General features: G+C 37.3%; 3 protein-coding genes across 4 annotated transcripts; all 3 read left to right on the plus strand.

Moving 5' to 3' along the window:
• Nucleotides 1-5245: 5245 nt before the first annotated feature.
• Nucleotides 5246-55805, plus strand: LOC142607389 (sterol 3-beta-glucosyltransferase UGT80A2-like). Of its 2 annotated transcripts, XM_075778850.1 has the most exons (15): nt 5288-5531; nt 7372-7547; nt 8966-9208; nt 12791-12877; nt 14176-14287; nt 16963-17133; nt 17406-17469; nt 17785-17842; nt 17952-18129; nt 20072-20202; nt 35090-35192; nt 35318-35394; nt 44165-44212; nt 44293-44442; nt 55378-55805. In XM_075778850.1, the coding sequence occupies exons 1-15, from the start codon at nt 5402-5404 to the stop codon at nt 55558-55560; spliced, it is 1911 nt and encodes a 636-aa protein (XP_075634965.1). In that variant the 5' UTR covers nt 5288-5401; the 3' UTR covers nt 55561-55805. The 2 variants fall into 2 exon arrangements, with proteins under 2 accessions (XP_075634966.1, XP_075634965.1); XM_075778851.1 differs by lacking the exon at nt 12791-12877 and having other exon boundaries at nt 5246-5531.
• Nucleotides 55806-57413: 1608 nt separating this feature from the next.
• On the plus strand, nt 57414-58886 carry LOC142605751 (uncharacterized). Its single transcript, XM_075777194.1, has one exon. The coding sequence runs from the start codon at nt 57414-57416 to the stop codon at nt 58884-58886; it is 1473 nt and encodes a 490-aa protein (XP_075633309.1).
• A 1114-nt stretch (nt 58887-60000) lies between these two features.
• LOC142605752 (uncharacterized) lies at nt 60001-62535 on the plus strand. Its single transcript, XM_075777195.1, has 3 exons — nt 60001-60217; nt 61067-61636; nt 62186-62535. The coding sequence occupies exons 1-3, from the start codon at nt 60001-60003 to the stop codon at nt 62533-62535; spliced, it is 1137 nt and encodes a 378-aa protein (XP_075633310.1).
• Nucleotides 62536-72089: the final 9554 nt, after the last annotated feature.

Consider the following 72089-nt stretch of genomic DNA (forward strand, 5'->3'; position numbering starts at 1 on the left):
AATGGTCACGTAGGGTTTTACAGTCCTTTGTTGTATGTCCCGGGTCTTAATGATACTAGCAGTACAAGCTCTGGTTACACTTGGTGGGGTCACCTCCCATCTTGTTGGGCCACTAGAATATGGTTCATTTTTTATCTTTTCAAGGATCTTATATATGAGTTCCTTGAACACCGAACCGACCACCGAGGCATTGGCCTTTAGGGGTTGGCTAACAAAATCTCTCCTTGACTGGCTAAGGCTATACTTGTCAGGCAGAGAATTACTCCTTTCTGACATGTTGTTTTTCCTAATCTGACATGTACAATGCAAGCACATAAAGTAGGAAAATAAACCAGACATTGTCAACGTTCCAAGGGTATGGCCTAGCAAGGTACAAGAAATGTAAATAAGACATTGTCATACCCAATGAACGTGGCCCAAGTAAGGTACAAGAAAGGTAAAGGAACACGCCTACATCTAAAGGGTATGGCCTAACAATGTACGGGAAATGTAAAACAGACATTGCCATGCACCATGAATGCGACCTAAAGCTAGATACAAGGAGAGGAGAGCCTAGCCTAGATACAAGGAGGAAGGGGAGCTAAGCCCCCCTTAATCTACAGAACATTGCCTTTTTTGGGCTCACGTTTTCTTGTTTGCATTCTTTGCCCATTCTAGCTTGCATCTTGGAAGTTGTGCCCTTGCTCCAAGTGTGTACACGCATTGCAAGTGTGTACATGCAACAACAAAAGAAAACACAAGGCCAGTAAACAAGCAACGAAAAAGACAAATAAGCAAATAAAGCACACAAAGGGGCAAACGGGCATGCTATCAAACAAACATGTTATTAAGCAAAAGAAGGTGTCCTAGAAGGACAAATGTAGGTTTGGTTTTGGTGTCTGTAGTTCCATTATATTGGAGTATAGACGACTCACATGCCATCAAGCAAAGTTCCTAAAAGGGACTTGGGATCTTGTGTACAAAAGACGGGTGCGAACCCGAATGAGATTATAAGTAGGAACTAAGCTTGATGACATAAACAAGCACGCAAGGACACATGTATTAACATATAAACGAAGGTGCGAAGATGCAAACAAACAAAGAACGATCCAAACGGGATGGCATAAAGCAAGCATAAAGGAGGCAAAGCACATTATCACATGAAGGGGAAGGATAGGCACGATATAAGACACATAGAGAGGCTACATAAGAAACTCTAACATGCAAAGCTAAACAAAGGAGGGAAAAGGCAAGCGGCAAGCAAGCCAAACATCATGAATATGTATCCTCACACATGGTTGCATCCAAACAAGTCACCAAAGGGGACAAAAACAACCAAACAAACAAGTAGGCCCTAAAGACCAACAAGCATAAACCCATAAAGGGAAAACAAACAAGAACATGGCAAAGAGCCTAGATCTAAGCAAACAAGCACGAATCTAAAGCAAGAAGCATGGAAAAGGGCAAGCAAAGCACAAACATGCATAGAGGAACTAATCCTTTATTGAAAAATGGGTGTGTGGATGTAGGCCTAGACCACAAAATCTAGATCTACCCCCTACCCAAAAGCCAAACATAAGAAAATGGCAAAAGCAAGATACATAGAGCTATAAAGCACTAGGCATAGCATACAAACAAAGCTTTAAGCATATGAACATGTAGATCCAAACACATAAAGATGGCAGGAAGCAAGTAAGCATGTAGATCTAAGCAAAAACATGGCAAAAAACACTTAAGTATGTAGATCTAAGCACCAACAAGGTATAAAACACTTAGACATGTAAATCTAAGTATAAACTTGGGAAAAAACACATATACATGTAAATCTAAGCACAAGCAAGGTATTTAGACATATCCTAACCCAAGAAGGTTAGGCCGACAACATCAAAGTAATAAAAATGCTAAAAAATAAGTAGATGTGCTAGAAAAACTATAAAAAGCAAGAGATAGCAAGATATAGCAAAATAAAGCAATAAACATGCTAAGAAATAAAATGGGTGTAGATAGTAGCAAAAAGTTACATTTACACCCCTAGACCTCAAATCGAAGGTTCCAAGACCAAGGAGAGGGAGACGAGATCAAGAACACTACCTCTTGATTGTCGGTGAAAAGCAAGAAATCAAAGATTTTTGTAGAGAGAGAGAGAGAGAGAGAGAGAGAGAATCTACCTAGAAAATCTAAAAAAATGGCCAAAATTTGGTTTTTTTTTTTTTAAATAGTTTTGGGGGGCCAAGGGGTATTTATGGTAAAAATTTGACTATTCGGCTTCTAGTGGCCCTTTAAAGGCTGCTAGTTCAACTTTGATCACATATTTGAATGCCTTCACGGACTTCAGTTGGGCTGATCTTGGTATTCCTGGATATGTATGGATATCTAGTTTCTAGAACACTAAAGAAAATGAAATTCTAACAGTCGGGCAAAAGTTATGGCCTCAGGAAGCGAGTTGACGCGCCTGATACGGTTTTCAAGATATCTCAACCGTTTTAACTTTGATTTCAACCCATAAATAATTGTTGGAAATAAAATTTTCAATAATATTCACAATGACACTAGTTTTAACCCGTTCTAACAATCAGATCAAAATTAGGGCTTCTGGGCCTAATAATTGTGGTCAATAATCAATCACAGAAACATTATGACAAACATATAGAGAGCAACTCCAACAATCATCAATAATATGAACCGTGCAACAATCTAATTCAATTCCAAAAAAAGCAAAATATGTATGAGTAGATCTAAAATGATAAAATCTTGAATTTATCCATGCCATAATTAAATTATATTAACTAATGTCTAATATGTTTAATAACCCATAGTACCACTACAATTGACAATTCACATGCACAAGCACATGTTACATACTAGTAATAATTAAATTCAATAATTTTATGACATAATTAAATTAAAATAAAACACACTACCCATGTTGGGCTAAGAGTGTTACGCATTAGATTCAACTTTTAGTTTTTATCTTTTATGTATAGCTTTTTAAAATAACAACTTTTCATACTTTTTCTCACTTTTTCCCACTTTTTTTAAGGTATAAGTATATTTTAACATACTTTTAGCAAAATATTTTCAGCAAAAGTTAAATAAATTGTTCCCAAATGAACCCTAAGTGTTACCCTTTGTCATGAGAACTTGGGGGTATCCGTACCCATAGGCTGGCCTAGAGTGGTAAGTTGGGGGTGAGATTTAAGTAAATTTTCTAAACTAAAAATCTTTATAAAAAAAATCAACAAATAATACAAAAATATAATTGAAATTTAGAGTAGGGCAAGTAGCTTTACAGTTGGATAAGCAAAGAAATAGAGGTAAACGCCAAAGATGGGAACTCCAATTCCAATACAAACACAATTGTCCGCGTATTGTTGCATTTTATATTTGGTGCTCCAACAAGAGAGTCCATCTATGACCGTGTGTTTTCTTTGTCTCAAAATCACATCATCATCATCATCATGTAATAAAAGTTAAAAGCCATACGGTTTCTTTCCACGTATTCAATACACTTACACCACCACCTAATATCTCTTAATTCTGATTTTTTTTTAAAGAATATTAATTATTTTTAACACGCGGGAAGAGGAGAAAGTGTCTTAAAGAAACTGACAGTATTGTATATCCAAAAAGACATTCCTAATTATGACTTGAGTGAGAGTGACCTGAATGTCTGCCAGCCGTTGCTTCTTTATTAATATATTAATTAATAATGCTCTTTTTACTTTCTTTGTAAATAAATAAATGTGTAAATTACAACTTATTCAATGATGGCTTTAGGAATATTTTTTAGGGTGGTTGTTAAGAAATTTAAATTATACAAAATTTAATTAAAAGAGAACTTCATATATTGATCTTAAAAAACAAAAAAAACGCACTCACACAAATACATAAAGTCTTACCATTTATTTCTATAATTTTTTTTTTTTTGAAATTTTGAAATTTTTGCATGATAGTCTCATTACCAATGTTGCAAGTTATATCCCTATCAAAATTTTAGTTAGATAAAAATTTTATTAGGATTTCTCTTTTTATTTGTTAGAACCTAATATATTGTTAAGGGGACTAAAGTTTAATGACAAAGTTTAGCTACAAACTTAAAAGTGCCCTAAGGTTACAAATCTCATTAAACAAATTAACATGACCACATATTTTGAAAATCTAATTATTGAATTGCATATTCTTAAAACGCATGTCAAATTTCATGTCAATAGTATGTTATTTACTTTTGATCCAAAAATTTATTTTTTTATGTATAATTTTAGACTACAAAAACTCAAAATTTAAAGAATTGATTGATGACATAACTATTAATTTTTTTATTTTCTTGAAATCTTGCAAGTATGAAGAATATAAAAAGAAAATGTAATTTATTTGTGAATCTGTCAAAATTAACGTATAAAAAAAATATTGAGTAGAATTATAGTATTAGTTTACAACCAAAATTTGTCAAATTTAATTATGTTGGGCCTCAAAAAGTTTAGGGTGGTCACAAATATTTTTTAAGGATTAAAAAAATCATAAAATTTTAAACTTTATATATAATAATTTTTTTTCCAGGTCAGGTTGGTCTTGTGACTATCCTGAATTGAACGTAGAGTTGCCTATGAACTTATCATTTGGTTTGAAATTTAAGTTATCTACTTATAATTTGAAATTTGACACTTTACCCTTTAAGGTATGACAGAAATTTAAGTTGGTTTGAAATCTCATGATACACATGTTTCGTTAGATTCTTTTTAACCTTGTATTTTGATGTATTTTGTGTTTTTGGAGATATAAAAGATTAGCAAAATTATATATTTAGTTCTATTTTTATTAAAAGTGGGTTACCAAACTCTGAATGCGTTTAGATAGCACAGCACGTCCACGTCCAGCCCGTTTTTTTTTTTTTTTTTTTCCACGCGCATATGTCACTGTTCATTGGCCATGAACAGTGATTTTAGGCCAATGAACAGTACTTTTTGGGATGAACAGTAATTTTTACACATTAAAAAATTATTTTTGTACAGTATTTTCAGTTTTCAATTTTCAATTTTTAACAATAAGTTCTATCCAAACGGACTCTCTAACTAAACTATTATAAGAAGAGTAAGATGTCAAATTTCAAGCCAAGTTAAATATCTTAAATTTTGACCAAACAAAATGCGGCGGGGAAGTTGTAATTTCTGCTCAATAAAAACACCTATAAAAAAGAAAGAAAAGAAAAGCAATATTCCCCAAATCCGTTTCCTTCATCCTTACACAATATCACAAATATTCCAAAAATTGCTTGCATTCACACGCCTTTTTTGAGTGGAGAGATAATCTTCTAATAAATAAATAAATAAATAAATAAATAAATAAATAAATACATCAATCAGGTGTGTTTCATTCTTGAATCATTGTGTTGTGTTAGACTTTAAAAAAAAGAAAAAAAAGAAAAATGGAGGATTGCCATCATCGCCACAGCTCCGCCTCCGCCTCCGCCTCCTCGTCCTCGGCCTCCTCATCTGCATCCCTCGATCTTCGACCTCAACCTTCGGCCAATGTTGCTGTTTCTTCTACGTCCCACGGTATTTTTTACATCATCATCATCATCATCAAATTTCTACTTTATTACCTTCCTGTTTCTAGTTTCAAATCAATTACATTTTTTTAAATGCCTCCCTTAACCCGTTTCCATTTTTTTTTCTCTTTTATTTATCAAATTCTTAACTGTCTAAATTTGTTTACATTCCTGATCACTTACATATAGAATGTGACAATGGTATAATTGCCATAATCTTGGTTTATTTATTTAAATTTTCACGATCAAATTTTTTTTTTTTTACACTTCTCCTTATTAATTCTCTAAAATTTAGCATTTCTGAGTTAATCCCGTTATTAATATATACACACACACACACCCACACGGTTAATTCTCTAAAATTTAGTATTTCTAGATAGAGTATAATTGAAATAACTGTGATAATGGTGGTTACTTGTCCTTTGTTTGCAAAATTTGTAGCATGACTTTAAGTATGTCTAAATGGTTGCAAGGGTATAATTGAAATAATTGCCATGATCGAAGCTATTTTTTATTTATTTATTTACATGATCAAATATGTAGTTACTCTGTTTCTAGTAAAAATATATGTGATGATTGTTTTTTATTTGTTTGCAAAATTTTGAAGCATGACTTTAAGTTTCGGGTTGTTTTTATTTTCAAAATTTTGCTTAATTAGTCAGCACGGTCAATATGAAAACAGAATCAAATATGGAAAGGTCAAAATGAAAATTTTAAAATGTAAAAGGCCAAAATGAAAAACAACCCCAAATTTTAAGGCCAAAAGAGTACTTTAGTCTTTTATTTATTATTTTATAAGTATATATTTCCATTGTCTCTTACTAGTTAGATAATATATATTATGCACACATTCCATGTGATTTAATGTAATTCTATTGACAACCCCAAATTTCAATTAATTTTTTTTTCTTCTAATCACATCTCTTGTGGCATCAGTTTGTTTTAATCAATTTTTAACATCTATCTCCAATAAAAATCATTAATGAAAATTATTCACATGAGAATTATTGAATAACAAAGGTGTGTTAGAGAGAGAGAGAGAGAGAGAGAGAGAGAGTATGCATGGTTGTGTGGATCTCATATGGTTAATTTTCATGGTTTTACAAGTAAGTTGATGGAACTGGAAGTAGTTGATTAAAATAACTGGATTTCACAGGAGGTGTGAATGAAAAAGTTCTGAAAGCACAAGAGGTATCATTAGAACTACATTGACAAGAGTTTTGTAGCTTAGTGGCATTGCCCGGTGTCTTTTAAAAGGATAACCAAGGTTCAAATGCCCCTTTTTCACTTGTTTTTTTTTGATAAGTAACTTAAGAATTTTTATTAGGAAAAAATCAATCAAGTACGCTGGAAGTGTACTATAGTCCCCCCTATTTCACTTGTTGTCACAATTGAATTTTCCAAAAAAAGAAAAGAAAATTATTAGAACTACATTGAACCATAAACTATAAGCTAATTAGGTATTCTATTCTTTCCCATGAGTTGTCTAAAATTAAAATTTTTTCGAATTCTGAGTTACTCAGTTTTCAATTAGAATTTATAGATATAAGGCTAGGGTCAAATGGGATGATTTAGCTGTGTTTTTATTTATGGATAAATATTTATAGAATTTAAATTATTTATATGATTACATACAAGAAGTAATAATTTTCTGTTTTTGAGGTCACTGTGCCTTGTGGTCTTCTGTTGTTGTGTGTTATTCCCCTTCCATTCATTAGATATAAATGTGGGAAGCCTATGGTTTTAATCAATGGGATGGTTGCGGTTATATGTTTGAATAATAATTAGAAGCATTTTAGGCATTAGGATGTATTAGAATTTCAATTTATGAATGTGCTTTTGCTTAGGGATTACTGAGAGTAATTCGTCAGCACAAAGTGTGCCTGGGGAAGTGTTGGCTGTTGGAAGATCAGATGTGAGTTCAAGTTCAAGTTCGAGTGAGCTTAGTAAGTCCAAACAAAATAGCAGGCTTGGAGTGCTGGCAATGAAGTTTTTTGATGAGAAAATTCCACTCAAGAAGAAGGTTTGATACATAAATAAATTTTAACTCATGCTTTTGCAATTTGGCATCATGCTCATTTTAGCTTATTTTTTCTTTGAATTTAGTGCTTAGGTAGGTGACATATAATATATGTTTTCTACTTGATTGACACTAATAGTTATTGATTGATATGGGTTTAAGACTATATACATGTGTTACCCTTAGCTGGAGTACCTATGAAATAGAAAAGCGCTTATAATAAAACCAAACCAATAGATATGCAATTGAGTGGTGTGTATATTCACGTTATCCTTGTTATAGCATTTATGTGTTTTATGTTAATAGGAGGTGAAAATTTTCCTAAAGTATAACTGACTACAAAACCACTTAATGGCATATTGTTCCAATGGACAGATATAGTCCACATTTGGTGTAGTTAAACTAATTTTTTTTGAACTGTAAATAATTGTTATTGAACTTATTGTTGCTGCCATGTTTTGTTTTCCTTATGTTTTAGAGTCCGTTTGGATAGAACTTATTTTGCTGAAACTGAAAACTGAAAACACTGTAGCAAAATAATTTTTAAATGTGTGAATAGTACTGTGGGACCCATTTTCAATGAAAAAGTGGCTGAAAATTGAAATTTGTGGGACCCATGAACAGTGCATTTGTGCACTGTTCATAGCTGAATAGTTAAACCTTGTGGCTGGGTTTGAAAAAAAAGAAAAAAGAAAAAAAAAAAGGAAGCAAAACGCGGACTGAAGACGCAGACGTGGGATCCAAACGCCCTCTTAGTCCATCGTATGTTCATGATTATATTTTGTTACCTATTATTATTATTCTTTCTCCCACTTATCATCTCTATGTGAGCATTATTTCCTCTTTAACTCGGTACTTTATAGATAGACATTTTTATTAGAATGTTTTAAGGTCCTACCATACCTTTCCCAAAAAATAAAATAAAATAACATTAGCCAAACCAAAAAAACTCGCACAAATAGTATTTGAGTACCATCGAGAAAAGCTAACTGGATAAATTAGGCAGGGATCACCCGCTCAAGTCTGGGGTCTTACAAATTGTAATATGTTAAGTGATTATACTGATTCACTTCTTTTTTGTGTGTAATTATTATTATTATTTTTGGTAATTCTTTTAGGTTATGGAATGCTCACCATCATGAGTAATTTTTATTTTTTACTTATTAAAAAAAACCACTCATATTCACAATCTTTTTTGATATTTGAACAAGATTAATATAGGAGAGTTGGTGAACATTGGACATGTATATACACACACGTGTCCATAATATGTATGTATGTATGCTTGTTTGTGCACATGTATTGTGTATGTCTGTTTTTATGTATGTGTATGCATGTATTGAAGTTCTACTTATTGTTTATAAGTTCATGGTTTTGTAATGTAGTGTCTGGATATTGACAATCCTTGAAAAACTCTGCAGCTTAAATGGTTAAAACGAACTGCTATGGTTAAAGATGATGGGACCATACAATTTGAAGTTCCAGGAGATGTTGAACCCCAAGCTCTTGATTTTGGTACTGGAGTTGTTTATAATGAAGCGGCTGATGCAGAACCTGTAGACACAACTGAGGTTCAAGATATACCTCCGCTGCAAATTGTGATGCTTATTGTTGGAACACGAGGAGATGTACAGCCCTTTGTTGCCATTGGAAAATGTTTGCAGGTTATTATTATTTTCAGTTTTTCATGAGCCCATTAAAAGGTCTGATAGGAGAAACAATAAAAACAAGTGAAGTTTGGAGATATAGCCACTCTTCTACTGGTTGCAACTGCACTTCATGTCATGCATCATCTTGTAGTGCATGATGCAACTGCATGTGAACTTAAATAAGTTTGTTTCCATGTGTGTTGCTGATTGGTGGGGTCTTAGCATGAATATGCACCCCACAAATGAAGGGCATGTTCATTAGAAATGGATGTTCCCCCTTTTCTTTTTGGCCTAGGGAGGATTGGAGATTTGAAATGTTGCTGTCACTTTACTATAATTGTGACTCCTTTCAGTATTGCTGAAGAGCTGGTAAGGCTTTTCTAATGATGCTGTTGAGATTTTAATTATCCAACTTAATACTTGTTTGAATTGTTTTAGCATGTTAGTTCTTTATCAATAAGTCTAATGCTCATGCTGGCTATTTGCTATTCTCATTATTTTTTGTTATTTTTTCTTTTATGATTGATAACTTACACCATGCATGTGACGGGTTGTGATAGTACCATTTGACTTAAAGGTTATTATTATTATTATTTTTTCACTTATGGAAAACCACAATAATAAGCTATCTACTTTTTTTTTTTGAGAGAGTTACAACTCATGTCGTCTGCTGCTGATAATAACTTTTTATCATAAGACCAAGACACCAATTAGTTTTTGGTGTAGGCGGGGATTAAATCCCAGATCTCTTATTCAACCATTAGAGATTTTACCAGTTGAGCAAACTGGAACTCACAATAAGCTATCTACTTGGTATTTGTTTTTGTTTTGATCATAACTTGTAAAATAAAAAATCTAACTCTAATAAAAAACTGTTTCAAACCTAGAACACATATAACTAGACTTTTTAGACTACATGAATTTTACTTTAATTAGGCTTCACATGTGGGCCCATAAAATAAATATTGAATGGATGAATTTGTGAATTAGTAACAAATTAATCTTCCATGGTTGCATAAACTTTTAATGGTTGAAAAATGAGGCAAAAAAGGCTGCAGTGGTATATGTTCCATGTGGTGAGTGATTAGAGACTGAAGCAATTCCTTAAGGCTTTCTAACGTGTGCTATGAGAAAACTAGGCCAGAAGTTGTGGGAAGAGGAGACAATCCAGAATCAGGGTTAGAGTTTTCGGGCTTTGGTTTAAGAAGAATAAGGGCTAGGCCTAATATGTTATGAAGTGGGTGGGAACTTTAAAACTACTCATGAGCCCATGTAGCAGGCTGGACCTTTACCTGGATCTGACCCAAAAAAAAAAAAAAAAATTGAAGCTTTTGAAAGCTACCCTAGGGAGAAAAATTTATTACATCACTCCCAAAGATGGAGCTCATTTTCTATGAAGGCTCATGATAACCAATTGATGTGCAAAGGGATGAGGATCAGGGGAAGAGCACGCTAGAAAAGTTTAGAGGAGTCTTGGCTGAGGTGAAAGGTATGATTGACAGGATTAGCAAAACCCTGGGAATTTTTTTAAAGGATTGGTAGAGTCTACGGTTATTTTGTCTGTTGAAGATTCCATAATAACTCCACAAAGCAGTGAAGGGCTGAGAAAGCAGCTTGAAGCAAAGGAAAGCAGGTCAAAGGGATTTGAAAAAATTATCTTGATCTTTGAATTAAGATAATGGTGCAACAAGTAGGAAAGAAAGGAGGATGATAACAAAGTTAATATGAAACTGAAAATAGTGTTGGTGGAATAGAGATGGGGATAATAGGATATGGATCAGAAATCTGTTGAGAGAATTGAAGGCAGATAGAATTTGTCTCCAAGGAACAAAATTGGAGAACATGACAAGATGGCAGTATATTTCTGCTGTAGGCTAGATGGGATGTGGATAAATTAAGGAGGTGGCAGGCAGCTATTTTATGTTGTGCGATTTTAAATGTGTTGAGGATGGTTTCATTTTGGCGTTCTATGGGGTATATGGTTTGAATGCTAATTTGGATGGATGGTTGATGTGGTGGGGTTTGTGGGATGTTCCGCGGTGTATTGGAGGTGACTTCAATGTGGTTAGATTCCCCAGTGAAAGATTAGGAAGTGGAAGGTTGACACTGGCAATGTGGGATTTTTCATATTTCATCATGAAGCAAGGCTTGGTGTATTTCTTTTGAAGGAGAAATGTTCACTTGGTAATAGACAAGAGTCTCCAACGATGTCGGGAATTAACTGTTTTTTGGCCTTTACTGTGTGGCAAGAACATTTCAATGACGCAAGCCAAAAGATAACTTTGACAATTCTATTGGACCACTCTTATATTGATGCAGGAGAATTTAAGCCTAATGGCAAGAAGACCCCATTATTTCCAATTTGCTGGCCCATTTACCACAAGAGCAGCCTTTTATTTCTTTAAGTTATGTTTTGTTATTATCATATCTTTAGTATTTTAAAAGTTTATGTGACATGAAGTTGGATGATTACGACTTAATTGCAATGTGTAAGATGAAGGGTTAGGATTCTATGGTTAGTAAAAGCTATTATAAATAGCCTCTTTTCAGTCATTTTAGGTGCTTTATGAAATTGTAGATTTGAAAATTTCTTGATCTCTTTGAGACTAGAAACTGATGTTTGATTTTTCCAACTTGAATCTTATAATCTTTTTCTTTGCTTTAATCTTGTTGTTGCTGTGATTTCTTCTTAAACCCTTCTTGTACACTAGATCTAATTTCTCGCCTCATCAATTATTATTAGAGCAAAAGAGATATGAGTCAAAGGTTGCAATTTTAAGTTATGATTGGTTATGGTAGGGGTTGTGGGCATAGAGGAAATCAATGGGCAACAAATAGAGATGGTAGAGATGAGGCATGCGATTGAAGATTTATCACGAGTTGTACAATCTCTTTAGTGACGGGAAGCAGTGGGAACTCATATGGAGATTTGGAAGGTGACTGTGAACACCTGGACATACTAGAAGATGATTTTGAGCATGAGAATGATGATATAAAAGATGAGAACGCCTTTCAAGATGCTGGATTCGTAGAACATGCGACACAAGGTAGATTGGAAGATTGGTTGGTGTTTGTAGTTGTGTTACAACAAAGACAACCAAAGCCTTAGTCCTAAAATTCTTTCTTGGCTATGGATCCTTAACAGATTAATTAGGTTTAGTCACATGTATTATTTTCCATCATCCTATTCTATCTAAACTCATATGCTTTGTTAGTTCCTTAATTGACATATCCTTTTTTAATACTTCTACGATTGTGATTTCTGGTCTTCCTCTACCATTTTTTGTTCCCTTAACTTGAACTTGGATTAACTCACTCTTTTTTATTAGTGCATTAGTTTCTCTCTTCTGAGTATGGGGAAATCATCTCAAGAGACTCTACCTCATCTTTTCATCAATAGAGCTACCCCAATCTTTAAGAGTATATCCTTATTTTGAATCCTATCTTTCCATGTATTTTCACTTATCCATCTTAACATTCTCATATCAGCTACACTCATTTTATGAATATTTTGCTTCTTAATGGCCCAACATTTGGCACCATAGAGCATGGTTGGTTGTATAGCAGTCTTATGAAAATTTCTATTTAACTTGATAGGTATTCTATGATCATCACACATTACTCATGTATGGGATTCTCTACCAAACTATGTATGATGTCTACTTTGATGATAATGATTTAAAGGTGAGTACTTCAATACATATTAAAGAAACTATTCATGAGAGTGATGCACACCAAGTGTTCAATGCAAGTCTTAGAGTGATCTTTTGGATGTGGAAGGTTTGCATACTGCATGCACATATTGATATGAATAACCCAACGATGCTCAATGAAGTTCTCAAGAGAAGAATTTTAGTGGAGATTGATACTTTCACATGGTAAAATGTGATTTTTAATCAATCTTCTATTGGTATAATCAATAATGGTGTAATGTTGTCACATAAGAGTCTTTCCTTTTAATGAAAATAAAGATACTAGATTCGATAATGTTTGGAAAGAATTCAAGGAGCAAGACTTAATTCACCAATATTCAAGAGATGTAACGGTGAGGTTTAATTGTTGAAAGAAACTTGTATGGTGTCAGATGATAGTAATTTATTATAGTAGATGAGAAATTACCATTGGTGTTGTATGTGTAAGTTGGAAGGGGAATTAGTGGATCATTTACTTCTCTGTTGTAACTTTGTTCATGAACCATGGACCTTGGTGTCAGTTTTTTTGTAGTTTAATTGGGTAATGCCATAAATGGTCCTTGTTCTCTTGCAGTGCTGCAAAAGAAGATTTGGACAACAAGATGCAATAGATATTTGGAAGGCCATTCCCTTTTTTTTAAGTGGTGTTTATGGAGAGAAGAACAAAATGAGCAAATGTTTTGAAGGAAGGAAGGGAGATTTAAATTATGAGATTGAAGAATGTATTTTAAGGAGTCTACACAAATGGACAAAGGCCATGAGTCCTTCTCCCTCTAGTTTTCTTGTTTTTCTAGTTATTTTAAGTTTTAGGCCATAATTTCTTTGTACTTTAGGGTTATCTCTTGTGCACACTGGAGCACTACCCATGTCTCTTCACTTTTATTAATGAAAATGATTATTATTTGTCAAAATATTTTACTAGCCTTGCATCTGCTATAATGGACTCTTGGTCATCATATAGATTCCTATGTATTTGTTGTATATTTTGAGTGACATAAGGAACTTATGATGCTTAATTTGGCTGTAAAGCGGAAGGTTGGGTATTTAGAGTAAAGTATATAGTTTGCTGATCTGTTTGTCAATGTTGCATTATATCGAAATTGAAATACTCTTATGAATTCCTTAAAAAATAGCTCAATAAGGTGTCTTATTTTTAATTATTCCTAGTGCCATATTTGACTTGCCAAAAAAAGAAAAATATCATGCAGATGATGAAAACTTTTCATCATACTGTAAATTAGAACCACATACCCTACAGGCAATATGAGTTGACGGAAACTTTGCATGCAGGAGCACGGCCACAGGGTTAGACTAGCAACTCATGCTAATTTCAAAGATTTTGTCTTGACTGCTGGGTTGGAGTTCTTTCCTTTAGGTGGAGATCCAAAAGTTCTTGCTGGTTGTAAGTGTTCAAATCCTACTTTCTTGTAAGTCCTACTTGTTTTGACAAAGAAGTCCTACTGTGTGATGCTTAATACACAATGATTAGGAGCACAGCATCATAAATATCTTTTGTGTGAAACAATTCTACAAAATGCATTGTGGACGAGATTATCTTTGAAGGATGTGTTTCAAGTAATGTTTTGACTACTGCCTTTATGCAGTAGATATCAATAAGAATATGGCTACTTTTATACCTGGACCTTCATTTCATCTTGTTGTACTAACAACATGGAATAATGTAAGGGTATGGCTACCGGACACTTAACGGTAGAAATTTATTGAGAAGTTAAAAAATGCAGCAGTTGTCCATGTAACTGCACTTGGGACTTCTACCATAATCTATGCAACATAGACCATAACTAAGAATTATTACTGTTTCAATAATATTGAGAATAATGCAGGATAAAATACTAGATAAAGGATTTATACATTACTGAATCAATCAAGATTGCTGGCACATTGATTGTGCTGTGGCAATTGGCAGGTTCTCTAAATCATGGCTTCTATCTGGAATCCTTGTTTTTCTGTCTCTGGTCAAGAAGGAAAAATGAGTCATAGGATATAGATCAAAGATTTCCTTTAAAGAAAACCTAGAGCGGGAGTAGCAAGGAATGCTGTTTTTGTTGCAAACATTGGCAAATCTTTAGATAATTCAAAAACGTAGTAAGAAATACTGTTAGAAGCTATACAGGGTCTAGATGAACCCTGCAATGCTATGGAATGAAGGTGCTCTTTGGACTTGAGCAGTTACTGATTTCGTGTTCGGTAACTTGATTCTTGGAGCTATACATCTGTTGTTGGCTTTTCTTGTGAATTGTTATATCTAGATTGTGTCACTTTAGAAATCAATTTCATGATGTACTAAATATTGTAGTCAAAGGTGAGCTAGGCGCTTGCCTAGTCTCCTGCATGAGGCGGGGTGCCTTTAGTAAGGTGACGCCTTAAGCCATGAAAAAGGCGCTAAGGTGAGAGCCTGTGTTTTATTTATTTTTTATTTTTGAAATTTATCATTTATTATTTTTTATTAATAATTTTAAATTTTTTATAGAAGGTTATTGTAATTGTAAAACCTATTATTAGATTAATTAATTTAAAAAGGCGTGCTATAAAACCTATTGTTAGTTAAACTAATTTACAAAAGTTTGTTGTCAAACTTGTTGGATTAATTAATTTATATAGAAGATTGTTGTAGAACCTATTGTTAGAATAAGTGATAGAGCCTAAACCATGTTATTTCTACTTTGAAATAATTTGATAGACCTAGTTTCTTCATGCAACACATTGATAAACAGTTCACTATAATATTTCAATACACTAGGTACATATGATTTTAGTTCTATTTGTATAATTAATATATTAAGAATTTGGAGCCTTGCATTACTTGAGCTAGCACCTTTTGTCGTCTCACGCCTCAGGTGATACAAGGCCTTGGTGCCTTAAGGTTGACTTTTGCCTTTGAGTAAATTTAAATTTAGCTAATTATATACTTTTTTTCCCCTGTATTTTCTCTTTCCATGTCTTTGTTGGGATACTTAGTTCAATGACTTTAGTTTAAGGGTCTGTTTGGGATCCACTTATTTTGCTGAAATTGAAATTTTTTTGTTAAAAGTACTGTAGATAAAAGTAGAAGTTAGTTAAAATAATATAGTGAGACCCATGAATAGTACCAAAAAGTGCAGTGGGCTCATGAATAGTAGCAAAAATAAACTGAATAGTAAAATAAGCTGACTTTTTAATTTGGAGCTAAAACACACTAAATGTATAATTTTTTCATTAGCCACTTATAAGGGTATATTTATAATTTACATGTTAATGACTATTCAAGAGTATTAAAATAAATGTGAGGGTAATTAGAAACCTTAACACAGTGCATGAAATTTATGAATCTACTTCAATTTCATAAAATTTATTCTGGTACTTTAAACTTCCCAAACTTGATGCTTGTGGTTATGTTAATAACGGATAGATTCATGGTTGGGCTCTTTAAGCATTAGTATACATTCATACTTACATACATATATGTGATTGCACAGGCCACCGGTTCAAATTGGATTGGTGTAGAACTTGCCTAGTGAAAAAGGGGGGCATCGGTTCTGAGCTTGAATGAATGAAATGAATTTCACCAATGAGCTTTCACTTAAATGGAACCTCCTCTCCTTTTTCAAATGAGGTGGAGGGTGAAGTTATCAGTTTAAGACCCATTGGGTGTATGCTTAAGTTACCAATAGAAAGAATATCTGAATTTTATAATGTCTATTCCCCCCCCCCCTCTCCCATGCAGGAAAATATCAAAATGGATACAAAATTGAAGAACAAAAAAAATAAAAATATTGTTAACCTAGAGAAATGGCTTGCTTGGAGTCAGCACCTAGCAAGGGAGAACAACCTAGGAGTTAGCACCAAAACATAACAAAAATTTCAAGAGAATTTTTTTTTAATCAATCAAACTTGTCTCCATAAGAGTACAATCACACACGTATGTAGACTACTAAAACTAAATTCTAATTCTAGTTGATGGAGGAAAGTCAATTGTTAAATTCCAAAAATAACCTTGACTCTTAAAAGTACAGTTGACTCTTTCTTTTCAACCTTGTAGTTTAGTTCACATCAAGTTTTGTTTTGTTTTTTATGCAGATATGGTCAAGAATAAAGGTTTCTTACCATCTGGGCCTTCAGAAATATCAATCCAGAGAAATCAAATCAAGGACATTATATACTCTTTACTTCCTGCATGCCAGGATCCTGACCCCGCTACCAATATTCCATTTAAAGCAGATGCAATAATTGCCAATCCCCCAGCATATGGTTAGCTTTCATCACTTCTTTTAATTCTCCATGTGTTATGAAATCAAGATTTAAAAAAGTGGTAATTTGTCATTTAAAAAAGATGAAGAAAAAGTGGTTGTTTATTAATCTAGTTTCTTGATCAGTAAGTTATACGGACATTCAGTGGGTTTATAACCCACGATCCTAACAGTAAATTTTTTCCCACAGTTTCAGTTCATCAGCTGTCTTCATTTTTGCAAATGACTTGAAGTGATTCAATTGACTGTTAATTTGTACAAATACTTGTTCAGGGCACACTCATGTTGCTGAGGCTCTAAAAGTACCACTTCATATATTTTTCACAATGCCATGGACGTAAGTCTTGTTTTTTTTGGAACTTTGGATAAGCTTAATGCTAAAAATATCTTTTAAATAACTAGTTTATCCCTGGTACAGTGTTTTTTCTTATGCTTTTTTTTTTCTTTTTCTTTCTATATTCCTTTGAGAAACATGATTAAAAAATTGTTATTCTCTTGCATTGTTTATTTGTTTATGTGAACTTATCCCCCCCCCCCCCCCACACACACACACACACGCGCGCACGCGTGCGCACCAACTTAAATTGGAAATATTCCTATGAATTGCACGATGATATTTGATTGCTCTTTTTCTTTAATTATTTTTTTTCAGGCCTACTAGTGAATTCCCCCACCCTCTATCTCGTGTTAGGCAACAAATTGGATATAGAGTGAGTATCTTTTAGTACTTTTCTTAATCCTCATTGCTTTTGATTTATCTTTAACCAATGCTTCACTGGTTTTTTATATTTTATAAATCAAGTTACACTTCTTTTGCAGCTTTCTTATCAAATTGTTGATGCATTAATTTGGCTCGGAATACGAGACATGATTAATGAGTTTAGGAAGAAAAAGCTAAAGTTAAGACCAGTTACATATCTCAGCGGATCCTATAGCTCTCCTCCCAATATACCCTATGGATACATATGGAGTCCTCATCTAGTTGCCAAACCGAAAGGTGATATGTTCAACATTTCCATTACACTTCTAGTCTCTAGTTGACTGTTATATTGTGTTGCAATTGTTGCGATTATATGTTGGATTAATTGTTTAGGATGCAATAGATCAAGTTTACAAGATATTTGTCTTTTTTAATTTACTATTTATATATAACCATCTTATGCTATTTTTATTGTTCCAAATACCTAATTGCGTGTATTAAAATTGTTGATGCGTCATTTTGTTTGAGTTTTGTGAGATTTGTTTTTGATAAGTAAGAAAGATGTATATTAAAAAAACTACTTTATGCAAAAAGAAAATATCTGAAACCGTATGTCATAAGACCCACAAAACCCCAAATGATCTAAAAACAAAGCACCATAATCAAAAAGCCTTCTCACAATGAAGCAACAAATGATCTACGGTCTCCCCACAACAACGACACATAACACACTAGTCAACAAAGTCAAGACCCCTACGCCTCAAGTTATCACCTCTAAGAATCTTATCCCAAGCTATGGTCCAAACAAAAAATGAAACACGTTGAGGGTCCTTAACTTTCAAACACTTTTCCTTGACACCTTTCCAAGGAGAGACTAAGGAGAAAGAACCTCGCAACTTGTTATAAAATGAACAAATATCAAAATCCCCATTCATCTTCAGTTACCCTCTCATACAATCCCCACTTTCCAAAAAAAGTATATTGGTGATGCAGGAGGCAGTGAGAATGATTTATTATATTTTATTTGATTTTATGTATTAAGGGAAATTATGTAATTTCTTAATATTCTGGAATGGGCTGTGCTAATGGTCCATTGAGTCTTATTTTATTTTTATTTAAGCTTAGTTATTTAGTTTGGGTTTAGTAATAAAGCCCAAGGAGTCCAAGTCCAAGTTTATTAGGGTTGTATGAAATTCTAGTTCTACTAGGATTAGTATTAGTCTTCTATTTAAAGAGTTGTATTACTTTCTATTGAGGTGGTTAATGATTAATATTTTTAGAATTTAAGAGTTATGAAACTTTCTTTTATGGTTTGTGTGATGCAACCTTCTCTGAGGTGTGATGCTAAGGACCCCTAGGTGTGATGCTTAGGTTGTACTACGTTGTCAGTAAAATCACTTCGAGTACAAATATCATAGTTATACTATTAACCACTATTCAATTGGCAAAACTGATCCACATATCTTAAGAAACAGGATTGGATGATTTGCAAGTTTTGGCAAGTAACAAAAAGTTGTTTTGGTCCTCTTGAAATTTTAATCGAACAGTCTGGACTCAAAGAGTCTACCAATTGGGAACAGCTACCATGTCAAGTTCAGATCCAAATTCCATTGACTAAATGTTACCCATTTACTGACACACACATACACGCGCTCGCGCACACACACACATATATTTTTTTTATCAAGCTAATTTCTTTTTTATCAACTGCTTTTGTTATATATTTTTTGTAACATAGACTTTTATCTATAATGAAAACATACAAACTTTTAAAATACCAAGACAAAGGAAAAGGTACAATGGATTTAAAAAGTGAAGTTACAGACTTTAAAAATAATAAGACAGATTTTACTTTTACAGGTCAATTTAATGCAGAAAAAAAATTTAATTGAAACCAAATACTTATAAAACAATTTTGACTAAATTATGCAGGGAAAAAACTAATTCAAACCTTTTACTCCATTGTACTGTGGCAAGAGATATTTGGTCACTTTTGTTAACACTATTTTGGAGTATCACTGGTAAAGCTGAATATGATCGTTCAGTTGTTGGCAAGGGAGATATGCATAAGTTTTCATTTCTGATGTGAAATATGCCATAAAACTTCTGTGTTAAAAGTTATTGTGTTCAATGCTAAATTGTTTTTGGTGTACTACCTCTATCTTGGTTCTTTTATCTTGAGTAGCAAATGTTTTTCTGCTGTGTTATATACTGATAAAATATCTGTGTTCTTTGGCAGATTGGGGACCTAACATTGATGTTGTTGGATTTTGTTTTCTTGACCTTGCATCAAATTATCAACCCCCAGATTCACTAGTGGAATGGCTTGCAGCTGGTAAAAAGCCAATCTATATTGGGTTTGGTAGTCTTGTGAGTTTCTTTTCACTATTTTTTCTTTTTCTTTTCTTTCTTTTTTCTTTTTTATTTATTTTTGATTGGGGGGGGGGGGGTTGGGGTGTGATTTTGTAGTTTGGTAGACATGTAGCTAACCTTGATCAGTCTGTCAATGATCCATAGCTGACCCTAAAGTTTTGGGGGGGGGGGTTGTTGTTATTGTATAGTTTGATGAAACATAAAATCCAACACTAGATATGGCCAACTTGAGGATATTTAATTATTCTTATTTTATTGAGATTTATTGTATTGAAGATTTTTTTTTATTATATACAATAGTTTGAACGAGATTATTAGTTCATTTCATATTGTAGTTTAGATTTATACTGGAGGGTTCAAAAAATTTGCCAAAGATTTGTGGCTTGTAGTTACAAGGAGGCCTGACTATGTCTAATTAGCCAGAATTTTTTTTTAAAAATTATCTTCAACGTCAGAATGGGTGGGATTTGCAGTTTCTTTATTGAATCGAAACCTTTTCAATTGGTGGTAGAGGAAGGGGCAAGTTTTTTTGCTTTACGGATTTTTGAACAGGGTAAGTACTTCATAAAATCAGTATTTATGGGTAAGAAGGAAACACGGTGGTTAATGAATAATATTAAGTATAGCGTTTGTGGGATCAATCCAAAGCAATTCTTTACGTTTAGATATGGTGATACTGACTACACTTTGCAAAGGTGTTCCAATTCGTTTGGTCAATACTTATTACTGACTGAACTGAAAGTTGGTGGGCTAAGGAGGTCTATCATCATTCCTGAAGGCAAGGCAAAGTGCAGTTGGAAGGTTTTTGGGCTTGAGTTGAGAAGAATGTTGGAACCTAATCAATATGCGTTGGGGGCTTCAGGCCTTGCAAAACCTACTGCACAACAACATAATACAAAATCAACGCTTCAAGGGGGCTTCAGGCCTTGCAAGACCTACTGCACAACAACATAATACAAAATCAACTCTTCAACGTTCACGATCTTTTGCAGAGATGGTCAAAGGGCGTGAGAAATCAAGTAGTATGGTTAAAAGGCATGAGAAGTCTATTATGGGGACTACATGGCAGTCTATTGCTGTTGATAAAGGCAAGAGTTAGATGGGGGTAACAGATGTGGTGAAACCGAATATTCCAAAGCCTGCTACGGTGGTGATGGACAACAATTCTGGTGATAAATCTGGTCCGGAAGCTGTGAGAGGTGTAGATGCAATATGAGCTCGTGTAGATGGGGGAAATCAGTACATTAAAGTGGAACCTAATTTAGGGGAACAAATCTCGGAAGGAATTAGGAGGTGATTTCTGTTACGGTTTAGTTTGAATTCAAATTATTCTGATAATGGAAAGGTGCAAGAATTTAGGAATTCACGTTGGGTAGTGATGTAGCCACCATCTATCCTTAGGACAGCCAACCAAACCACCCCCCCCCCCCCCCTCCTCCTCTACTATTAGGACTGACAGCCAGCCACCCTCTATAAGCCAAACAGCCAGCCACTCTTTCTTACCTCCTAGGGCAGGCTGGCAGCAATTTATCTTGACTACTTAGATCTGCCATTTATCCTCTTTAATTTCAGCTTTGACTTATGTGTTGACAGCCAGCTTAATTTTAACTTTTAGCTATAGTTTATTTCCTAATAGTTAAAGATTATAAATAGGCTTGTTATGTAAGAGAAGAATCAGTTTATTTATTTATTTATGTAACTTTAACCTACTTTCAGACCTGGACAGAAACTTTGTTTCTCCAGTCTCTCTGTAGTTCCAACTTTGATTCTTAATTCTAAGGGAATTCTAGTTAAGTTCTTAGTAATTTGATCTTGATTGCCATTAGGTTGGGAAAGGTTTGATTGCGGAGATGAATGAAGAAGGTAAGAGGCGAGTATCCTAGGAGGACAATGAAGTGGGGTTTAAAAATTTTAAATTGGTTTCGAGTGTGACCTCTAGTCTAAATTCAGATGGGCTATAGGGAAATATGGATTTGGGTCAAAAGCTATCGGGTCAAACAGGACCTTGTTTTAAATCTGGCCAATTCCTTTCAGGCCCAAGCACTTTTGAGGCTGGTGAAACTTCTAAAGCTCATGCGAGCTTTGTGCTGAAGCTTGCAACAACAGATTGAAGGGGGGGATGAAGGGTGGTCTCTTTGAGGTTGTCAAGGGTGTTGGAGGTCAAATCCAACCTTATTTTTGATCGGCTTTGCTTATTTGGTGTACGATTGGTAGCGCTAGGGTCGGAAACATCGATTCTTTTGTCGAAGAATTTGGCTAGACCAGTCTCGCGATCTCTGAGTCTCTTTCTATCGGATCTTCTTCTGGGTTTGGCATGAGGTGGGTTTTTAGGCTTGGGGAAGCTTGATGGTGAGGGTTTCGAAGAAGCTGAGATTGTGGATTCAATTTCGAAGTTGGCTTGGGTTGAGTTGATTGGGAAGGTTTTGGTATGACGTAGCCACTGGAGTTTGACAATACTAACTTTGTGGTGGTTCCCTTCATGGATAATTTTGTGGAAGATTCTTGCTTTGGTGGGAAGAATATTTCGAAGGAGGGAGGGGTTGGTGGGAAGAAAATTTTGAAGGAGGGACAAGTTTTCTTCTTAGCTTTGGGGTTCAGTGTGAGGGATAATCTTTTAGATTGTCATCCTGTGATGACAATTGCTCCTTTAGTGTCCGGTGTGAGGGATGATCTTTTAGATTGTCATCCTATGATGACAATTGCGCCTTCAGATAACAACTTGGAGTTGGCTTTGCCGGTGGAATTGGACAAAGACAACCAGCTATTTTGTCTAGCGAATTCTTCAGAAATTTCAAGATGGGTGAAATATCGAATTCTTGGATTCTGTAAATTTTTTGGGCTCCCTTTGAATTGATATGAGGCGATGTGTATAGCTTTATTGCAAAGGCTAGAAAGAGAGATGGAGGTGGATGGGTTATTGTATGAGGAGGAATCTGAAGTGGCTTCTTAGATAGTACTGTTTTATAAAAAATTGTATCAAGAGATTGAGGTATGGTGACCTATGGTGGAGGGGAGTTTGAGCAAATGGGGGGCTGGATAAGGGATGGTTTGAAAGGCAGTTTGATAAGGAGGAGATCCTCCACGCTGTTTGGGATTTGCAAGGGGATAAAGCTCTAGGTTCAGATGGCTTCTCTATGGCCTTTTTTCATCATTGTTGGCGAGTGGTAGAAAAAGATGTACTAGCCTTCTTTGAGGAGTTTAATCAATATGGTAATTTTGAAAAATCTCACAATGATACTTTCGTTGCTTTGATTTCTAAAAAGAATGATGCATCCAATATTAGAGATTTAAGGCCTATTAGTTTGGTGGGGAGCGTGTATAAAATTTTGGCTAAGGTGTTAGCAAATTGCCTAAAAAGGGTTTTAGACCAGCTAATATCAGAATCTCAGAATGGATTTGTGGGTGGTAGACAGATCCTTGATTTAGTTCTTATTGCCAATGAATTCGTGGATAGTCGAGTGAAGACTGAAGAGTCAAGTTCCGGGAGTTATATGCAAGCTAGACATTGAAAAAGCATATGCTCATGTGAATTGGGATGTACTCCTAGATCTATTGAGGAGGAGGATGGGTTTTGGAAAGAGATGGTGTAGTTGGATTTTGACTTGTATCCCCATAGTTAGTTTTTGTTTTGGATTTGGACTTGATTTTTTTGGAAGCTGATTTTTTTGGAAGTTTGAGGAGATTGAGACAAGGAGATCTCCTATGTTGTTTTTGATCATGATGGAGGTCTTTAGTAGGATGTTGAAGAGAGGGGAGGGGGTTGGTTTAATTAACGGTTTTAAGGCTCATGGTAGATAGGGCAATGGAGTTTGTGTTTCATGTCTTTTGTTTGCCGATTATACAATTTTGTTTCATGATGCAGATGTGGAGCAAATTCTTCATATACGGATGTTGCTTCTATGTTTTCAAGCTGTCACTAGCTTGAAGGTTAATGTCTGTAAGAGTGAAATGGTCCAACTTGGGGCGGGAAATAATGTTCATGTTTTGGTAGGAATTTTGGGGTGTAGGGTTAGGAATTTACCCATGTCTTATCTTCACATGCCTGTGGGGGCCCTTTCATAAATGTTCTATTTGGAATCCTATCTTGGAGAAAATTGAGAGATGATTGACAGGTTAGAAGAAATTGTATTTGTCCAAGTTGGGAAGAGTGGGAGGATGGACTTCTAAGTTGGGAAGGGGTGTTCACGGTTGTGGTTTGTGGAGAGACGTTTGTATGGGTTGGGAGTAGGGGTGTCCATGGGAACTTGGAAACCAACCCACCCGCCCAAACTGCCTAGGCCGACCCGAAAACCGGCCAACCTGACGCCGGTGACGGGTCTCTGCCACCAAAAACCGATATAGGCTGGTCAGATGGCAGGTTTTCTTCTTCAAAACCCAATATACCCGATCCGACCGACAAAACCCAAGAAAGAAGGCCTGATTTACCTAGATTCGTTCAGATTCATCGATATTCTGGTGAGAAGTTTGGTAGTTTTTGGTTAGATCTTGTGAAGATATTGGTTTTCTTGCTTAGATCCGGTGATGAGGTGAAGATTTTGCTCAGATCTGGGCTTGATGTGTTGCTTTTGCTTCATTTTTACTTAGATCTGGCGATGAGATGAAGTTTTCACTCAAATCTAGGCTTGATGTGGTGGTTTTTGCTTCGATTTTTGCTAAGATCTTGTAATTTTCACTCAAATCTGGGCTTGTGTGGTGGTTTTGAGCTTCGATCCGGCGAAGATTTGGTGGTTGTAACTCAGTACCAAGGCCGACCGACTCGATCGTTGTCCATCGGAGACTGATCCGACTTGACCCAAGGTCGTCTGTGGTCGACGGTGGGTCGTTCAATCGTCCACCCGATGAAAGCGGGTCGGTTGCAGGTTGGGCATAAACTCGACCCGGGCTGACCCGTGGACACCCCTAGTTGGGAGGATTTTAGTAAACATACTTGGTTTGAGATTGGGGTGGGGAATAGATTAACATTTTGGCATGTTTGTTGGTGTGGGGATCAAGCTGTTCGAATGACATTTCTAGTTTTGTCTGAGATAGCCAGTAATAAAGAGGCTTCTGTTGCTTTATACTTGTCCAGGTAGAGGGAAGGGGAAAGGAGGACTTGGGATGTGAGGTTTACACGAGATTTGAATGATTGGGAGGTGGGTTCTATGGTGGATTTTGTTCATTTTTTGGAGAATAATACCCCTTTAACTAATAATGGGGACCGATTGAGATGGACTTTAAAAAGAATGAGAACTTTGACATTCGCTGGCATTATAATGCTCTACGAGGCTCCTGCTGTGTCACTTTTCCTTGGAATGGTATTTGGGGAGTGAAAGTGATGTAGAACAAATATCCCTAGATGTTCTTGGGAAATAGGATATTCATAAATCAAGGCGGAGGGGTGTGTAATTAATGAATTATTTTTATTTGTTATTGCTTATTTTTAGGCCAAAGTTTAGTTATTTTATTTTAGCTATTCTATTTGGGGGTAGTTTGGACTTTTGTGATGTCATAGGACATTTAAGGGTATTTTTGTGATTTGCATTTTCAGGGAAGCCAGTTGAAACCCTAAAGGGCTCATATAATTATTTATTTTTTCAAGTATAGTTTTTGAAGCAGATTGAAATAAAATACTTTGTAGTTTTCTCAAATTTCTGGTGGATTCAAGACTTGTTTTCTCTTGATTCGTCAAGGGTTCGTTAAGCTAGAATAAGATCAAGCCTACTACGTTTTTTGTTCTGTGTTAGGTGGTATTAGAGCTTCTTAGTGTTCTAATATGGAGAACAACTGGCGTGAGTGAAACAATTGTGTTGAAGAAGAACAAGGGGTACAAGCCCTTAGGGGTGAACTCTAGGCTTATCAGCAGAGTACAAACCGCAGGCTCTAGGAGATTCGTGTTATGCTAGCGGCTATGGGGTTTAATGTTGATAGAAATTGTGAAGGCAACAGAGATGATGGTGCGGGGTTCAATGCTTGTCATCCAGATGGTGGTCGACGGGTTCCTGATAATCACCATAGGCCACCAGCCTATGGGGATGATTCTGAAGATGAATATGGAGGATATGGAATGTATCAAAGGGAGTCCCAATGTAATAGGAAGGTTGAAGATTACCATTTGAAAGTCGATATTCCTAGTTTCTATGGGAATCTTGATATTGAGTCCTTCCTTGATTGGATCTATGAAGTTGAAAAATTCTTTGAGATGATGGATGTACCAAATGAGAAAAAGGTTAGAATGGTTGCATACCAAATGAAAGGTGGAGCTTTTGCTTGGTGGGATCAGGTACAAAATAATTGTCGACAACAAGGAAAAGGGGTTGTGAAGACATGGGGGAAGATGAAGAAATCATTAAAGGATAGATTTTTACCTCTTGACGATGAACAGTGCTTATTTCAGCAGTATCATAATTTTATGCAAGGTGTTCGATTTGTTTATGAAGACACAGAAATTTCTTTGCTTGACATGTTGTGATTTATTAGAGACAGATGTGCAGCAAATACTGCAATATATTAATGGCCTAAAATTCCCAATTTAGGAGAAGATGAGTTTGTAGCCTATTTGGATGGTAGATGAGGCTCATAATTTAGTGTTAAAGGCTGAAAGATTAATGGCCCGTTGAGCTGAAAATTCCAGGTGAGTTACTTCTGAATTACCCTGTAATAATTTTGAAAAGGAGAAACAACCTATGGGAGTTCCAGATTGTTCATCAGTTGTAGGGAGGCAAGGAATTGGAGGTAGCAATAGTGTTGTTCCAAGACAGACTAGTGGTGTAAATAATAAGGATGTTGCTAAGAACCCCTATAATAGACCTACTGCCAACAAGTGCTAAGATGTGGTGAGCCTAGTCATAATTCAAGTGTATGTCCAGTGCGTAAGCCTATACGTCTTGCAGATTGTGAGGATGATTGTGTTGGAGACGTAGAAGAGGATCAAGGCGACAATGATTTGCTTGATGTTGAAATTGCAGATGAAGAGGGTGAGCATTTTCCTGTGTGGTGCAGAAATTACTGTACACTCCAAAACAAAAGGAGGCGCCTCAATGGCGTAGAATTTTTCATTCACTGTGTTCAGTCCAGCAGAAGGTTTGCAACTTGATCATAGACAGTGGTAGCTGTGTGAATATTGTTTCAAATTCACTTGTCAAGCACTTCTATTTGGGGGTAGTTTGGACTTTTGTGATGTTGTAGGAAATTTAGGGGTATTTTTGGGGTCATATAATTATGTATTTAATTTTTGTTTTTTGTTTTTGAAGAAGATTGAAATAAAATACTTCTACGAGGTTTTCTCAAATTTCTAGTGGATTTCAGACTTATTTTTTCTTGATTTGTCAAGGGTTCGTTAATGACATAGGACAACCACAATATAATAATAGGGCAGAAAAATGATAGGATAAACCCTAGGAGTCAGCACCTAAGGAACTGGAGTCGGTACCAGTGTAAAAGAGAACAAACATTTTTTTATAATTGTCAAAAAGCTCCTTACAATAATCAGAAAAAGTGTTTAAATAACTAACAACACGAAACCCTAATTATTAAATAGCTAACAACACAAAACCCTAATTATTAAATGTTCGGGCTTGTTTAATCTCAAGCCCAATAACTAATAGAATCCATCCATAAGGCCACAGGTTGGGTCGTCTTCTTTTTGCCCTTCCTCCCATATGTGTGTATAATTGGGGGCCTATATCTTGTGTCCACACCAACTCCCCCCGGGTGAGAGGAACTCGACTCCATCGAGTGGAAAGCTGAAGAGCTCTGATAGTACTCCAGTAAGTCAGGATCCAGTCGCTGTAGCTCATCTCTAGTAATCCATGTGCAATCAATGCGGTTCGTCGTGCCACCGAACTAGGAAACGGTGAACTCCTCCATCCTTGGTAGAAACAATTTGCTCATCTAAAATAGCATCAATAGATTCTTTATGTGCATAGGGCAAATTTAAGGGTAAAGGGGTAGGCATAGGGGCATCAATAGGATTAAGCAAAGACTCATCAAAAGGAGTATCAGGAATAGCTGTAGGGCTTTTATAAGCAACTAGATCCTCAATATTAAAGGAGGAGCTAATACCATAATCATGAGGAAGGTCAATGACATATGCATTTGGGCCCATTCGTTTCAATACCTTGAACGGACCGGCACTATGAGCCTGCAATTTCTTAACGGTCCCAGTAGGAAACTGTTCAGGTCGGATCCGAATCATGACATAATCTCCTACCTGAAATTCTGCATGACGCCGATGAGTATTAGCATGAATTTTATATTGAGAATTACTTACCTGAATTTTTTTGTGAATCTCAGTATGCAAATCATGAACATGTCGTGCGAATGCCTCAGCAGATTCAGAAATCCTAACATGTGGGGACATGGGCAAAAGATCTAAGGGCTTCCTAGGTGTATATCCATGTACAACCTCAAAAGGACTAACGCCTATAGACCTGTTGACAGAGCTATTATATGCAAGTTGGGCTATAGGAAGAATTGAATCCCAATTTCGATTGGCTTCACCCACTAGACACCGAAGGAGGTTCCCTAGGCTACGATTAACCACCTCAGTTTGAGGATGAAATGCCGTGGAAAATTTCAATTTGGTGCCTACTAAATGCCACAAGGTCTTCCAAAAATAACTCATGAAGCGAACATCCCTATCTGACACTATGGTTTTGGGGAGACCATAAAGCTTGACAATCTCATCAAAGTAAATCTTTGCAATTTTAGAAGCATCAGAAGTCTTAGAACATGGTAGGAAATGAGCCATCTTAGAGAAGCGATCAACAACTACTAGGATAGAATCATGCTTCCTAAAGGTGCGGGGCAAACCTAGCACAAAGTCCATACTCACGTCCTGCCACGGGCGATCTGGCACAGGTAAAGGCGTGTACAGACCAGTGTTTTGCTTGCGATGTTTGGCCAGTTGACATGTACGACACTGACCAACTATCTTAGCAACGCCCCTTTTAAGACCAGGCCAATAGAATTGACGTTCCACTTCCTCAATTGTCTTATCTCGGCCAAAATGACTTGCAAGGCCTCCTGCATGTATCTCCCAACCTAGAAAATCTCTCACTGACGACCGAGGGATACACAACTTGTTGGCTTTGAACAAGTAACCATCCTGAAGGGTATAATCATCCAAGACGGGGTGTGAAGCATTACTTAGGCTAGTGTAGAGTTCCCCAAAATCTTGGCATGACTTATAGTCATCCTTAAGTCGTTCAAACCCAGTGACCTTAACACTCATGACTGATAGCAAAGACACTCTTCGACTCAGTGCATTAGCAGCCTTATTCTCAACCCCCGCCCTATGTTTCACCACAAAGTAGTAGCGTTGCAGAAATTCAACCCAACTACCGTGCCTAAAATTTAGCTTCTTTTGGGAATTGAGATAGCGCAAAGCTTCATGATCAGAGTAGATAATAAACTCTCGAGACAACAAGTAATGGCGCCAATGCCAAAGAGCTCGTGCAATGGCATAAAATTCTTTGTCATATGTGGAGTACTTTTGCTTAGCATCATTCAACTTTTCACTGAAATAGGCAATTGGGTGGCGCTCTTGACTAAGTACTCCCCCTATGCCAATACCTGAGGCATCACATTCCACTTCAAAAGGCTTGGTGAAATCAGGGAGACGCATGACAGGTGCCTCAGTCATCTTCTGTTTCACCTCCTTGAAGGCCTTAGTAGCAGCCTTTGTCCAAGTAAACTCCCCATGTTTCAAGCAGTCAGTGATGGGGGACATAATGGTACTAAATCCTTTGATGAATCGGCGATAAAAGGAAGCGAGCCCATGAAAGCTTCGAACCTCATGTATAGTTTTGGGCTCGGGCCAATCCATAATTGCTTGAACTTTCTGGGGGTCGGCAGAAACTCCTTCAGATGACACTATGAAACCTAGGAAGACAACTTTTTCTGTAAAGAAAGAGCACTTCTTGAGGTTACCATATAAACTCTCCTTCCTAAGGGTTGTGCAAACTTGAGTTAGGTGGTCTAAGTGTTGCTCCCTAGACTTACTATAAATGAGGATATCATCAAAGTACACAACCAGGAATTTTCCCATAAAAGGCTTGAGCACTTGAGTCATCACTCTCATAAAGGTACTAGGAGCATTGGACAATCCAAAAGGCATAACCATCCACTCATATAAATCATCTTTCGTCTTGAAGGCAGTTTTCCACTCATCACCAGGACGAACCCTAATTTGATGATAGCCACTTTTCAAGTCTATCTTGGAGAAGATCGTTGCTCTAGCCATCATATCCAACATGTCATCCAACTGAGGGATAGGAAAACGATACTTCACAGTGATCTTGTTGATGGCACGACTATCAACACACATCCTCCAAGTCCCATCTTTCTTTGGAGTTAAGAGTGCAGGGACTGCACAAGGGCTCATGCTCTCACGAACAAAACCCTTCCTAAGTAATTCTTCTACTTGTCTTTGCAACTCGGCATGTTCTGCAGGGCTCATCCTATAATGGGGCAAGTTAGGTAGGGTCGCTCCGGGCACAAAATCTATGGCGTGTTGGATATCACGCATGGGCGGTAATTGATCGGGGAGTTCCTCAGGGAAAACATCCTTAAATTCCTGGAGCACGGACCTCACTTCTTCAGGTTGCTCCTCATAGGTCTCTCCATGAAGTTCCCTAGCAACCAAGACAAACACAATGGATTCCTGAACTGCTACCCTTTCAAATGCCTTTGGGCTTATGATGTTCAGACCTTTCGCCTTTGGTACTTCAGGCTTCTTGCTCATGTCGACTGGCTTAGGTTTCAAAGGATTAAGCACAATCTTCTTGCCTCCAAACATAAATGAGCAAGAATTGGATCGCCCATGAAGGGTGACATCCAAATCATAAAGCCAAGGTCTACCTAAGATAATATGCCCTACATCCATGGGAATTACGTCACACTATATTTCTGCCTTGTATGTGAGGAATTGAAGTGGGACAACACATCTTTCTTTTATGGCTATAGAGGAAGTATCCACCCAAGAAACCTTATATGGGTTAGGGTGTGGGATCAATTTCAAGCCTAGGCGGGAAACAACGTTAGAGGACACCGCATTAATGCAACTCCCACTATCTATAATAACCTTGCACGTTTTGTCTCCACACTTAGTGTAAGTCTGGAAGATGGCACTTCTTCGCCAATCATCAGTTTCCCTTAGTTCTGTCAAAGCACACCTTACCACATTCACTCTAGGGACACCAAAAACAGCCTGGGAATCATCAACCTGAGGGGAGATGGCTCTAATGCACGTGAGGTAGCTGGGATCATCTTCCCATTCGGCCTCAACATCTTGGACTTCTTCAGCATTTGGGTCATACACTAGCTCTTCAACACTTTCTACCTTTTCATCATCCTCTTGAATGACAAGGGTCCTAGAGGGACATCTAGCTGCGACATGTCCAATCCCATTGCATTTGAAGCATTGGAGGCGAGAGCCTAATCTTGAGGGCTCATTGATCACACCTTTTCCCTTGTCCTCTTTTTGTATCGGGATGTTATTGGAGTTGACCTTAGGGGGTAAGGCAAGTTTAGGCTTGCTACCAAAAGGTTGAGGGTTAGGAGGAATGCTTCGAAGCTCAGAACGTCGCCAAAAGATAGATTTGGAAGCTAACTCACAATTCCTAGCAAGGTCATAGGCTTCTCTTAAGGTGGTGACTCCTCGAGTGATAATCTCGCCTAGTAGGTTAGCATTTAAACCTTTCTTGAACCTATTGAGTCTGACAACCTCTTCCTCAACTATTCGAATTCGCCTCTGGAATTCCTTGAATTTCTCTATGTATTCGGTCACAGGAGCAGTGCCTTGCCTTAGGCGATCCCATTCCTCAAGGAGGGAGCTCCTATAAGTTGGAGGAAGATAATTCCTCGAGAGGGCGTCCTTCATCTCCATCCAATCAATAATGGGAATGGGGGGCTCACGTCGTCGCCTAAGGGTTTCCTCAAGGTCCTCCCAGAAAAGATCAGCTCTCCCAATTAACTTCATTCTAGCATACCTTACTTTCCTATTCTTAGCCCAATGGTAATAGTCAAAGAATTTCTCCATTTGACGTAACCAATCAGTGAAAACCCATGGATCTAGGCAGCCATCAAAGGTGGGTGCTTCTATCCTTTCCTTAGACATCCTATCATCATAATCCCTAGGACCATAGTGATTATAGTGATCATGTTCAAAGTGTGGAGCCCTATTAAAGTGACCATTGTTATTTTGCCCATGCACGTTATCTCCTTCATGGTTAGTGGTCTCTCTTTATGGTTAGTGGTCTCTCTTTGAGATGTTTCAATTCGCTCTACCCTATCCAGCAAATCACAGACACTCTTAGCTAGGTCTCCTATGGTTTGTTCTAAAGAGGGCCTAGATTCGGACGTGGATTGATGTTCAGGGTTTGACATGACGCGACCACTACGTAGATGCATGCAACACAATATTTATGAATGCAGTTGAGATTCCCAAAAAATTCAAGTAATCAATTCTCAATATAAAATTAAAGGTCAAGCAAAGTGCATGTAGAGACTAGATCGATGAATCAAAGGAAGGAATTGCAAACAAATAGTGACAGTGTTCACAGTATTACGAGATAGCCCAAATAAACATCAAATTCCAAGAAGCTCCACAAAAAAGAATAAGATATTTCAAAGAAATTGGTTTTTTTTTTTTTTTGGAATTTTAGAGTGGGTACTAAAAGAGGACACAAACAGTAAAACGATTAATCTGAGCACAAATTGGATAGGATAATGGAGTATGGTGGGATATGCACATAAAAAAAACATAAAGATAATATTTTTTTAATGAGATAAAATTGAATCCACCAAAAATATAGTCAGAATTGTACCCTAGTCAGTGGCTCCACGTATTGCATTAGGCAGCCATGGTCTGCTCTTCAAGTAGTGAATTGACTTGGATTGAGGTACCTGTGAAAACAATTAAAGCCCCATACAAGCAATGGGCTGTCACAGCAACAGTATCTCTTTTCTTTTTTTTCTTTTTTTTTTTTTTTTTTTTTTTTTTTTTTGTGGGCTATGGGTTCTAGGATTAGAGGCGGGCACGGATGGTGGTCACCGGCTTGGGAGGCGCCGCTGGCTTCTCTGTTGGTTTGGGGGTGAGAAACTCATGTGGGGCTTGGGGGAATACACGGATTGCAGGGACTGGCTTGGACTTGTTTAAAATCTCATGGGGCAAAAACTTGAAAGGTACTATCATTCTCTTTTGTTTTTGATGGCTTTGCTTTGACGTGGTTGGCTACGGTGGTGTTGAATGGATCGGAAGTCTGCTCTGATACCAAAACTGACGTAGGACAACCACAATATAATAATAGGGCAGAAAAATGATAGGATAAACCCTAGGAGTCAGCACCTAAGGAATTGGAGTCGGCACCAGTGTAAAAGAGAACAAACGTTTTTTTATAATTGTCAAAAAGCTCCTTACAATAATCAGAAAAAGTGTTTAAATAGCTAACAACACGAAACCCTAATTATTAAATAGCTAACAACACAAAACCCTAATTATTAAATGTTCGGGCTTGTTTAATCTCAAGCCCAATAACTAATAGAATCCATCCATAAGGCCACAGGTTGAGCCGTCTTCTTTTTGCCCTTCCTCCCATATGTGTGTATAATTGGGGGCCTATATCTTGTGTCCGCACCAGTTAAGCTAGAACGAGATCTAGCCTACTACGTTTTCCATTCTGTGTTAGAAGGCCCCCTAGGCAAGTTTCTTTTTTTGTTTGGGCTGCCACTTGAAATAAGATTCTCATTGGTGATAATTTGAAGAATAAGGGCTTTGATTTTGTTGATTGGCGTTGCATATGTTGCTATTGTGGGGAGACTGTGGATCATTTGTTGATTCATTGTGAGAAGGCTCAACAATTATGATGTTTCGTCTTTCTATCTTTTGGGGTTTCTTGGGTCCTACTAAAAACGATGTTTGATCTTTTATTTGGTTGGAGGAATTGGCTGGGGAAACACTTGTCAGACATTTGGAATTTATTTCCATTGTGCTTGTTGTGGTGCATATGGACAACGTAATTGTCTTACGTTTGAGGATGTGGATAGTTCTAATGATCAATTGCTTGCTTCTTGGTGGTTATTGGTTTGATTGTTTTCGGGCTTGGGGACTCACATCTTGTGACTCCATCCCTTTGTTCATTAGCCCTCTTCTTTTTTGTAATTAGCTTTATGTTTTTTTCTTTCCTCTTTTTATACTTTTTGACTACTTTGTGCTTTTCATGCATACTGTAGTATCTTTAATAAACCTTTTCTTATCTATAAGCAAAAAATATATATATACTGGAAGGTATAATCTCATATGTTAAAAATCCTGCATATTTTTTCCTTATTGATGCCTTCCTGCTCCTAATTTTTGTGATTTTTTGATGTGAGCATTGCAGTTTTAACTTAGTTACATACCATGTAGCATTACTGTTGAGAATCAGAAGGTGGCTAGAAAATACTGACTACAATTTTATGCCAACCTCTTCATCTTGACAGTATGTGTCCTCCTTTGGTATCCAACCCAATTAGGGATTGAGGCTTAGGGGATAACCACTAAAGAGACTTGAGCAAGGCCTAATTGAAAATGGATCGGATTATTGATTGTGTCATAGAGTTAAGTTATAGATAATGAGGAATCATATAAGCAAACTGTGATATAGAGTTTTGCAATATTGGTAATAAGCATGCTGCTTTTCCAATAGGGGATTTAGGTTTTGGTCAGTTTCCTTGTTTAATGGAGAACTACTGTGTAGTGTCCCTCAAATATATGTAGCATTTCTTGATTGTGTATACTATTAAATATAGATGGCAGTTCATTGAAGTATCTGTAATGCTCATAAATGTAGGAGCTAAAAGGTGAATTTCCTTTGAATGGTAATATATCTCTTTACTTTATGATCTGTTAACGAGATTGCAACAGCCTGTTGAAGAACCGGAGAAAATGACCAAGATTATAGTTGAGGCTTTAGAAATTACTGGACAAAGAGGCATCATTAACAAAGGCTGGGGTGGTCTTGGGAATTGTGAGTCCTTATACGTACTTTTTCATTGCATAGAATTTATAACCCACCAAATTTTCTACTAGTAATCACTTTGGAAACTTGCATATTGTACAAGCACATAGATTAACCTAGTTTACTTTTTACAGTGGCAGAACCGAAGGACTTCGTACAATTACTGGACAATTGCCCGCATGATTGGCTATTCCCAAGATGCATCGCTGTGGTAAATTCTTCCTATTGTATTCATTGATTTTGATTTTGATGAGGTTTTACAGTATTAGGTTTCCTTAGAGTTGGTCTGCCATGATTTCTTTATGCATGACAGTTGGGCTTAGATTTGGTTTCCCTTTTAAGGTTTGTGTATCCTGGCTCTTTTCCATCCTTGTTTTCTGGTTAATACAATAATCCTATATACAATTTTATTAGAGAGATTTGAAAATTTTTATAGTTTGCAGGGACATAACTTGATAGGTCAATGTGTAAGTTATAACTGTATCTAGTGTTAAAAAGATAAAGAATTGTATCCTTGTATCCTTCTAGAAAGATATCATTGGCAAGGTGTCCCCATTCTAGACTATTCTAGAAGGTATTATTGGTGAGTCATCGCTAGTGAGGTGTCCCCATTGTAGACTATTCAAGAAGATACTATTGATGAGGTGTCCCTACCAGCTGTCACTATCATAATATTATTTGTAGATTTTTTTGTAATATATTTGGAATTAAATGGGTGAGGGCATGACATAGAAAAATCCCTTTCTTTTTTGTATTATCTTGTTTACATCTTTATTAACATTATATAATGAAAAATTTGGGGGGCTTGGCCTCCCATTCTACTTGTGACTCTTGACTATTTGCAACAATGGTATGGCCTCAAGGCTTCAGATGTACTACATTTTGGTAGATAAAGTGGCATGTAATTCTCAATTTCACTTAGCGGACTGATGTGTATGCATCAGTTTGCATGCTTTCTTGGCTTCATAGTGTAGGATCATTAATATAAAGCTCTCTATTAGGATTATTTCTCATTATCTAATGTCAAGGATGAATGGAGTTTAGTAGGAAAGGAACTTTGCAGATAGAATTAAATACTAGTCTTTGAAGCTTATCTTATGTTTGATGAATGATTGGTTGGCTGCTACTAGAGGTAATTTCTACTTAATTTGATTGAGTTTCATGATTCTTTCCATTTTAGACGGCATTTTATTGGTGTCTCTCTTATATGCATCCAGTGTTAGGGTTACTCCTCTTAATTGCAATCTTTTAATAAAATTCTTACTCTTCCAAAAGCGATCTCACTACCTTTAATTTGAGGAAGTGGAGTGGTGATTCGGTTGATCATGTGTTACTACATTGTCGTTGTGCACAAGATATGTGATGATGTAAGACAGATTGAGGAATCTATCTGCATGTCTTTCTAGTGGGCTTTAGGATAAGAAAATTTATGATCTTGGTAATTGTTATAGTGAGTGAAGTGATTAGGGTTTTTAGATTGATAAAGGTTTGAAAGGTTTGAATTTTGGTGGTTGAAACAGAGTATAACAAGTTGTAGAAATTTTGTACAGCAGCAAAATTAGGAATTTTGGTTTTTAGATTGATAAAGGTTTGAAAGGTTTGAATTTTGGTGGTTGAAACAGAGTATAACAAGTTGTAGAAATTTTGTACAGCAGCAAAATTAGGAATTTTGGTTTTTAGATTGATAAAGGTTTGAAAGGTTTGAATTTTGGTGGTTGAAACAGAGTATAACAAGTTGTAGAAATTTTGTACAGCAGCAAAATTAGGAATTTTATGCCCTGTTTGATGGTCAATATTGTGGTTAACAGGTAGCAAACATATATGGGAGGGATTTTTTATAGGTTAGGAGAATGGCTTAATTTGGGGTTGCAAGAAGGCAACAAAGAATTTGTTTGTTGCTGTGGGGTTTTTTGAATAGCCATCTGACGAGTAATAGTGCGCCAGGCACTCTTGCCTCAAAATTCAAATAAAACAATATTCATTAAAATCAAAATCTTTGTATTCTTTTGGGGTACTAATAAATGAGGGCTCTTTCTTTTGTTAGTAGCTTTGGGATTCCAGATTTGACTTGTAGAAGAAAGAAACAGAGATCCAAATAGATTCATAATGGAAGAAATTCAAAATTTCCTAAAATTTTTAGACAACTCAATTACTGAAAATCTTGTCAAATTGCAGGGGTTGCATAAAATTACTAATCTGGCCCTCATTGCATAGTTTCATAGCTTTAGGTTTGGCTATAGATCCTTAACAAGCTAAATTTGGGTTGGCCACATTTAATCTTCTCTCCCATTCTGTCTTTTTAAAAAAAAAAAAAAAAATTTTGGGAGAGAAGATTAAATCTTCTCCGCCATTCTATCCTATCCAAAGTCCCAATCTTATTTAATTAACATGCAATTTCTTTTATAACGTAGGAACCTTTTTTTTTATAAGTAATTAAGATTTATTGATATAAAAAAAGAGACCCAAGCACATAGGAAGTGTATAGGGTAAACAAATCAAGTACAAAAATTACATAAATCAAGAATTGAAGATAATGATTGGTTTTTCAAAGCTGACAACCAATCCAATATGGTTCTACAGAAGAATAACTTGAGGTTTAGCATGGATCTCTTGTTATCTTCAAAACACTTGCTTTTTCTTTCCCACAAAAGACACCTCATCAAACAATGGGGAACAATTATCCATATATGTCCATTTCAATGATGACCAAACCGACTTTGCAACATAGGGAACCTTTCTAAAGTAGAGCCCTTGGGGCTCACTTCTAGCCAGTAAAACTTATGAGCAACTAACCACGACTGCTAGAACCCAGTATGGGTTGATTTTGTTTCGCAAGTTTTTTTTTTTTTTTTTGGGTCCAATTTTTTTTTTTGTAACCAAATGAGTTCTGTCTGATTCTTATATTCCTCAGAAGCAAATCAAAATGAACTGAGTTGCAATTTTCTTCAAACATATTTTGACTGAAGCCTTGTGTTGAACTTGGAATATTTTGTTCTCTTAGTATAATTCCAATTATGTTGTGGATGGAGATGTTAGTGAGATGTCTAAAATAAGTTGTGGTTTTTTTAGATACCTCCTCCTCCTCCCCTCCCCCCTCCTCCACCCCACCGTCCCAACTGCCACCACCTTTTTTTCCCTTTCTTACCACCTTTACACACTCCTTCCCTTCCTTTGTGCTTTCCCCCCTAGTTTGGGTTTTTCCCATATCCTTAACCCCCTCCTCCAACACTGCCTACCCCATCCCCACCTCCTCAGGGGCCTAACCAGATCAAATTTCTAACCTTGTACCTACACCACTAGCCATACCAAATATTTGCACCATAAAAACCTCACAAAATATCCCTCCTACATCTTGTGAACATGGGGGCAGTAAGAGGCCTTTTTGCATTGACGAATTTTTATCTCTTTCTCTTTTGATGGGGGGCAGTTTGATTCATATGCCATACATGAGATCCACCGGGATGTTGGGAGCTCTATTTGGGTTGGACATAGGGGCATGGACTGGATCCTTACTTGTTTTTCCGATATACGAGACTGGGTGCCTAGTCAAGATGTTCTTTGTAAAAGATTCAGGGACAGTGGGAAATTGATAGAGCTTTGTGGTAGATCAAATGAAGCGTCTTTTGGTGGTTATAGCAGTATATTTGGAGGGGCTCGGAGAGGTTGTGTTATGATACCAGCAAGTTCTAGTCATGTTGGTTGGTCTTTGATCTAGAAAGAACTAAGGAATTTTTTATCTGGTGCAAAACCTACAACTCGGGCCGGAGTATCCTCAAACAATAGTGGTGGAGTTGGTCAGTCAGTCAGCGGTGGCTGGTAGCTTAAGCATAGGGGCGATGGTGGTGCTGTTGGGGCTTGGGCTAGACGATTCTGCTCATCATCGGAATCATATTGTTGATCAGAATCAGTTTGCTCCTTTATCGGACCTGGATAATGGGATGGGTTTTTGTTTTGGGGTGAGAGATGATCTCATGGAAGTCTCGAATTTTGAGTGTGAATGGAGATCAATGGTGCAATCCTTAAGATGAGTGTTTGCCGTTGAGCAACTTGGATGGTTTTGAGCCTCTTCTGCTACAGTGGAAGCACAGTGGAATGAACACTAGTGGTCTTTTTCATGGGGAGGCAGAGAGTGGCTTATTGGAGATTTCACCTCTATCTAGGTGGGATCCTTTTGAACAGAGGGAGTTGAAGGTGACATGAGAAGTTGATGAGGGAGAGATTCTGGGGTCGGAGGTGAAAAATTCGAAATGGGTAGTGAGCTTGATGAAAAGTTTCTTTTCCATTGTAAAACATGAAGATCAATGTCTGGCTTTGTTTCGTCTTCTAGAACAAGACTGCATCGATGTGGTTAATGTTGGGACTTCTAAAGGGATAGTAAACACAAGGCAGAAAGGGCTCAGGGAACTTAAAGGTTTGATTTCTTCAATCAATTGTGGTGGGGTATCTTCTAAAGGGAGGGACAGAGGTTCTTCAGATGGTTCGGGGGTGATAACTAGTTTTAAATGAGTTTAAGGCTTTTATCCTGGAACGTTGGGGGATTAAACAATCCTTAAAATCGAGAGTCTATGAAAAAATTGACGGTGGTATAGGTTAGTTTTATGTTAATGTTCTACTGAAGGGGGTTGTGGATGATTTTGTATGGGCATGTTCAGGAGTGTATGGTTGTAATGATGATAGCCAATAGGGTGCTTTGTGGGAGGAGCTCACAAGGATGCTTTCTAGGTGGAATATAGCATGGTGTGTTTTTGGGGATTTTAATATCATTCGATATTCAAGTGAGAGATTTCGTACTGAGGCTTTTAGTCCGACTATGTTTGGTTTTTTAGATTTCATTGAGGCTAATTACCTTGTGGATTTACCCCTTGAAAGGGCTTCGTTCACCTAGTTTGGAGATTCGGGGACAGATTGTATGTCAAGAATCGACAGGAACTTGGCATCGGTGGATTGGGTAGATCATTTTGGGAATGTGTCTCAAAGAGTACTCTCCCGAGTAGTTTCTGATCACTGCCCACTCTTGGTGGTTGCTGGTTGTGTTAAAAAAGGTCGAAGTGCCTTTAAGTTTGAGAATATGTGGTGGAAGAAGAGGGTTTTGTGGAGAGAGTTCAGCAATGGTGGAATGGGTATTGCTTTCTGGGTTCTCTGAGCTTTATTCTAGCTCGTAAATTAAAAGCTCTTAAAGATGATTTGAAAAAGTGGAATAAGGAGGATTTGGCCTTTAGGAAGAAATGCATTTTATCTGAGTTGTTGGGTTTGGATGCTAGATGGAACTTGTTGGGTCTTTTGCAGGAGGAACAAACTCGTCGTATTTAGATTAAAGGTGACATTGCATATTTAGCCTCATTGGAGGAGATTTCTTTGAGACAAAAGACCCAAATATTGTTTGTGAAGGAGGGTGACAATAATACTTGCTTTTTTCATTGGGTAGCAAACTCACATAGAAGAACAAATCATATTCGAGGTATAGAGGTGGATGGTGTCCTTTATGAGGATGAGGAAGAGGTGGATGGTGTCTAAGGTGGTTCATTTTTATTAGGGTTTGTACATGGAGTCAGATTCTTGGCATCCTTCTATGTATGGTTTGGAGTTTGCTAGTATTGAGGAGGATGAGCAGCTCCCTCTTGAGAGGGATTTTTCTAAGGAGGAGGTGGTACAAGTTCTTCAAGAGATGGAGGGTGATAAAGTCCAATTGCAAAGTCCAATAACTTGAGTCTTATCCCATAAAATTACATGATTCTTGTCTCAGCCCTTCAAGAAAAGGGCTTCGCTCTTCTACATTGTCATTCTGTTAGGTTCTTGGCTAATCAGAATTTAGAAGAGAGAAGAAAAACAGTTACTTCGAGGATAACTAGCCTCCTGAGTTGAAAGAATTGAGAGAGAAGAGATAAGAGCAAATGGGTTAACTTTTCTGGATATTTCTCATTATGATCCTTATCAGTTTTATATACAAGAGTACCCCTTCCCTCCAAAACTAACAAACTAACTGACATTCCAACTAACATACCAGCACATGCCAGCAATCCTAACATACAATGTAACACCAATCTTTCAGTACATCAGTAAACTATTACAGTTAACTCCTAACACATTCTCATTTTGAAGACCACATTTTTGGTATGTCCCAAGGTTTGCAATCACCTTCTAGAATCAACATACAGGCTCCTACTGATTTCAATCGTAGAAGAACTTGTATAACTCACGACAAATCTTTAATCATATGCCTTACCTCAGCCATCTTTGTCTACTGACCTTGATTTTATTTGCCCCACGACTTCTACCATGAGCAACCATAGCTTAAGGTTGGGACGTTTGACTCAAATCTGAATTTTATGGCTTAGATATAGGATCTTTGGCTTTGATATCACTTGGTGCAGTTAGAGAACTTATGTCTGGTGTAGAAGAAGGGTTTACAAAGACATTCTAGCAACAATCAAGATTAAAGTAAAAGAATAAGATAATAGGATTGAAGTTGGAATAATTAAATATTAGTTACTTAAAGAAATATTCAAATTTGAAATTTCATAAATTAGATAAGAGAGGGTTGCGTAAGATTCAAAAGGGGCTATTTATTATAGCGTTTAGTAACTCTAGAACCCTGGCCCTTCATCTTATATGCAATATTTAAATACTAACCATCAAATTTCATTAAAAAGTCACACGTTAGTCGCATAAAAAACAAGATCCTCTCCATTTCACGATTAACATTTTATGTTTTGGATCTAACAATGTATAGAGTGCCACGCCTTTTAAAATTTCAAATGATGAGGTTTGTAATATTCACTTTGAATCATGAAATGAATCTACTTCAAATGGAGAGGATTGTTTTCCGGTCTTCAGAATACTAAAGACATTATAACTAAGCAGTATAGAGTATGGATACCCCCAAACCTTGGCTAGTCCATGTTAGACACGGTGGTAGTGGACAAGTGTCCACTGGGATTAGATTGAGACTCAACCCAACCTCATTGGGTAGGAGAAAGTGGAACCCCTTGTCAACTATGAAGAAGTTGGAGCTTGATCATTCAGACTTCCATGGGTCAAAGTTGGATGTGTTAAAAACCAACAATGGGGCATCAGGGTGGAAATTGTCAAACTTGGAGTGTCTTCATCAGGGTGGGTCAATTTTGTTGGATTTCTATGTGCGAAACTTGCCACTTGACCTGAGTGCATTGGGTTTTGAAGAGCTCCACCCGTTGTCGATCGCCACAGGCATTTGCAACACATCATGTCGGTTCGGGTTGAGTTTGCAGGTGGATGGGCAATCCTACATGCCAAGTACACTCCTGCATGCATGTCAACAATGTGTTTAAAGATTTTGATTGATAGTTATTTAAAAAGATAGAATAAATGTAAAATATGCCTGTAAATAAATAAAATATAAAGTTATCAACTAATTAATTAATTAATTTTTGTACCCCCATTATGTCGTCTCTTAATTTTTCAAGAATTGTTATGTCACCGTGTCTCATGTCGTGTTTTTGTCCATGCTTCTCAGCATAATAATAAATAAAACCTATTTGGGAAGCCTTTTTTTCTTTACAATCCAAATGTGATAGTGTGATGCATCACTGTCACCAATGGTGTGCCCTTTACTCAACCATGAGTGCGGAGAACATGGGAGTCATCCTTGCACATTGATGGGAGCCTCCAACATACTTAGTAGAACCTTTTTACTCAACCATTGGTGGAGTGAACATGAGTCTTCTAGCTCTACTTGGTGGGACCTCTACTATCGAATACTTGCCCACGAACCATCAACTCTGATGCCAATTGTTGGGGGAGAGAACGCATTAGGGAGACTCCAACTGAGTAGTTAATATAACATATAAAGACCACAACTAACTGAAAAGCTTAAGCCAATGACTATGAGCTTAACTATATTATATTAACTGCTCATTCTTCTCATTAAAGCAGTTAATCAAGCTGCTCACACATGAAATTTCTAACTGTATCATGTTTTTTATGATGCTGAAGTGCCTGCTTGTGCTCCTCCTCCTTAATAACTGCTTTGTAACTTCAAAACAGCCATTTACTATTCGTTATTGGGTCCAAATTCTTACCTTCAAATGTTAGTTTGTTTCTACTCTTTTTTTGGATATGTAGTTTGTTTCTAATATAGGTGACTTACAGCTGAAAACCTCATTTTCTGCTCAGATTAAAAGGACTTGTTTAAAGAAGATTATTCATATTACAAGGGTTAAGAGAATTAACTCAAGTTCAAGTCATTACCCAACCATACAGCTTTGGTATATTGACAATTTAGAAACAAGCGAGCAAGTTAAGTAGATTATGGCATGGTTGGAGAGCTTCGCATAAATTGTTGGTTCACTTCCTAACTGCGTAAACTTATGGGTTTGATGGTTTCCAACATGGGTCATACTTGGTTGACAATGATTGCAAGGTGGTTGTTAGAGAGCTTGATGTACATTTTTGATCCACTTTCTAACTACTTAAGACTTTCATTTTGATGGTTGCCAACAACATTAGAATTGCAAATTGAAGTTGTGATGCGTTTGGTTCATCTAGTTACTAGAAGGTTGCTTGATAATGTGGTTAAGGCTGCTTTTTTTGACATCATGAAAAATTTATTTCTCTCATCATACGACTTAAAGTTTGATATTTACTGAGTGTGTTCCTATTCTACTTTTCTTTTCTGTTCTTTTCATTTTCTTGACAGTCACTTGATAGCGTGGTTGGTTACATTCATTATGGTATTCATTTGTGTGCTATGTACTAGAAAAGATTAATGTGATAGAGATTGTACCAAAGTAACTCAGAAAGATAGCAAGAATCCTAATCAGACAGAAAATGAATCATATGACTAAAACATAACCAAAGATTTATGTTGAGTGAATAAAGCTCCTTGTCAAAGATGATACCTTTTTAGGCTATATTGTTGTCTTTTTTTTTGATAATCATATTATTGTTAATATATGTTTTAGATTCATATTTAATCACCTATTGTTTGGTAAATGATTACGTAGGTGCATCATGGGGGTGCTGGAACAACTGCTGCTGGCCTTAAAGCTGCGGTAACTAATTCTGCTATTCTAGGGGATTCATAGTCTTGTGATTGTTTCATTTGCTTATGTTGGTCTTCTCTGCTATTTAGTGTCCAACGGCCGTTGTCCCATTCTTTGGTGATCAACCATTCTGGGGAGAGCGGGTTCATGCCCGGGGAGTAGGTCCTGCACCTATCCCAATTGATGAATTTTCACGTGAAAAGTTGGTTGATGCCATTAACTTCATGCTAGATCCTGAGGTAGCTGTTAACATCCTATCTTAATTTTGTTGTCTAAGTGAGTCTTGTTATATATATGCCTTAAGTAGAAATATCTATCTTGTTGGTTAGACTTGAAGACTAATGGCCTGTTTGGGAGTTTAGAGAGGGAGGAGAGTAGAGGAGAGTAGAGGGGAGAGGAGTAGTGGGGAGGAGAGTAGAGGAGAATGATTACCCTCCACCTTGTTTGGATGTTTTTATAATTAGTAAGGGAGAAGGGAGTAATTAGCCATTCCCCTTGTTTTTAACATTGTAATTTTATAAATATAATAAGGGTAAATTAGGTAATTTACTTTATCAATAATTTTATGTGCTCTACTCTCCCTCCAAATCTCTCCAATTTGGAGGAATTAAAAATGAGGGGGTTGGAGGTAGTTGAAACCCCTTCAAACCCTCCCCCCTCCTTCCTTAAAAAACTCCTAAACAAGGTAATTGAATTACTCCCCTTTCCTCTACTCTACTCCCCTCCTTTTTTAAACATCCAAACAGGCCATAAATTTTCTTGAAAGGGCATGCACTGATACTTAAGTTAATGGAAGGGATTCTAGTTTATTTTTATGCCTTAAGCAGAAATATTTATCTTGTTAGTTAGACTTGCAGCTGATAAATTTTCTTGAAAAGGACATGCACGGATAGTTTAGTTCATTGAAAGGGATACTAGTTTTAATTTTTAATTTTATCGCAACTAACTAATGTCCCATGCATTAGTATATTATGGTTTATTTTAAAATGATTTGGATGCTTTTTTCTTATGAATTATTTATAATACTCATTGTTTTGTATAAAGATTTAGGGAATTATTAGTTTAAATTATATTACACATCATTAAATAGAAAGAAATTAGGAAAAGTATATTGTTAATATTAATATGAGTAAGAATATGAACGTCTTGCTCCAGTAAATTCACAAATATTTAATTATGTCATTTAATTGAAGCCACAAATATTTAATTATTGTAATTAATTAAAGCGCCAATTATCTTTTTATTTTCCTGTAAATAGTTTCCCTATTTTCCACCTAAGGTTAATTACCAATAAGGCATCAAGTTAATTGGATTCAATTAGCATCTCCTTTATAATTTGATTGCCTCTTTGGAAATGCATATGGTAAAACAATGTTGTTTAAATTAGAAATGTATTTTTCTACCAGCTATAGATTAGAAATCTTACCTTAACTTGTAAGATTAAGATTAAATAATATTTAAATACATGACATGATATAAGTCAAATTTAATGCTAGCTTAAATAATTATTAACATGTCATAAGTGATTATTGTCTTTGATATTAAATTGATAAATGCTTGTAAAAATTGATACGGATCTTCTAGAGTTCCTATTGTAACTCAACCTTAAAATCCTAACCATTCATGGTTGAATTAATGGTTAAGATTTTTCCATAGCATCACTATCTTCTATTAGAAGTGAGCAAATATTTGAAAGAACTGACCCACCAGTAAACCCATCTATCTAGACACATGATTTTCATTGGAGATAATCCTTCTATTTTTAAATTTCCATATGATTTTCATACTCTCTCTCTCTCTCTCTCCAAAGACAGCCTTACACAACTTCATTGTCTTTCAAGACCTCTTTGTCCCTAGCTGTTGTCAACCCTTGTGATCCCTTCATCATTGCCTTCGAGACCATTTAAGCCTTCGAAATCACTTGCATCTCGGTCTTCACCAATTCACCATCACTTGCCTTTTTCCCTTCGAAGGCTTTGTGCAGAATTCCATTTCTCTCTTTCAATTGTTGTATTTGTACTGTTCTTTGTTGATTTTAGATTCTCATCAGATTGCTAAAGTTTTAGATTGTTTTAATAAATTTTATTCCTGGGGTCCTTGGTAGTGTATCTCACTTTCCTTTTTCTTTTCTCTCTCTCTGGGTAATTTGTGTCAAAAATATCACCTGTCGAAAGTCCGACCATCCACCTGAAAGTAGGGAGCTCAATTCAACCATTCCAATAGTTGACACCAAGCCCAAAGATCCATCACTTGACATGGTCAAGTCATAATGTTCACCCACCGACCCATGAGCAACCCCCATGTTTCATAGATACTAAAAATGGTGCCAGTTAATGTTTGTTTAAGTGTTGATAGTTGGGCAAATTCTACACTAATCATTTTGACATCAATAAACTTATTACTTATCAAAAAAAAAAAAAAAAAAAATTCTACACTAATCATTTAATCACGAATGGTTACAATTTTAAGGACTCTATGGAGTTACTATGAGAATTCTATGGTGTGGTTTTGAAATAGATTGTTCTTTGCCAACTTTAGAAATAGAATTGTTACTTAACTTGTAAGATTTAAATAATATTTAATTTAATGACACAATAGAATTCAAATGTAACTCTAAATTAAATAATGAATATATCATATGTAATTAACAACTTCAATATTAAAGAGTTAAATATGTTGTTTAAGGTGAAGGTATTTAGGGTTTGATAAGCCAATGCTAACACAAAATATTATTTATATATAAAGAAGTACATGGTATTACTGTTTTGCCCATAGTACTCATAACACTCCCCCTCAAGTTAGAGAGTATATATCATACAATCCTAGCTTGTTACATAATTAACCCAAACGAGTCTTATATAAAGCTGTGGTAAACATATCTTCAATCTGGACTCTTGTAGAAACATATGGAGTTGCAATTACACCATCTTCTACTTTCTCCCGAGTAATATGACAATCTACTTCAATATGCTTGGTTCGCTTATAGAACATAGGATTGGAGGCAATGTAAATTACTGCTTGATTATCTCAATGCATAGTCATAGGCAGCTTCACAACAAATTTTAATTCCTTAAGTGCATTCTTAATCCACATAAGCTCACATGATGTGTGTGCCATGGCTCTATACTCAGCCTCTGCACTAGACTTGACAACAACAATTTGTTTCTTACTTCTCCAAGTAATCAAGTTTCCTCCCAGAAAAGTGTAATACCTAGTAGTGAATTTTCTATTTTATGGGATCTAGCCTAATCGGCATCAGTGTAGGGTTCTATTCGGAAGTGACCACTAGCTTTATACAAAAGATCACGACCTGGATGTGCTTTAAGATACCTCACAATTCGAATAACTGCCTCCCAATGTAAAAGGTGAGGATCTTTCATATACTGGCTCAAAACATTAACTACAAATGACATCTAGGCAAGTAATTGTGAGATAATTCAGTTTAGCAATCAAACGACGATATCTTTTTGGATTAGATAACAGCTCCCCTTGGTCTTCATACAATTTGACATTAGGATGCATAGGAGTCTCCATTGGTTTAGATCCTAATAAGCCGGTTTCTTCCAAAATATCCAAAACGTACTTCCTTTGTGATAAATTGATGCCTTCCTTAGACTGTGCTACCTCAATACCCAAGAAATAACGAAGTTTACCCAGATTCTTAGTTTGAAAGGAGTTTTGAAGGTATCTTTTCAAATCATCAATACCCTGCTTGTCATCACCGGTGATTATAATATCATCAACCTATACTATCAACAAAATCTTTCCTCTTGCAAAGCTATGAGAAAACATAGTGATTAGAGCAGAAACGTCACAATCCAAAATTTAACACTACTTCACTGAATTTACCAAACCAAGCTCTAGGAGATTGTTTAAGACCATAGATGACCTTATGCAACCTACACACTTTTCTAGACTCCCCCTGAGCAATTAAACCAGGTGGTTGCTCCATATACACCTCTTCCTTCAAATCGTCATTCAAGAAGGCATTTTTAACATCTAACTGAAATAATGGCTAGCCCAAATTAGCAGCCAAGGAGATCAAAGTCTAGATAGAAGAAATCTTAGCAACATGTGAGAATGTCTTGGCATAGTTAGCACCGTATGTCTAGGTATACCTTTGGCAACCAAGCGAGTCTTCAAACGCTCAATAGAACCATCAGGAAAATACTTTATAGTATACACCCAATGACAACCAATGATAGTTTTCCCTAGAGGATGAGTAACTAAAGACCAAGTAGCATTTTCAGACAAGGCAGACATTTCGGCCTCCATAGCAGACTTCCAACTAGAGATCGACATAGCCTCCTGGACAAACTTAGGAACAACAGTAGAATTCAAGGATGTGGTAAAGGCATGAAGAGATGAAGACAAGTGACCATAAGAGACAAACTGAGAGATAGGGTGAGAGATACAAACCTTTGCGCAAAGCAATTGGAAGAAAGTCAGGATTAGGAGGTGGATCACTAGGCAGCGAAGAAGTCTTTGTTGGAGGCTTTTGCTGACGACGATATACTTGGAGTGGTTTCTGAGGAGATTCAATAGGAGACACTGGAGGGAGGAGAGGAAGAAAAGGAGGAGAACTGTCACTAGCAATCGTATGAGAAATAGGATTGAGATTCATCAAATGTGACATCAGCACTAATGAAATGACGATGAATAGTAGGTGAGTAATATCGGTATCCTTTTTGAGTATGAGAATACCCAAGAAAAACACATTTAATGGATCTAGATCAAGTTTGTCACTCCCTGGACCTAAGATATGAGCATAGCACGCACAACCAAAGATCTTAGGAGGTAGATGGAACAAAGTTGCATTAGGAGAGAGAGCACAGTATAAGGGATCTGACCACCTAGAATAGTGGAAGACATACAATCAATTAGGTGACAGGTAGTGAGAACAACATCATTCCAATTTGATTTGGGAACACGCATATGAAACATGATATTTGGTAAGTGACCCATCTTTTATCTGAATTGTTGGGTTTGATGTTAGGGAGGACTTGTCGGGTCTTTCGCAGGAGGAACAAACTCATCGTATTCAGATTAAAGGTGAGATTGCACATTTAGCCTCTTTGGAGGAGATTTATTGGAGAAAAAAGTCATGGATATTATTTGTGAAGGAGGGGGACAATAATACTCGCTTTTTTCATCGGGTAGCAAACTCCCATAGAAGAATTAATCGTATTCGAGGTATAGAGGTGGATGGTGTCCTTTATGAGGATGAGGAAGAGGTGTGGTCTAAGGTGGTTCTTTTTTTATTAGGGTTTGTACACTGATTTAGATACTTGGCGTCCTTCAATGGGCGGATTGGAGTTTGCTAGAATTGAGGATGATGAGCGGCTTGATCTTGAGAGGGATTTTTCTGAGGAAGTGGTAAAGGTTCTTCAAGAGATGAAGGGTGATAAAGCCCCAGGTTCTGACGGTTTCACTATGGCCTTTTTTCAAAAATGCTGGAGTGTAGTGGAAAAAGATGTTATGACCTTCTTTGATCATATTCATAGGAGCTCAGAGTTTGAACGACCTCTGAATGATTCTTTTCTATCTTTGATTCACAAGAAAAATAATGCATTGAATATCAAAGATTTTCGGCCTATCGGCTTAGTGGGCAATGTGTATAAGCTATTGTCTAAGGTTTTGGCTAACATATTGAGGTTGGTGCTGGATAAACTCATTTCGGAGTCGCAAAATTCTTTTGTTGGTGGTAGACAGATTTTGGATTCAGTGCTTATTGCTAATGAATGTCTAGACAGTAGACTGAAGTGTCATACTCTAGGGGTGGTGTGTAAGTTAGACATTGAAAAAGCGTATGATCATGTGAATTGGGACACTTTGTTCTATTTGTTGGAGAGGATGGGCTTTGGGGGTAGATGGAGGAGATAGCTAAAGACTTGTGTCACTACCGTTCGCTTCTCAGTTTTGGTTAATGGATCTCCTGCAGGTTTCTTTGGTTGCTCTAGAGGTCTAAGACAAGGTAATCTGTTGTCTCTCCTTTTCTTTCTTTTGATCATGGAGGTTTTAAGTCAGATTTATGAAGAAAACTGAGGAAGGTGATCTCATTCATGGTTTTCATGTGGGTTCTATTAATTCTACTGGTATCTGTATTTCTCATTTATTATTTGCTGATGACACCATTCTTTTCAGCAATGCCTCTAGAGAGCAGTTGCTTTCCATTAGGCTAGTTTTGACTTGTTTCCAAGCTTTTACTGGTTTGAAGGTGAATGTGGGGAAAAGTAAAATTGTCTCTATCGGGGAGGTGAGCAACATTCAGACTTGGGCTAATATTCTTCAATGCAGGGTGGGCAGTTTGCCTATGATTTATTAGGATATGCCATTGGTAACTTTGTATAAAACAACTTCTATTTGGAATCCAATTCTTGAGAGGATGGAAAAGAACCTTTTGGGCTGGAAGCGGCTTTATTTGTCAAAGGGTGGTAGACTCACTTTATTGAAAAGTACCATTTTAAGCCTTCCGACTTATTATCTTTCCCTTTTTACTATTCCTAAAGCTGTGGCGACCAGATTGGAATGTATTCAGAGGAATTTTTTGTGGGGTTCTTTAGTTGAGTGTTTCAAATGCCCCTTGGTGGCTTGGGAAAATGTTTGCTTATCGTGTGAGTTGAGTGGTTTGGAAATTCAGAATTTGGTGTCTTTTAATTAGGCCCTATTAGGGAAATGGCTTTGGAGGTATGACCTTGAAATCACTCATCTGTGGCGGAGGGTCATAGCCGTGAAATATGGGGAGGCGAAAGGGGGTTGGTGCACTAGAGTTTGTAGAAGGGCTCATGGTTGTGGTTTATGGCGGAGTATTAGTGAAGGGTGGGAAAGTTTTTCTAAGCATTTGTCTTTTGTGGTGGGGGATGGTTCTCGTATTCTTTTTTGGCATGATAAGTGCACTGGGGATAATTATCTTAAAACTCTTTATCCTTAGTTATTTATGTGTTCAGCCAGTAAGAAAGCTTGTATTTCTATAGCGTTAAGCCCTCTAGTTGGTGATAGTGACAGAGTGTGAAGTTTAAGATTTTATAGGGAATTCAATGATTTGGAGTTAGCGGCTTCCTACTCCCTACTTCATTTCATCCAAACCTGGATTCCTAGGGGTGGAGGTTGTGATAGTCTTTGTTGGGGCCTTAATGGAAGTGGGAAGTTTGATATTCGGTCTTTTTATCATAAGATTCGAAATGCAGCTCCTTCTACTTTCCCTTGGAAGGGCATTTGGAAAGTTAAGGTTCCTAAAGTGGTGGCATTCTTTATGTGGACAACAGCTTATGGTCAGATTCTAACTTTGGATAACCTTATGCTTTGTGGTTTCCCTTTGGCGAATCGTTGTTGTATGTGCTGTTGTAATGAGAAATCTGTGGATCACCTGTTACTTTTTTTTCCGGTAGCTCATTCTTTGTGGACGTATATGCTTCTGTTGTTTAGGATCGATTAGGTCTTGCTAGGTTCAATTGCGGACTTATTATTTTGTTGGTATCATTGGCTTAGGAAGCGTAATTCTGATATTTGGAATTTGGTTTTAGGCTGTTTAATGTGGACTATTTAGACTTAACGGAATCGGCGTTCTTTTGAGGATACTGGAAAATCTGTGGTTCAGTTATTAGATTTATGCCAATGGACCCTCTTTGATTGGGCTCGATTTTGGGGTTTCTCAGATTGTTTTACTCTTATGGATTTTCTTTTGTCCATTAGAATAGCTTAGTGGCTGCTTGTGTCTTTTTGTGTCTTTTTGTTTCTTTTTACTCTTTGTTCATTACCATGAACTCTTTGTATATTTCTTGCTATTCCTTTTTCAATAATATTTTCTTAATATTTTCTTCTTACTTATCGAATTAAAAAAAAAAGGGGTCATGAAGATTGGGGAATTATACCATGATCATCAAAAAATTGAGACAAAGATGTATGAAAATATTCATGAGCATCATTGGACCAAAAAATACGAAGTGCAGCATTAAACTAAGTGTTTATTTCCATATAAAATGATTTGAAAATTGAGTACAATTCAAACATTTCTTTCATAAGATAAATATAGTTGACTCTAGAATAATCATTAACAAAAATGACAAAATATCTAAATCCCAACAATGAGGGGGTGTTTATTGGACCCCAAATATCAAAATGAACTTAATGAAAAGCACTACTAACACGACTCTCACGCCTAGAGGCAAAAGGCACCCTATGGTGTTTACCCAATTGACTTGCTTAACACTGTAAAGACTCAATTTGACGACACGACATAACTAATGACTTCAAGTTTTGGAGAGATGGACGACCAAGACGACAATGATGTTGAAGAGGTGAGATAGACAAATGAGAAGCCACTAAACTGGAAGAACCACATCGATCTAGGTAATAAAGTCCACTAGCTTCATGCCCTTCACCAATAATCTTCCCCGTCTTGAGATCTTGAAAGATACAATGAGTGGATAAAAAAGTTGCAGCACAATTCAAAAGTTTAGTAAGCTAACTAATAAACAAAAGATTAAAAGGAAAATTAGAAATATATAAGACAGAAGAGAGAGAAAGATTAGGACTAAGATTGGCAGTGCCCAAACCAGAAACTGTAGTGGCTGAGCCATTTGCCAATGTAACATTGCGAAGACTACTAGATTGCTCAAGTCTAGTGATTCCCTCCCTTCTTTTCTTTGCTCCCTTTTCCTATTGTAATTTTTTTGTTGTTTGGTTTTCTCTCTTGTTTCTCTTTGTTTTCTTCTTCTTGTAATTCCTGGGTTGCTCTGTGTTTTTCAGGCATAGAGTAACCTTTCGTATATATATCATTCTTACTTATCAAAAAAAAAAAAGATTGCTCAAGGTCAGAGAGTAAACCTGAGGTATGTATCATATGATCAGTAGCACCTGAGTCAATGACCCAAGGGTCTTGAGTGGCAAGACAAGCAGCAGAAGTACCTTGTTGAGCTAGAGTAGCAGTAGAATCAGACCCAACAGAGTTGGAATGCAGAGACAAGAGGCAATTATACTCTTCCTCAGGAATAAAGGCTACTCTGGATGATGGTGGAAGTGATTGTGAAGGCGGTTTGTTCAACTTGAAAACTAGCTTGGTAAGCCGAGAGTTTACCATGCAACTCCCAACAAAATTCTACTCTACTGTATGATTCTCATCATGACAATAAGTGCACTTACGAAGACCACGTCCTCTACCACGACCCCTTTGTTCACTACCATGGCCCCCTTGGTCACAACCTCCACGGCCTTGGCCCCCACGACCTCGACCTCTACGACCACCTCTATTACTCCCTATATAAGTGGTAAAGGAAGATTTATCACCAGAAGGTAATGCATCAATATTGGAGGAAGAGAAAGAGGCAGTACTCGAGTAAGATAATGTGGCTTGTCGAAGTCTACCAAAGACTTCACTCAATGAAGGGAGGTTTGGACTAGCTAACATTTGTCATTTTACTGGATTTAAACTTTTAGGCAATCTAGAGAGGAAGTGAGCAACATGTATAGAATCTCGCTGTTTCTTCATAGTTTTACATCAGAGGAGATGGGTTGATAAATATTGAGTTCTTCACATACACCCTTAAACTTGTTATAGTAGTCCTCCAAAGACAAATCACTCAAACTCAAGGAGAAATAATTTTGATGAAGATCATAAATATGCTTCAAATTGTTAACTCTAGAGTAAAGTTCCTTAGCTTGTTCCCTAGCTTGTTCCCAAACAAGTTTAGCAGTTGGTAAGAAAACCAAGCTACAACTGATCTTAACTCCATGCTATTCCACAAGCAACTCCTAATTTGTTCATCTTCGGCTCTCTAAACAGCAAATTTAGGGTCTGTAGGTCTAGGGGGTTCACTAATCATGTAATCAAACTTCTTTCTACCAAACTTCAACCAGCAACCACACCAATGTACTCCAACCAATCAGCAAATCCGACAGCAACTCATCTATCAAAGAATCAACACCAAACTATTCCAAAAACAAGGCAGCAACAAATCCATATCAACACCCAAAAAAAAAAAAGAGGCCCAATACACCACTAAACATCAACCAACAAAGTCTAGTCCAACAAATCAACCCAAGGCTGCCTAAACATATAATCAGAACGTATTGAAGAAAAGAAGAAAATCAAACCATGGTTGAAACCCTCAATTGAAAACTCTGGCGGTGGCGCTAGGGTGCAGGAGTGGCGATGCAAGGACCGGTGAGTGGGCTAGGATGGGTCGCTGGAGGAGGGTGAGTAAAACCCTGCCTCTCTTGAGGTCAGGCGACGTCGATCTGGTGTTGCAAGACCTGAGAGAGGGTCACTGATGCTGGAGAACTCCTTCAGCCACTAAATCGGGATCGTTGGAGGTTTGTGTTAGGGTCGTCGATGCTAGCGAGGTGTTGTCATGGTTGCTGGCGACAACAATATCGGTGGGTAGTGGTCGGAGGATTAACAGCAATAGTGGGTGGGTTGGTGGCTCTGATACCTTGTTGTTTAAAGTGAAGGTGTTTAGGGTTTGATAAGTCAACCCTAACACATAAAATCTTATTTATATATAAAGTACATGCTATTACTGTTTTGCCCCTAGTACACAAATTTTTTTTTTTTTTTAAAAGATGTGAACTCTAATAAAAGAGCAATCCGATTTCCTTTTCAAAGGGAGTGCCACAACAAAACCTTGTTCTAGAGTTATTGTAGGTGAGGATCCACAGCTTTTACATATATAATGATTATAGGCAAAGGACAATGTTTTGAGCCAGATCATATTTCCTTCTCTCACTTTTTAGAGTCCCATGTTAAACACTGCAAACGTTTGTAGATACATCTGGACATGAATAAAACTCATTACACCCATAGGTATACTGGGGTAGTAATGAAAGTTATGGAGTCTTACTCGTCATGTTCTAGCAAACATAATAGATGTCAATTCACAAGGAAAGAACAATATTTTCCCAAAAACAATAAGGAAAAGCCATACATATAAAGATTTGAGACGTAATTCTACATCTTGCAAGTGAGGATTGACATAATGCAAAAAGGGTTCATATGTGTTATCAGTTTGAGAATTTTAAGTTTAAAAGACATTCTGCCTAATTGCCTGCCTTTGGCATAGCAAATGCCCAAGTAAATTAATGGACAGAATTAGTATATTTTTCTTGTCTTTGGCATAGCAATGCTCAATTAAATTAATGAACAGGATTAGTAAATTTTTCTTCTTTGCCTTATGCAGGTCAAGAAGCGTGCTCTTGAGGTGGCTGATGCCATGAAAAATGAAGATGGGGTGACAGGAGCAGTGAAAGCCTTTCACAAGCATTTTCCTCGTAAACTATTCAAGGAAGAGATTAAGCCATTGCATGAGCACTCAAAAGTCTTTTCGATTCGGCAATGTTTTGGTTGCTCATTTTTGGGTTGATTTTCCGTCTCTTTTGCCATTACAGTCATATCATTGTGAGATCCTGGTACTTCAAATATAGCTTAGATATTTTTTTAAAACGAAATAGTAGCTTAGTATTTTGGCTTGCGTTTTAAAGATAAAAAAAATAATTGTGATTTTGCCGGAATTTTTTCAGTTTCAGTTACCCAATTTATCAGATAATGGTATAATTACTTAATCCATACCTGATTACATTATATGTATCTTCTCACTGTTGTCGTGTTGCTCGTGTATGGGACTGATTACGTGGGACTTTGAAGATGATTTCGTTCATTTATCATTGTGTAACATTTGTTAACCTGGTTTTTCATTCGTGTTAACTCTAATAGTTGGGGATTATTGGTGTATCCAGTGGAGTTAAAAATTATTTGTTCGATAATGCATCTAAAATCTAAAAGTTTTAAAATTAGAAGTACTCATTTATAAATCTCCCTATCAAAAGTTTAGAGTGGGCACGATGGATGTGCTTATGGATTTTTTGTTATTTCTAAACATCATTATCTGCTATCAGCAAATAACTGCAAATTTTATATTCAGGAAATGCAATTATTCTAACGGGTTGATTTTTCATCATAGCATGTACTTACATAAGCCTTCTTAGGCAAACAAGACGAGATTAATTTTCCTGAATATTAGGAATTTTCGTGATTTTTTGTTATTCTTGGGAAGTGTGTTGTTGGGGGTTAAAATTAACATTACATGTAAATATTACATAAGAGGGTAATCAGGAAGAGATTAATTTTGTCCCTACTACTTATGGATACACAAAACTCCCCTCAACTTAGGACTTAGGACATATATAACACCTGTTGTTCAGACCTACACTGTCCAAAAATTTGAAAAAGGGAGAATTACACTGTCCAAAAATTTGAAAAAGGGAGAAGTTTAAGGATTTTAAGGTTGGGCCGACCGAGATTTAATTGAGGTCAAATTGTGATGACGTCCTAATTAATTTAATAGTAATAAAATATAAATAAAGATATTAAAATAGTAAATGTGGGGACTCGAGGACTCAGGATGAAGCCTCGAGGACCAAATGTGAAGCTTAAGGAACAAAAGAGATGGCAATTAAGATGAAAGTCAAGAGTCCGAGGACTCGAGGATGTAGAGGCGGGATTGCCTAGAGAAGTACAAAGGGTAAATTGGTTATATATAGTAGAGAAAGGGAAAATATCGGGTTTGAGGGTAGGTAACTGTGAACGCTGCATTAAATGCTCTGTACTAGGCTTTTTGGCCGCATGGAATAGGGAGCACCAACTTTATCTGTTGCATTGATGTGGAGGTGACCTGAACAGTAGAAGTTACAGCTAAGGAACTTCTTTCCACCACCTTCTGTCAGCAAATATACAAGTGTCAGCAAAAGAATTAAGTTAGGTGAGAGATGAAGGGTGGAGATAACAAAAGCAACGGGTATAAATAGGGATGAAGATGGCTAGAAAGGGGGAGGTTTTTTGGCTGAGAGGGAGAAAAAAGAGAAAGAACTGAGAGAAGTAAATGTAATAGATCCTTCAAGGGAAATACCCGAGGACCATACATCTATTGATTGTCTAGGTGTAACTGTCAGAATGCCACTGTCCTTTGTTGTTTTGTTCCTTCTCTACAAATTCATTGTGTTGGGCCTTGGATTATTGGATCTTCCTTAAACTTTTAGGCTTGTGCATGATTTTTGGTCCTTACAATTGGCGCCGTCTGTGGGAACAATAAAGTGTGACGATCTGGTTTGAGGTTACATAGCAGAAGCAAGCCAAGAAAGGGAAGAATCAGTTGGTTCGCAGAGGGAGAACCAATCCATAAGCATGCAACGGAGGAATGGTAGACAGTGCACCCCAAGTATGGTGGTGGAATCGTATCATAGTGATCGTGCAGGAAGGAGGAGATTACATACTGGGGATCAGGTATCCAATGATGATGAGTTGCAGAAGATGCAGTTAAAGATAGATTATTTACGCAAAAGGCTGAAACGAAGGAGGAATGATAGGCGGAGCCCGTCCTTTTCATCTAGTGATAGCTCTGCGGAAGGAAAAAGGGGGGATGATCATCAGGTGTCTAAATTCTCTCCTAGTGAGTCCGGTTTTGTTTCTTCTTTTGTGGGTAAATCTAAGAAAGGAGTGGGAAAACGAGCTGAGGGATGGTCATATCAAGGCACAGGAAATGATACTATGAGTAAGGCTTTGAGGCAAATCTCTAAATCCCCTTTCGTAAAACGGATAAACAAGGCGAAGCTCCCTTATAGGTTTTCTCAACCTGTGTTTACCATTTATAATGGCAGGACTGATCCTGTGGAGCATGTTAGTCATTTTAACCAGAAGATGGCAGTTCATTCGAATAATGAAGCTTTGATATGTAAAGTTTTTCCTTCCAGCCTTGGACCGGTGGCCATGCGATGGTTTGATGCTTTGGAGGAAGGGTCCATAGGGTCCTTTCAAGAGTTGACGAGAGCGTTTGGGGCTCAGTTCATAACGTGTAGCAGGGTCCCTAAACCTTTGGATGCATTGTTATCCATGGCAATGAGGGAAGGAGAGACTTTTAAAACTTATTCAAATCGGTACTGGGAAACCTATAATGGGATCGATGGAGATCTTGAGGATGTGGTTGTAAGGACTTTTAAGGTAGGACTCCTTACTGAACACGGCCTGAGGAAGTCGTTGAAAATGAAAGCTGCTTCGAACATGCGCCAACTTATGGATTGCATAGATAAATATAAACGGGTTGAGGAAGATCAGATTCAAGGCAAGGGCAAAGCAAAAATGTTTCCGGAAAGGAAAGATCCTCGGGGTGTGGGGTATCAAGGTAATCGTCCTAAGCGAGATTTCTCGGGTCATTCATTGCCAGTAGGGACTCCTTTGGTTAATTCATTTTTCAAAGAACTCGTACATCAAATACTAGAGAAGATATGGAATGAATCGTATTTTAGATGGCCTAATAAGATGAGTGGAGATGTGTCCTTAAGAAACCAAAGTCTTCATTGTCATTATCACCAGGATAAGGGACATACCATGGAAGAGTGTAGGACGTTGCATGATCATTTGAATCAATTGGCCAGGGCGGGGAAGCTCAATCATTTTTTATCTCGACAAGAAGGGCAATTCGGGCACCAAGGAGCGGGATCGCACCGTGGTAATACGCCTCGACCAGCATTGGACACTATTAATGTTATTTTGGCGAAGCCGGGGAGAGAGCTTGGGGCGTCTTCCAGGGTCATGTCTGTGTGGGGTGGTCCTGGGGAGGAAGCCGTGAAAAGGGGCAATCAAATGGCTAAAAGGGTGAAGTTGTCGGCAACCCCCGTTTTGGGTTTTTCTGAGTAGGATAAGGAAGGAACATGCCAACCGCATGATGATGCATTGGTGGTAACTATTCGGATTGGGAGATATAACGTGAAACGAGTCTTGGTTGATGACGTAAGTGGAGCAGAAATCATGTATCTTGATTTGTTTAATGGTTTGAATCTGAAGGATGAGGACTTGGAAAAGTATGACTCACCGTTAGTAGGCTTAGATGGGAAGCCGGTGATTCTGCAGGGAATGATTAAGTTGCCAGTGTAGGTTGAAGATGAAGAAGTCCAGGTTAATTTCATAGTTGTAAAGGCATATTCACCTTACACAGCTATATTGGCTAGGCCATGACTTCATGTTATCGGTGCAGTCTCGTCAACTTTGCATGTAAAGGTTAAGTATCCCATCTGTGGACGGGTGGGAGTATTACATGGTAGTCAGTCAGTAGCCAGGAAATGTGTGATGTCTGCGATTATTAGAACAACTGAGAATCCAAAGACGGGGGTAGATCAGAAAACTCTATAGCAATCAAAGAAACCTACCTTGGGACAGAGCGCCGGCTTGAATGGAGATTCAACTAAAGAGCTTGAAAGAGTAATTATAGGGGGGATAAAGAGAGGTATTTCCAGGTGGGATCCCAATTACCTATATTGGAAAATAAGGAGCTGATTAAGTTCCTAGAAGCTAATATTGATGTTTTTGCCTAGACAACATATGACGTCCTGGGAGTTGACCCTGAGTTCATTTGTCACCAATTGAATGTTAGTCCCGAAGTAGTGCCCCGTAAACAGCCTCCTCGGCGTACAACTCAGGATCATGCCCAGGCTGTGAAGGAGGAAGTAAATAAGTTAAAGCAAGCTGGGGCTATTAAAGAGATCTTTTATCCTGAGTGGCTTGCAAACACGGTGGTGGTTAAAAAGAAGAATGAGAAGTGGAGAGTTGTGTGGATTTCACTGATTTGAACAAGGTATGTCCAAAGGATCCTTTCCCCATTCCAAGGATTGATCAATTAGTGAATGCTACTATTGGGCATCCTCAGATGAGCTTCCTGGATGCTTTTCAAGGTTCTCATCAGATACCTATGTCATTAGCTGATTAAGAGAAAACAGCTTTTCGTACTCCTAATGGCAATTATCATTATCGGGTAATGCATTTTGGTCTCAAGAATGTAGGTTCTACTTATCAGAGAATGGTGACTAGAATGTTTGAATTGCAGTTAGGGCGTAACATGGAAGCTTATATTGATGACATGGTGATTAAGAGCAAAAGGATAGAAGACCATTTGGTGGACTTAGAAGAAACTTTCTCGGTCCTGAGGAGGCACAAGCTGCGTCTGAATGTTTCCAAGTGCTCTTTTGGAGTAGGTTAAGGAAAGTTTCTTGGGTATATGATAACGCATCGGGGAATTGAAGTTAATCCCAACCAGATTAAGGCTATCATGGGTTTACATCCTCCTCAGAATCCCAAGGAGGTACAGAGGTTGACTGGTATGGCGGCAGCATTAAATCGGTTCATTTCTCGATCCGCGGATAGGTGTCGATCTTTTTATCATCTTTTGCATAAATGGAAAGACTTTCAATGGACTGATGAATGTGATCTGGTCTTTGAGGATCTAAAGCAATATTTGGCGAACCCGCCAATACTATTTAGACCAGAGTAGGAAGAGGTGTTGTACGCCTACTTGGTGATCACGGATTATGTTGTAAGTCTTGTCCTTGTACGGAATGATGATGGAATTCAAAAGCATGTGTATTACATTAGTAAATCTTTGCAAGAAGCAGAAAAACATTATTTACCTTTGGAAAAGGCCGTGTTAGCCGTCGTGCATGTAACAAGAAAGCTTCCACATTATATTCAAGCCCACACGGTATTAATACTTACCCAATTGCCTTTACAGGCTCTCATGAGAAAATCATATTACACTAGCTAAGTGGCAAAATGGGGAACGAGGCTTGGAGCATATGGTGTTAAGTATATGCCTTGGATAGCTATCAAAGGACAGGTTCTCGTCGATTTTGTGGTAGAGTTTACAGAGGGTAGCATTAAGCAAGAAGAGGTAATACTCACAGTGATGTATGTTGGGCCCGTTAAGGTTCTCCCCTAGGAAGTTTATACAGATGGGGCGTCTAATCAAAAAAGGGCAGGAATTGGGATTGTGTTGATTACTCCCGAGAAGTTGATCATGGAAAAGTCATTATGACTGGGATTTGTAGCCACTAACAACGAGGCCGAATTTGAAGCTCTTTTGCCAGGGGCTCAAATGGTTAGGCAATTGGGGGGAGAAATGGTAGACTTCTATTGTGATTCTCGGTTAATTGTTGGACAAGTCAATGGGGAGTTTGAGGTTAGAGATGAAAGGATGCAAAAGTATCTCAACAGGGTGAAATGTGCGTTAAAAATGTTTAAAAGTTTTAAGGTGAGACAAATTCCTAGAGGACAGAATGCTCATGCTGATTCATTAGCCATGCTAGCCACATCCTTGGGATTGAAGCTTCTGCGGGCGGTGATGATGGAAGATCTGATGAGTTCCAGTCTTGCCAGCGTCCCGACAATCGGGATTCATAACATTCAGGTGGGGCCAAGTTGGATGGATCTGATCATTACCTTTTTAAAACACGGTTTATTACCCGAAGACAAAGTGCAAGCAGAAAAGGTACGGAGAAGTGCTCCCCATTATTGGCTTTCTAAAGAACAGAATTTGTACAAGTGTTCTTACTCGAGACCATATCTTCTATGCGTACATCCTGAAGCTGTTGAGCCTATGTTGGAAGAATTGCATGAGGGTATATGTGGAAGTCACACTGGATGGAGGTCTTTAGCTCATAGGGCCATAACTCAGGGGTATTGGTGGGCAAATATGCAGAAAACTTCCCAGAAGTATGCAAAGAAATGTGACCAGTGTCAAAGGTTTGCACCAAATATTCATCAACTAGGGGGAGTCTTAAATCCATTATCCAGTCCATGGCCGTTTGCTCAATGGGGCTTGGATATTGTTGGACCTTTTCCTAGGGCGGTTGGTAATAGAAGATGGTTCCTTATCGACACAAATTATTTTACTAAGTGGGTAGAGGTTGAACCCCTGGCTAACATTAGGGACGCAGATGCTAAGAGATTCACTTGGAAGAATATTGTTACTCGTTTTGGAGTCCCGCATACTTTGATCTCTGATAATGGACTTTAGTTTGATAGCAAAGCCTTCCGAAGGTATTGCGGGGATCTAGGAATAATAAATGGGTATTCAACACCGGCGTACCCTAAAGGAAATGGTCAAGCCGAGGCCACCAACAAGGTCATTTTGGCTGGACTGAAGTAGAGGTTAGATGATGCTAAAGGGAAATGGGCAGAGGAATTGCCTCATGTGTTGTGGACTTATCGTACTACTCCCCGTAGGTCAACGGGTGAGACACCTTTCTCAATGACATACGGGATGGAAGCAGTAATCCCTCTAGAGTCAGGCTTCCTAACCTTGAAATCTAAACAGTACAGTGTTGAGGGAAACCATCACACGCTACTCGATAATCTTGATACTATTGAGGAAAGAAGAGAAGTAGCCAACGTGAAGATGGCCAGTTATCAACAGAATCTCAAACAAACATATGATAAAGGGGTAAAGCTGAGGCCCTTAATGCCAGGGGCTTTGGTTTTAAGAAAAGTAGTGGGAACAGCAAAAAATCCTGCTTAGGGTAAGCTGGGTTCCAACTGGGAAGGGCCATATAGAATCACGTCTGTAGAAAGAATTGGGGCTTATTACTTAAAAGATTTAGATGAAAAAGCAGTCCGTCATCCCTAGAATGTAAACAGTTTACGGCGTTACTATTATTAAATATAAGGTCTCCTTTTGTGGTGTATAAATTGTAAGCTTGTCTTATGTTATTAATCTATGTTCCCTTATTGGCATCGTTATCATGGCAGCTAAAATCTTTAAGTGTTAAACTGAACTTAGTCCTTATTCGGCTCCTTGGGCCACAAGCCTAAGGAAAATTAACACGGGGTAAAACTTTCTAAGTGTTAAACGGAACTTGGTCCTTGTTTGGGTCACAGGTCTAAGGAAAATTAACACGGGGTAAAACCTTCTAAGTGTTAAACTGAATTGAGTCATTTTTCGGCTCCTCGGGCCACAAGCCTAAGGAAAATTAACACGGGGTAAAATCTTCTTAGTGTTAAACTGAACTTAGTCCTTGTTCGGCTCCTCGGGCCACAAGTCTAAGGAAAATTAACATTGTGATTTCTAAGTGTTAAACTGAACTTAGTCCTTGTTTGGCTCCTTGGGCCACAGGTCTAAGGAAAATTAACACTGTGGTAAAATCTTCTAAGTGTTAAACTGAACTTAGCCCTTGTTCGGCTCCTCGGGCCACAGGTCTAAGGAAAATTAACACTGTGGTAAAATTTAAGTGTTAAAATGAACTTAGTCCTTATTTGGCTCCTTGGACCACAAGTCTGAGTAAAATTAACACGGTGGAAAAATCTTCTAACCGTTAAGCAGAAATTTAGTTATTGTTCGGCTCCTCAGGCCACAAGTCTAAAGAACATTGACGCAGCGGTATAAGTTGTTATGTGTTAAACAACCTCAATTTCAAGTGAACATTAGGTAATGGTTTATTTAAATTTGGGAGTAAGTATATCATCGAATGTGTAACAATTTATCTGAGGGCTATGGAATAGAAATTAAGCAAGATGGATGACAATAGAAAATGTACAAAGATGCTAAGGAAAAGTAAAAAGACAAAAATGATATAAACAAGGAAAAATAAGTCCAATGCTTTAGGTTTGTAAAAATTAAAGGTCAGCATATCGCAAAAGTAAGACAACACCGATGAAATCCTTATGATGAAGGGTTAAACACTAAATTTATTTTTCTTGATGTTTGTTTTTTTTCTTCTTCTTAGGCTACCCAATCGCGGCCACATCTTCTTCACTCTCTACGATTGTCAAGTCAGTGTTGGGTGGAAGGACTTCATTTTTGCCTTTATTCCTGGCAGAAGCAGAAGAAGGATTTGAATCTGGAGTAACTATGGAAGTGGGTGGAATGGAACCGGAGTCAGCTGGAGGCTTTGGAGGAGTGGGTACTAATTGTAAGGCGGCAGGATAGGAAACTTTGTCTGAAGCCCGAAGCTCGGACTTAGTGGGGACACCTGCAACATCCAAAGCATGGCCCCATACTTCCAAGTAGAATGCATGGGCCACGTTCTTGAGTTGGGCCGACAGGCTTTCGGCTGTTTTCTTTATGCCGACGTTATATGCTGCTTGCTCGGCCTTAGTTTTCTCCTGTTCTTTGGCCTCTAGCTGTGTCTGCGCTTGCTTTAGCTCTACCACCGTAAGAGCCAGTCTATTCTGAGCTTCTAAGGCATTGTTGGCTTGAGTCTCGTAACTCTGAAGCACGAATTCGGCGTTTTTATAAGCTTTTTCCACTTTAGACAATTGGGTGAGGGTGTCCTTCAGTTTCTATTCCGCTTCAGTTTAGGCTTTCACAGCAGCCTCCAAATTACTTTCAGCCTTTCTGGCTAAGTCTAAGGAATGATCCACCCATTCCTCAGCCATGAAAGAGGTTTGGACGGCCTATCATGCACACATGTTACAAAAAGAACAGGAATATGAATAACACATCTAAAGAAATAAATTTGCGTTAATAAAGGGTCATGGTATAGCACCTTGGCTAAATCTTGTTTCAAAGATAAGAGGACTTCTCTTTTACAGAACGACCATAACTCAGCCATATCCTTAGGGAGGCATAATGCTTTCTCTAAGCACTCGGCCACCAAGCTTGAGCTACCCTTCTTTGGGTCCCTTAGGTTGGCGTCATTGAGCACTGGATTGCCTGAGCTTAAGGTGAAGCTGGGTCGCTAGACTGAAGTCTTTCTGGATTGATCTCCGCTTGTCTCTTTAGAAACCCCAATGTGTGCAGATTCTTGGAATGTCCTTTTCCTGCTCGGGTATCCTTAGTGGGGGGATCGGGGTTCTCTCCTTCTTCGGTCTAGGCAGTGCCTTTACCTCCTTGACCTCTCTTTCACTTCTTGTCCACAGCCTCGGGAGGTGGGGTACGTGTCATCGCTGGAGTGACAGGACTGGGGGGGGGGTACTATTACAGCTGGGGAAGAACCCCCAGCATGGGCTTGCAACAAAGCGAAAAGATCTGGTTCTTTTTCTTGGAAACCCATATTACCCGAAGAAGAAAGTGCTGAAGCACTAGGAGCGTCTTCGCGATAAAAGACTTCGAAGTCTCTTTCGGTTACCTCGGGATGACGGGGCTCGGGAGTTGCCTTCTTTTCCTTGTCCTCGGGAGTAGTAGGGGGTTCCTGAGAAGAAAAAAGTCTGGCTGCGAGGGGTGCTGGAAGCTGGGCGTCTTGGGTCCCTTCCGGAGGAGGCGTAGTCAGCAGAAAACCCGGTACTGCCACGTCAATACGAGCTAAATGTAAATCTTTGGCTCATATAACGTTTTTCGGGCTTTGAAAACGTTTGGTGGAGGGTTTGTAGCCTAGAATAACGTGGGCTGCTCTAAGCTGTCCATCCCTATGCAGAAATATTTCCGACCTGAGGATTCTATTCAAGTCTTGAAAGTATACTGAATGCTTGTCTGGAGCAATGTGGTATTCGTCTGCCATAAAGGATGAACACCATTAGGAGAATTTAACAAGTATAGATTTATAAGGTAAAAGAAAGTAATTAAAAATCCTGAGTATTATTTGGATCATCGAGAACTCTACCTGGCACCCCTTCTTGGGTTGGGCAGCGTAATCCATCGTACCAATTAACCAAGACAATGAGGTAATCCTCGTCCATGCCTTTACTTGAATCAGGCAAGCAGGAGATTAGCCTAACGGTTGGAACTCTACACTTCATGTAATATTTGGTTTTCTCTCCTTTTTGGCAATTATACACCCAATTTACATCATGCCAAGATAGGTTAGTTCCCATTTTTTGATTTATGGCATCTACGTATCCTAGAATCCTAAGGACATTGGGAGAGCATTGGGCTGGGGTCAATCTGTAGTTTAAAAGGAAGTCCCGAGTTACCCTACCCATGGGAATTTCCATCCCACCTTCAATAAAGGTAATCATAGGAATTATCACCGACTTGGGAGGCCGGGGTGGGACCAGCCACTCTCCCTCCTCATAGTGTCGAATGTCAACGTCATAAGGGATTCTATATTGGGCCTTAAAATTTGCCTTTGCCTCATCAGTATTTACTAACATAGTGTATCTACCCATTAAATCTTATGAAAAAATGAAAAAAAAAAACAAGGAAGAATCAACGAGAAAGCTAACACACCTCTGAATGAATGCTTAAACTGCTCCTCGGGAGGTTCTTTTCCTTCAAAATGCCAAAAATGAGCCTTAGCCAGCCCCCCAAGTCTTGTTTATATAAGGGTAAAAGAGCGCGGTAATTTTCCCGCTCATAAATGAAAGTAAAATCTGAGCCATACAAAATTGATCAAGCCGTAGAACGTGCGGAGACAGGGAGCCGCCTAACACCATATAGATCGATCGTGGACTCCGAGGTGCCAGGAGCGTGTCACAGAAGGCGAAAAGACGTTAACACGTGTGAAAGCAAATGGCATGTGGGGAGTTCTCTTGCGGAATTAAAACTTGGCTGTTAATCCGAAATTAACAGCCTAAGTTTTAAGGGGCTATTGTGGGGACTCGAGGACCTAGGATGAAGACCCGAAGACCAAATGTGAAGCTTAAGGAACAAAAGAGATGGCAATTAAGATGAAAGTCAAGAGCCCGAGGACCCGAGGATGCAGAGATGGGATTGCCTAGAGAAGTACAAAGGGTAAATTGGTTATATATAGTAGAGAAAGGGAAAATATCGGGTTTGAGGGTAGGTAGCTGTGAACGCTGCATTAAATGCACTGTACTAGGCTTTCTGGCCGCATTGAATAGGGAGCACCAGCTTTATCTGTTGCATTGATGTGGAGGTGACCTTAACAGTAGAAGTTACAGCTAAGGAACTTCTTTCCACCACCTTCTGTTAGCAAATATACAAGTGTTAGCAAAAGAACTAAGTTAGGTGAGAGATGAAGGGTGGAGATAACAAAAGCAAGGAGTATAAATAGGGATGAAGATGGCTAGAAAGGGGGAGGTTTTTTGGCTGAGAGGGAGAAAAAAGAGAAGGAACTGAGAGAAGTAAATGTAATAGATCCTTCAAGGGAAATACCCGAGGACCATACATCTATTGATTGTCTAGGTGTAACCCTCAGGATGCCACTGTCCTTTGTTGTTTTGTTCACTTTCTACAAATTCATTGTGTTGGGCCTTGAATTATTGGATCTCCCTTAGACTTTTGGGCTTGTGCATGATTTTGGTCCTTATAGTAAACATTAACAAAATTTTACTAAAAATGTCTAAAAAATTTAAACATTTTTATAAAGTTAATAGAAAATAATAATGCATAAAAAATTGTAAAAAAATTTGTGTAGTGGTACTTCAAATAAAAAAAAGGTCTAAAATAAAATCATTTTAACATAAATTTATAAATTGTATACACATGTAAAAAGCATAATTCTTGAACCACTAATAAAATTATCATATAATAACAAATTAAGAAGGAGATAATATTAAATTGAAATAATATAATCTAAACTTAAAAGAAATAAAATATGAAATCCAAGAAATGCATATTGAAGCCGCTCAGCATGGTGGTTAGCGTTCTAGTATAGTATCCTTGAAAGGAGGAGATCCCAGGTTCACAATACATAGTTGTATATTCACACCAATTTGTAATTCCTCAAGTTCACATGATGTATGAGTCACGGCCTTGTATTTCACCTGTCTTTTCCAAGTGATCAACCTCTCTATCACTTTTATTTATTTTTTCATTTTAATCTAATGGTACCTCACAAGTCAACGAAGTGCCTCCTAATTTGGATCATGAATTGAATTGCCTCCTAATTTGGAACATGAGGAGTTGGTATATTTCTCACAAAACTAATTATAAATGATGTATCTCAATGAGTAATAGTTAGATAGTTCAATTTGTTTTCTGCTTTTTCTTCCTTTCTCTATCTATTTCCTCAATGTTTTTCCTTGATTTCTGTGTTACCCATTCATGGGTATTGTTCCCTATTTTTACACCCAAACTTTGATACTTGTTTTCACCCTTATGCCCTCACTCTTATTGTAACACCCCAAACCCATACCAATGATTTAGATGCATAACCTGTCTTATAAATAATCAACAATGATATAGTGGAACAGAGCGTAATTAAATATCCACAAATAAACTCCTAACCATCAAAATCTTTCCTATGAAATCCATTAAAACAAAACTTTAATAATAAAGTATCCAAATACAATCTGAAAGAGTCCCACAAATGTCAAACTTACTATCCTAAGAAAATATGCTAAAATAGTCCATCAACTAACATAGCTCCAAAAGTAGTCTTCAATCTATGGCTCCAATGATCTACCACCAAAAGATATTCCATTGCTCTAATATGAAAGGGTGGAAAAATGAGAGGTGAGCTAGAAGCCCAATAAGAGACTATATAACATAAGGATGTCTTTAAAAACAAACATTAGTATCATTGACAAAATATAGCCTTTACAAAATATTTACAAATAGTTTTAACAGTAATACAATATATTCGATAAACTGTCAAGAATAAAACATTTAACTATAACGCTGTGATCTTTAAATAAAATAATAACCACTTTAGTTAGCCAAAATACACTAAATAGGTAGAAACAATATATTATAGTAATAAACAAATTTTCCACTTATAAAGGTCAATAACAATAAAACAGTAGTTCGATATGGAAAACATTAAACATTAGCTAGACAAAGACATAAGCTGTTAAACACTTGGTGGGTGATTCCCATAGGGAACAATAACACTAACCTCAAAGAGGCAACATTGGCTCCAAAGAGCAAACGATAATAGTGGCTCCGAAGAGCAAACGATAACACTATACCATATCATAATAACACTACATTGGCCGAACGCCAACACTTAACCCTGTGTTGGCAAAGGTTGCAGATTGTCTAGCTGACCGTTTAAAAATATTCTTACTTTATTACAATATTGTCAATACCAACCGCATATCATATAATAAATACTTTCTCAAAAATATAGTTTTCAATCATTCTTAACTTATACAGTTTCAAAACAATATACAAGAAATAATAAAATTCAAGTATGTGTATAAAACATTGACAATGGTATAAGTTTTTGGAAACTTCACTTTTGCAATTATATATAATAATATATATATATATAAATATATTTTTACCAAAAGTATATATAAATATACACGTCTTGAGAGACGTCATGTTCTGAAGTCCACTTACCTCTAGTTGCTAATACTCGTAGTTTAAATCCAAAATCAAATGGACTCTTCCTCCACACCTAAAAGTAAAGGAGTAACACAATTATATAATAAATCCATCTTGACGTATACCATAAGGATGTAAGGGACACTTCCTAATAATTTACTAGTCTTCAATTTAAACATCTCTACAATCCTCCATAATATATTACTTTTCCTTACTACTATTATGTCTTTGAGGCTAATAGAGGTATTACAACCCGTAAGGATACCATCTAATGAGAATATGCATGCTAGCGGTTCACCAAGTTTTTATCAAGTCCTAATAGGTTAATATAAATACAAGCATTGTCTAGTTAAGTGTCAGATTCATATTTTCTTTAAGATTTCATATAACACTTCAACACTACCATGAAATACTCTATAAGATCCAAATATATATATATATATATATATATATATATATATATGCTAGATTAAAGTTCTAATAGTCAGTACGTGCAATAGGTTGCTATGTCCTACAGGTAGAGATTTCTATGGATGCTATATATATATATATATATATATATATATATATATATATATATATATATAATATCCAAGGATTTTCCTACCCGTAAGCCATAGAAAGAATACAATAGGTTTACCAAGTAATTTCTACCCGTAGGACCTAGTGACCTGAAGCATGTATTGATAAAAGTTTAGAAACTTGACCATTATATAGATTACAAGTTTCAATAGTCCAGCCCCATTACCGTGCGTAAACTCTAGCAACTGTTACTCAAAAGCTTATCGCCTAATTCAATAGTTCATATGGAATATTAAAGCGAATCTATTAAACTACTCTAGCAACGTAGGTTATTTCCAAGAAGATTTGAGAGAGAGATATACCTGACCACACGACCACATAGATGTAGAATTTGTTTCTTGTAATTTTGTAGTCTCAGCGGTCCAGTTCAATATGTCTTAACTCTTAAAACATACTAACATATCAATTAGAAGTCTCCATTTCCATGATTAAGACAAATCATGTTAGTTGATATGTTATAGTTTTCGCAGATGAAATGCCTTATTTCATCTCCGACTACGAACTATAATTCTGAGTTTATAAAGAACTTGTGATTTATATCTTCTGTAACTTTTCACATAAATCACATACTATGCATCTTATGGACTATATGATAATGTCCGAATATTCATGTTACCATTATTTTAGATAATAATGAAAAAATTTATCAATCACAACATTAAGTCATACGTAATGTCATACATAGCATCATATAATAGGATTGAAGGAGCACATATCCTAACACCTATGGCTAGATTTCTGATGGAAGTGACAATGTTCATTGAGATTCCAAGTAGGAGGTACAAGATTAGGCATCGGTGTAGGATTGAAGGGCTTCAGGAATCCTTTGGAAGTTAGGTTATAGGCTTGGGTAACGGTCATTCCTAGGTTTGAAAACTCTTGGAGGGCTTTCTTTGTGAAGCTTGGCAGGGCTAGGGGTTGTTAAGGTATGATGGCACTCACACTCATAGGGTTGGGTGCTTTAGAAGTGGTTGCTCCTCCCCCATACACCTTTTTGATTGGAGGCTTGCTCTTTCATTTCTCCAATTGTCCATTGTTGATGGCATCCTCGATTCTAGTCCTACAATCACATAACTCTCCAAATGAGCTAATAGGTGATGATAAAAGCCTACTATTGTTTGTCGGAAGCAAGTTTTTTATTATCATCTTGATTTAAACCTTCTCATTTGGCCTATTAACCATTTTGGATGCTTCCCCTTTCTACCTCCTTATGTATTTGGAGAAGGTCTCCTCACTTCCTTGCTTAGTGGTCTCTAAATCTGTCAAAGTCACATCGATCATGGTAATGAAAATGAAGTGATCTACATACAATTCCACTAGCTCATTCCACACCTTAGTCTTACTTGGATCCAAGCTATTGTACCACCTTGATGCACCTCCCATGAATGAAAGAAGGAATACATGTAAAGTTTGTTTTTCATCTAACCTCTTTATTTCAGCAATACTTATGTGTTAGGTTCTAAAGATTTAGGATTAAATGTTTAGATTCCTATTTTGTTTATGTTGGCAAACCAAAAATAAAAACATGTCTAGATTAAGTGTTAGACATTTCTCAAGATTGTACAAATCAAGTTTCAAGAACATTAAAGTTGCAGAAAAGAGAGTTCAATTTCAGTGAAGCTCGATCGATCAAAAATTAAATCCAACAGATCAAAAATTATAGTAAATCAGATTAAGCAGAATATGAATTAAGCCCAAGCCCAAGCCCAAGCCCGTGGGAACGTTTAGGGTCTCAGTCCAACACTCCTAAGTATAAAAGGAAAACAGTAACTATGTTTTGAAGACTCCTAGAAGACTTAAGAGTTAGTCCTTTGAGATCTGAGAGATTCTATAACCTTCTAACTCTACAAGTGTCTACCAGAATGAGATCTACAATCAAGTGCTGGTGGAATCTAGTTGCTGCCACAAGATCAACAACTAGTGATCTGAAACCTATGAGTGGGATCACAAAGTCATATGCGTGGGAGCTTGTTGTTGGAAAATACAGGAAAATACTTGTTTGTATCTCATACAAAACATGCGCAGCAGAAAATTAATAGATCTACTTCACTCATAATTGATAATATGTACTATGTAAGTTTCAGAATTAAAGAACAAGAAAGCGTATCTTAGTGCGGTGAAATTCAAAACTGAAGATCAGAAGCACTTAGGAACACTTTTAATCTTCACTCCAATTCCACTTAATGCCCAAGATGCGTGGCCTCTCAATCAATTTTCATCAAAGAGAAAATAAGAGAGTGTCTAACACTCACATACAAACCATTTCATTCCTTGTATGAAAAACACTTCTGAAAAGGTCTCATGAAAACCTTCTATTATAAAATTCTGTATGTTTCTCTCCTTATATATAACCGATTATCTAATTGGACTAGCCTTTTGGG

The sequence above is a fragment of the Castanea sativa genome, chromosome 8, assembly GCF_040712315.1.
Source record: "Castanea sativa cultivar Marrone di Chiusa Pesio chromosome 8, ASM4071231v1".
Taxonomy (NCBI): domain Eukaryota; kingdom Viridiplantae; phylum Streptophyta; class Magnoliopsida; order Fagales; family Fagaceae; genus Castanea; species Castanea sativa.

Bases quoted from the DNA above. Each gene is read 5' to 3' on its own strand.
- LOC142607389 (XM_075778850.1), top strand. From the start codon at position 5,402: ATGGAGGATTGCCATCATCGCCACAGCTCCGCCTCCGCCTCCGCCTCC. The intron at 5,532-7,371 runs GTATTTTTTACA...GCTTTTGCTTAG, and splicing joins TGTTTCTTCTACGTCCCACG to GGATTACTGAGAGTAATTCG. The intron at 17,843-17,951 runs GTGAGTATCTTT...CTTCTTTTGCAG, and splicing joins GGCAACAAATTGGATATAGA to CTTTCTTATCAAATTGTTGA.
- LOC142605751 (XM_075777194.1), top strand. From the start codon at position 57,414: ATGGTGGTGGAATCGTATCATAGTGATCGTGCAGGAAGGAGGAGATTA.
- LOC142605752 (XM_075777195.1), top strand. From the start codon at position 60,001: ATGCATTTTGGTCTCAAGAATGTAGGTTCTACTTATCAGAGAATGGTG. The intron at 60,218-61,066 runs GTTAAGGAAAGT...TGGGATTTGTAG, and splicing joins CAAGTGCTCTTTTGGAGTAG to CCACTAACAACGAGGCCGAA. The intron at 61,637-62,185 runs GTATATGTGGAA...ATGATGCTAAAG, and splicing joins GTTGGAAGAATTGCATGAGG to GGAAATGGGCAGAGGAATTG.